The following is a 64,392-nucleotide window of genomic DNA, read 5'->3' as shown; positions in this document are numbered from 1 at the left end:
TGGAACTTATGCCTCACATACTTTCACTCGGAGAATAGGTTCTATTACGATATTGCTAGGAATATTTAATATACGTCTTAATTTAAATTTTTAGAACAACTTTTACACATCCATTCAACAAATTTGTCCAAAAAATGAAGATATGTCAAATAAGTCAAGACAAAATTTACACCATTTTTCGCCTGAAAATCACATATTTTGATCAATATTTCAAAATTAACATCACTGACCCCAACTTTTTCTTTCATTATTTTAAAGTACTCGATACTTGTGATTGATCAGCACTTAAGTCGTAAAAAGCTTGATTTAAGAAAACGTTTTATTGCCTTTTTAGTTTTCCAGTACCCCAAATATGTTACTTTTTAGTGCAGAAAAGTCACACAATAATTTACGCGCATTGATTTGCAAGATTTGTTCAATGATAAATATTGTTCAAAATATTTTATGTAAAATAAAATCATATTTATTGCCATGGTTACATCTGTTTAAATATGATAAAGGTTAAAGTAATTAACCAAGGAGTTATAATTTAAGTGCAAAAAGGTCAACTTCATTGTACCGTAGATCAGTAAAATGAACACTGACCCCCTATTTTCTCTGCAACTTTGAGTCACTCTATATGAGTACTTATCCAAAATATACTTCTCCAAAAATCCTTGATTTAACAAATTTCACGATGACATACCTTAAGTTTAAAGTATCAAAGTCTTTCCTCATAGAGAATTTGGAGAAATTCTGAGACTATGTGTGCCACAGCTTCTGTATAAAAGTTAAAGGCATTATATAGAGTGCCCCATAGATCTAATAAACAGCATTTAAAAAAATATTTTCAGTTTTATTTCCCATATAAATGTAAAGAATCGCTATCTAGTTTGTTCGGTATACCAGACACATTAACGACAGTTGAAAACGAGGGATCATTTATGCATAACGGGCTTCACAAGTTTCTGATGCCCTGACAAACCCAACAAACTAGACAAGGATTCCTTAAATAAATTCTGCATCATTGGAATATAATAAAATTAGTTCCATCGAATTTCTTAAATTTATTTGAAAACCTAGTATCCGAGGACTGCATGCATAAATGTTGTCAATGAGGAATGTATGATCTTTTAAACATCAAATTAGAGTACATTTGTGTAGGAGTAATTTATGACAAAGTAATTTTGTTGATGACTAATCACAACCTTTAAAATTTTTCCAAGTTAACATCTTATTAATTAGGCATTTGTCTTTCATATTAAAAGCAATGTTTTAATTTATCGTGAAACATATGGAGATAACGAGCAGTATTTAAGATCAAAAGTCCATAAAACAATAAACAGAAGTAGAGCAAGCACGGACCTCTAGAACATCGGGGGTAGGATCAGGTGCCATGGAGGAGAGAACATCCCCTGCCAAACCGTCACACCCGCCGTGTGCTCCTTGTCATGATCAGAAAATAACGGGAAAATGATCAGCTGAAATATATAATCTCCGTATACAGGGATAAATTGCTGATAAGTAAGGGAAGTTGACGATAGAAAAGTTAAAGTCATCACGTTTATCATAGAGCTTGGTTGTTAGATTACCATTAACATCTTTTTCAAGTGAAATATCAAAATATGAAACAGATGTGTCATACTTTTTGGTATCTTTCATCTCCAGCTCACCAGAATGTATCGATCGACATAAAAATGAAATTACCAATGTTAATTGACAATACGTCGTCGATATATCTAAATGTCGAGTTGAAGGCCACAGCAAGTTTTTTTCTTCTTTTCATGCAAAAGATTTTGGACAAATTCTTTTTCATATGAATACAAAAATAGGTCTGCGGATAATGGGGCGAATTTGGTACCCATGGGAATTCCAATAGACTGTTGAAAAACCTGGTCTCCGAAAACCACATAGATATTGTCAATCAGAAACTCAAGCATCTTTTTAATATTAACTTCAGTAATCCAGAAGTAAAAAAAGAATTGGATAGATTACATGATCAGTACGTACTGGTCCCTGTCTACAAAGCAGGTAACAACACTGTCTTCGTTTGTAAGGATCATTATTATATAAATTGTATTTTAGATGAACTTGGATTTAATTCTACTACTGGTAATCCAACTTAAGGAGGCTCATTACACCACTTTTTGATGACGTACTACACAAAAAAATAAACCTCCATTGTTTCGACCGTTTCCCTCTGGGGACGATTAGTACAGGTACCTCTATAATATGACCCTGACCTTTAAAGCGCTTTAAAAATAGATGAAACATGCGGTGTTATAAACAGTGAAAACAAAGTAACGGATTCATTATGCATGGACCAAGAAGGATTACTTTTAAGCAGAAACAAAAGAAATCAACTGCCAAATCTTCGCCAAACAAGTATTGTGCAATTTCATAGCGATGCATGCAGTGAGCTATATCAATGACATGTTTGTATCATGTATGGGGAAAATTCGAGTTTAAATCTACAACCTTATTGAAATTAAAAAAGTTTTTTACTTGCACTATTTACTGTGTTGGTGTTAATTTATATATTTGCTTTATTGATTTAAATATATACTCTGGCAATTTAAAGCTTTTTCTGAATTTTAGATGTAATGTTCAAACGTTCCTTAGTGTTTTGAGTCTTGGCTTATTAGGAAAGATAACTCTTGAAAGTGGACTTTTTATACCAAATATTTTTTAAACTGGCATTTTCATTTCGTTTAAACATTTTTCATTCAATTTGTCATATGTAATTCATTGAAATACATTCCTTGTCTCTTCAAAACTCATTTTCTTAATGTTTTGTGCACATATTAAAAAGATAATGATATTAATTGTTTTTAAGGAGAAAATTATTTTTTCTAATAAAATTAATATTAGGTATTATGAGTAATTTTCACTGTTTGTACTTGTCTCAAGAAGATGCCCATCATTTGACACTGAAAGTTCTGAAATTCTGGTAACAATAAACTTGAAATAAAACATTTCACTAAAATTAGACAAAAGCTAAAAAATTCTCTAAAAAATATTTATGATATCAATACGTCGTTTTGGATATTTGACATCTACATAATAAGTGGTGCTGAAATGAAATCTAAACTAAACTGTGCATGTAATGAGCCACCTTAACTTATAAATCCCTTTCTAAGGAAGAAACTTCAAAATTATAATTTTTGTAATTATAATGTAATTATAAATTACAATAATTGAATTATTTTAATATCCTAAAGAACCAAAATGAATTTGAACTACCATATCTATATTGGATTCCGAAACTTCATTAAAAGCCTTACAAAGATACATAGCGGGTTTCATTAAATGTTCAACCAAGCCTCTTTACTCCTGATTTTACCAAAATCAACAGGTTCAACTTTAACACAATCATTCCCATGTATAGTGAAGGCAAAACTGATGAGCACTAAAAAATTATAACACTTGGTACCATATATGAGACTTTGTGCTATGTCGATGTCGTCGATATCGACAATAACATAACGATATCATATCAATATCGATCCTATTTGTAGAATTTATTTTCACATTGAGGTATAACATAATTTTACAAGGTCACAAGTGATGTCAAATTCATTCATTATTAGCATGAGTATGAAATTAAATTATCATAAGGAAAGGGTTAGTGGTTGTTATTGTTTTAGATTAGGTTTAGAGTAAGATTAGGTTTAGAGTACGATTTTGGGTGAGGATGAAAGGTGTTAAACATGTTTTAACAATAATGATTCGATATCGATACGATATCGTCGATATCGTCGATATCGTGGAAACTAATTAATCAGAAAGTAAATATGCACAAGCGTTGCAAAAATTCCAAGGAATTTTTGGACTATTTGAAATCACAGTATTTTACCAAAATCAACAGCATAATAACTTACGACATTCAACTTTATACACAATCATTCCCATGATAAATTAAAGTCCAGGCTTTTTAATATCATTGACAGCTGTGTTTTCAATAAAAATGGAACATGTAAATTTACTTACATTGTCATTTGCAAAATTATTTTGTGAAAAAACTTTCTGATTATACACACAAGTACTCTGAAGTTGACATCAAAAAGATGCTTGTGTTTCTGAGTGACAATATCTACTAGTATGTGGTTTTTTCTCAACTTCTTCCAACAATCTATTGGAATTTCCATGGCGCCCGGTTATTAGCAGACCTATTTAGACAAAAGATACCACAAGGTCTGATACATCTGTTTCATATTTGGATGTTTTACTTGAAAAAGACGTTAGTGGTAATCTAAAGTATCAGTCACATTATCCAGCGATGGGGTATACGATGAGAAACCGATGCGTTTTTTGATAAAAATGGCATGGTTGCTGTTTCATATTTGGATGTTTTACTTTCCCGGCCGGTAAAAAGACGTTGTTAGTGGTAATCTAACAAAGTATCAGTCACAATATCCAGCGATGGGGTATGCGATGGACAACCAATGCGTTTTATGAGAAAAGTGGCGTGGTTGCCGGCCGGACTTACAAAGGCCCAGCGATGCATTGCTAATCATAAAACGATGTTCCAGGATAATCGGCCGATGTATATTACATCATCATGGTGAACAATGTTCGTACATCGGTCGAACAGGCCAATGTTTGGTCGATACCTTCATCAACACCACTAAACTGCATGACGTCAGATTCAACGGATTTGGACGATATACATCGGCCGATCCTTGAAAGATGTGTTAATGATGGGTTGCCGATGAGGAGCGATGTGAGGCATCGTTTGAGACATCACTGAATTTTAACTACGAATTATTTCCTACCGATGATTCGCAAAAAAGAATACACAAGAACCACGCTTTTCATCAAAAAACACATCTCTATACTTAAAATTCAGCGATGTCTCCAACGATGTATCGGCAACATATTATGGCCGAGCATCGTCCAATATCCGTTGAATCTGAGGTCAAGGTTGAGGGTGTATATATACCATTGAGTTCCACCGATGTACTAGCAAGCGATGTAATTACATCGGCCGATTATCCCTGATTGCATCGCTGGACCCTTGTAAACGCCATTTTATCATCGCATTGGTTGCCCATCGTGTACCCATCGCTGGATAATGTGACTGATACTTTAAGGATTACTTGGCCGATGTGGACCGATGTTGGGTCATCGATTACACCACTGATTACCAACGATTACCACCGGTCTACGGCTACCGGCCGAGAAATGTGACCTAGGCATAACAACCAAGCTCTATGATAAACATGATGACTTTAATTTTTCAATCGTCATCTTCCCTTACATATGCAGTAATATACCTTCATCACTAGCATACGGGTTTATACCGGGTATATCTTAGTTGATTCGATACACAAGAGCATGCTCTACGTATGAACAATTTCTAAAAACGGGGTAAATTATTGACAAACAAGTTGATGAAACAAGAATATCAGAATTCTCGTTTAAAGTCATCATTTCGTAAGGTCCATGGTTGATACAATGACCTTGTCAGCAAATACAATTTATCATTGAGTCAAATGCTGACTGACGTTTTACATACTAATTGTTAGTCCATTAATTACACATTGAATTGACAACAGATTTTTCCGTTATTTCCCGATCATGACAAGGAGCATATGGCAGTTGTGACCATTTGGGAGGGGGTGCTAACTCCCCATGGCATCTGATTCCACCTCTGATGTTTTGGAGGTCAATATTTGCTCTGCTATAATGGCTGTGTGATGCCTACAGTGTGTGTGTTTGTCTGTGTCTGTGCTTGTCGCTCTCGCTTTCAGCACCACCCCTGGCTAACAGTTTGCTGTGAAAAGGAAGCAAAGTATGTAAGTCTTCCCTGCCAGGTATAGCCTCTCCACAGTTAGACCTATGTGGCCCAGATATGGGATCCTCCTCGAGGTAGCAGATGGAAATTGGGTACCTTGCGGACCCAAGCAAAACCACAAGGTCTTGGAGGAGACTAGGCCCCTAAATGCACGGCATGCATGGCCCACCGGCGTGTGGATATGCCCTGATGCCTGCAATCCTAGTCCCCAGCTATGGGTAAATAGCAACAAACCGCTGCCTTGTGGTTACCTTTTGGAGAAGGAAAGGCTAAGGAGTAAACCCTAAAGAAATCCGCTCAGGTAAGGGCGTTTGCTGGGTAAAGCAGTTACCTAGGAGAAGATAAACTCTAATTTAAAAACACGGGCAGATCTAGTCTCGTTAGCCATGGAAAACCATAGATCTAGTGGAAGGAAACCATAAACAAATTACCCTGGTCCTCCAGGTTGGGGGTTGGACAAGGGGGTAATCTCCCCTTCCTTTAAAATCGTAGCGATTACGGAAACAAGGACTAGAAATATTTCTACTAACGTCGAGTCTTCAGCATACCAGCAGAATACTGCATGTTTGACTGTGAACAGTGAAAGCCGACGGGAAGCTGTCCACACGAGAAGTATACTGAACACACGAACAAAAATGAGAGTCGGTTTCTGGAACGTACGAACCATGTATGAAACAGGAAAACAGGCTCAAGTTCTGAGAGAGATGAAGGAAAACAGGCTACATGTACTAGGCATAAGTGAGTGTAGATAGACAGATTGTGGGAAGAATATTGCTAGTACAGGGGAAGTTATTGTTTACTCTGGAAGAAGGGACAATCAACATCATGAGGGAGTAGCAGTCATCCTAAGTAAAAACGCAGCAAAAGCATTAATAGAATACCATCCTGTAAATGAAAGAATCATCAGAGTAAGACTGAGAACAAAACCTGTTCAGACATTTATAATACAGGTCTACGCCCCTACAAATGAAGCAGAAAATGAGATTAAAGAGGATTTCTATGAGGCTCTACAGGCAGAAGTTCAAAAAGTTCCAAAGCAAGATCTGATGATCATCATGGGGGATCTCAATGCGAAAGTTGGAAGCGATAATGTTGGTTATGAAAGAGTTATGGGGAGGAATGGCTGTGGAAGTATGAATGAGAACGGTGAATACTTCACAGAATTCTGTGGAAACAACAACTTGGTCATTGGTGGAACACTGTTCCAGCATAAAGAGATACATAAACTCACATGGGTGTCACCTGGAGGGAGAGATAAAAACCAAATTGACCACATTGCCATCAATGGAAAATGGAAAAGATCTTTACAGGATGTTAGAGTGAAGCGTGGGGCTGATGTTGGAAGTGATCACCACCTTGTTACTGCCAGCATAAAGCTTAAGCTAATGAAGGTAGCGCCAAAAAGCAACATCAGGCGAATAGATACAGGCAAGCTGAAAGAAAATAAAATGAGGCAAGACTTAAGATTAGAGCTAAAGAACAGATTTCAAGTCTTGCAATGTGGTGATGTTGATAATGAAACGGTTGACGAACACTGGAGTGAAATCTGCAACCTGTTCAGTGAATCGAGCAAGAAGTGTCTAGGGTTTAAGAGGCAGGTGCATAAGGAATGGATCACACCAGATACTTGGAATATCACTGACAGAAGGAAAGACCTTAAAGCTAAGCTATGTAACACCCACTCTGAAAGAATAAAAGAGAGATTAAGAGAGCAATACTCCAACTGCAGTAGAGATGTGAAGAAAGCAACAAAGAAAGATCGTAACAGTTTTATAGCAGGCATAGCAAGAGAAGCTGAGAAAGCTGCTTCTGAACAAAGAATGGGAGATCTCTATCAAATAACAAAAAAGTTGAGTGGAAGGAAAAGAAAAACAAACATGCCTGTTAAATACAAGCAAGGCAACCTCATTACATCCGAAAAGGAACTAGATGAAAGATGGAGAGAACATTTTGAAGAAGTGTTGAATCGCCCGGAGCCTAACAAACTGGCACACATACCGGAAGCTGACACTGATTTAGAAATTGAAACAGAGGAACCATCTAAAGCTGAAATACTCAAAGCAATAACAGCCCTTAAGAACAACAAAGCACCTGGAAATGACCAACTGCCAGCAGAGCTATTCAAAGCTGATCCAAACCTTGCAGCAGACATTTTACACTCATTATTCACCAAGATCTGGAATAATAATACAATACCAACGACATGGTCTAAAGGAAGTATCATTAAAGTGCCAAAGAAAGGAGATCTTACTAACTGCAATAACTGGAGGGGCATCACATTACTATCAAATCAAGTAAGATTTTCAGCAGAATAATTATTGACAGGATTAAAAATGCAATAGATGCCACACTAAGACGAGAACAAGCAGGTTTTAGAAAAGGGAAAAGTTGTTGCGATCAGGTGTTTACCCTGCGAAATATCATAGAGCAATGTACAGAGTGGCAAAGGCAGCTTATAATAAACTTTACAGATTTCGAAAAAGCCTTTGACAGTATCCACAGGGAAAGTCTATGGAAAATCTTAAGACATTATGGAATACCATCAAAGATAGTAGAACTGATAAAAGCTTTTCACGTGAAGTTTAATTGTTCTATAGGCAGCTCATCAGATGCATGCTTCATAGTAAAATCTGGCGTGAGGCAGGGATGTGTGATGTCAGCTCACCTCTTTATACTAGCAATTGAGTGGGTAATGAAATCAACCCTAAATGGAAATAACACAGGAATAAGATGGACACTCTTTACCAATCTTGAAGACCTAGACTATGCAGATGACTTGGCCCTCCTATCGCATCTGGAAAAGCATATGCAAAGTAAAACATCAAAATTACAGAGAAATGCAGAAAAAATTGGACTAAAAATTAATACCACGAAAACTGAAGTTATGTCATTAAACACCAAACAACCAGCAAGAATACAGGTTGATGGAAACAACCTGAGCAACACAAGAACATTTACCTATCTTGGCAGCATAGTAACATCAGATGGAGTTGCGGACAAAGATATAAAGGCCAGACTAAGTAAAGCCAGAGGTGCCTTCATTAGCCTCAAGAACATCTGGAAAACAAATGACATAAGTAGAAGAACAAAAATAAGAATATATAACAGTTGCGTACTATCTGTCCTACTCTATGGGTCAGAATGCTGGAGAATGACTGAAGGATCGAGACGTATGCAAACTCTCTAGTTTCCACAATGGATGCCTCAGAAAGATCATGAGGATTTTCTGGCCAAACAAAATTACAAATCAGGAACTACATGAGAAGGCCAACACAGACGACATGCGAACCTTGTTGACTAAACGGAGATGGTGATTGATAGGGCATGTGTTGAGGAAGCCAGCCGACAACATCACTAAAGTAGCCCTTAGATGGACACCAGAAGGGAAGAGGAAACCTGGTCAGCCAAAGACCACCTGGCGAAGGACGGTTGAAAAAGAAATGAGGGACCACAAGCTGGAAAGAAACGCTAAAGATAGAGAGAGGTGGAGAAATCTAGTCCTTGCCCTATGTGCCCACGGGCATAACAAGGACTAGGTAGGTAGCTATATTTGCTCTGCTCCTATTTTGCAATTGTTTTATGGACTTTCGATCTAGAATACAGTTCGTTATCTCCATGTTTCACTTCAGAAAACATAATGCTTCCCACCCAACAATTGCCAGTATAAATAAGTTGGTTAAAAATGAAGGAATAAATGCATGATGACCTCCAATATGATTCGCAATGGGAAATAAATTTTGGTCATTTAGGCCTACGGAAAACTACAGTAAAACTCGGTTATAACGAAGTCACGGGGACCTATGAAATCACTTCGCTATATCCATAATTCGTTATATCCATATAAGGAATTCATTAAATTTATATAGTTGGGGAACCAAAATAAAACTTCGCTATATCAGTGAATTCGCAATATCCGTGTTCGTACTAAACAAGTTTTACTGTATCTACTGCTGCCTCATCCTACTCCTTTGGTCACAAATCTAACAAATTTGAAAATGAATTATTACCTTCATACGACTAACCATGATTCTGCTTTCTTGAAAACAAGATATTTTTTCCTGTTGTTTTTTTTGCCTATGTTATCTTTGTCCTAATGTGGTCCTAACCTATGATGTTAAATTGATAATGGTTATGATGAATTTGAGCAAAATTGAATATACACTACATGTATGTAGGAAAGCTTTCATTTTTGTTTCATCTTTTCTGGTTCAAGTTGTTCTTGAGGTTTTCTTAATTTTCATTACTTGGTACATCCATGTTATCTACTTTTGAAGGGTACATTCTTGATTTAAACCGACTTGATTTCCTTTCATTGAAAGATGCTTTGTGCCAAGTTACACTGAAATTGGCCCAGAACTGCTGGAGAACAAGACACATTTATAGTGTGAAGAAGCCTAAAAAACACAAGACAGATGACATTGGACAAACAGATACTAGACACCCTACAGAACAGATTAAAAAAAAAGGTTTCTAAAATATACAAAGAGAAATAGGATTACTGTCATTTTTCAAATTCTTTCATTAACAGTTTAATAAACATTTAGAAAGTATGGTGAGTAACAAAAATCCTAGCCACACTGGAGTATGACATAAAGGTAACAACTGATTAGAGAAACAGCCTAGACTTCATGCTAATTGTACATATAATTGTACATATACAGATTAACAATTAATAAGCAGATAATTTCTTTATATATCACAGGAAAAATTTGGTGCTTCTGTTTCAAAATATGCAAATAAATATGAATGGATACAAAAATCTTGCATATATAATAACAACATTGCAATCTGATGTCCTAATAGCTGCAGAACTGTAGTGTTATAGTTGTTTCCAAAGGGGATAAATTAGATTGTTTTGAATAATTTACTGAATTGCAGAAGATTCAAATTAAGCAAGTTCATAGCTTGTCGAGACAACTCTATAGGGCTGGGAGGTGGATAAAATATACAGACAGGTCAAAGAATGTGTCTAAAATTAGGGAGTGAAATTTCTGATTCACCAATACTTGAAAGTGGAGAATTTCTCCCCAACAGTGCGCAAAAATTCTTGCGCCGTGAATTGCATATTTTTTGCATTACAGGATCTGTAGCGTTATGGTCAAAGACTAATATAAAGAGGTGATGCAGAGGAACCAACCAGTTCCTGAATCGAAAAACAGACCTAAATAATGTATAAAGCCATAATGCTACAGTTCTGCAGCTAGTGTCCTAAATAATTATTTCTGTTTGTGACATATTAACAAACTGGGAATTCATACTGTTTTTTGTGCCTGTTATTCTTTGTTACATTCCTTGTTTTTTTTTTCCTCTTAATTTGTTTTTTGCCAGCAAAAATCAAGTCTCAAAAACAAAAATAAATACATACAAGCATAAAAATATGTTAATGGCTTTTTTCCCAGAAATTAAAAATGCAAAACAACAATGTCTATTTTTTCCTTTATATTTTCTCTATTTCTAAGAAAAATACAGCTTTAATGTGGAAATCACTGGGCCACCATACCAGTAAGAGAGTGCATGGTTACTGAACCATCAGAATCATTATACAATTTTGGAATATGATTTTATGATGAATAAACCACATTTTAATTGAATACAAAAGGTGTATGAAATATGAATCACATTGTATTATAGCACTATTGACATCATATACTGAAAAATAAAAGCAATCATAAATAACAATACATCAAAAGTGTTACATCAATTAATTAACATGACAAATTGATTAGCGCAATAGAAGTGTTTGTAAACAGCACCATAAAAATTAATTTTCACTTTTGCAAGTTCAATTGAATTTATAAACTTCTAAAAAGTGAACAAATTAAATGTGAAGAAATAAAAAAAAATCATAAGTAGAAGATGTAATATGTATTAGGTAAAGGAGTTAATGACTAAATATCCCTTACAGCTAGTGACAATGGATGCACAGTCAAAATGTGTTGATTGCCCAACCATTAAAAAACATTCCAGGCTTTTAGATGTCTAAAATTTTAAACTCAGTCTCAACTTCCAAATAAATCAGAGCTTCACATCAGTAACATAACATCTAATTGGTATGTTTAAAAAATATATGTTCTCCTCTGAAAAAAATAATTCTGCATTTCAGAACATTGAATAATTTAAACCATATTCAGAGGAGGAAAAATTTCATGCATTCTTTACCACAATGTACAGTAATTTGCAATAGTTAGTTACCATACAATGCTGTATATGTATTATGACTTTTCCTAGAGAGTATTCCTATGTAATAATGTTTCAACAATTTACTTACAATGAAGCGCATTGAAGTGGTAAAATTTTCCGTTCGAATGGAACGTTTTGAGCTATATTTAGAGTGTTTATTGTCATCTTTTGACACGCCCATTTCTTTAGAAATTGATAAAACGGTCAAGTTGTTTCTTCAAATACCTGTAGAACAGGTTTTCCATAAATATAATAGCCAATCAAATTGAGGATCTAAATAAACACCGAGTAAACACGTGTTCGACCAAAACATGTGTTGTGGTAACTTCAATAGACATGATATGTTCAAAAATATGTACATATTCGTTGCAATTTGTGTTTAACAGAAGCGGGGAGTATCTAACTCCCTCTTCTATTTTTTTTAAAGCTCCATTTCAGTGTAACTCATGATGCTTGTCGCGAAGAATGGGATGTCCTAAAACTACGACGAATATTACTTTCTCGTTTCTAAAAATATGGGCGTGTCATTATGTTATAATTGACCTTCAAAACATGACTCAGAACTTTTCAAAACAAATTTTACCACTTCAATGCGCTTCAAAAAAAAAAAAAAAAAAAAAAAACAAAGTCAAGAATTTGGCACCTTTTTAACCAAGAGGAAAAAATCTCAAATGCACTAATTTTTCTTCAATAGTGACCAGCACTATAAAGAAATATCTTAACAAAAATTTCATGAAAAATACTCTTAAATATTTCAACACATTTAACAATTTATAATAAGCTATATTCAATTTTTAAATATTCAAATCACATTTAAAGAAATATTAAATCATATTGAAATACATGTATAAATAAATTAAAGCAAAATGCACAAGTTCATAGTTAAAGTAAATACCTGTACCTTCTACACATCAAATAAACTCTTCACATTTACAGAACACGGTAGTGAATGGGATTGCAATTTCATGTTTTCAATTCATAAAATGTTTTCAAAAAAGGTTTGGGATACGTAAAGTGATTGTCCATTTGACAAATTTATTAAAGAGTCCTAAACATGTGTTCCAATGTCAGGCATGTATGTTAATTTGGCAATAAATCAAAGCATAAAATGAGAATAAAATTCTAATCCATCACAATGACAAACACATGTATCAGAGTTTGGTTTGCTCATCATCTAGATTGATACAAACGGAACCTTCGGTCCAGAAGGGGAAATCCCAGTCATCATCAGTGGCTGTGGCTTCCTCTGTCTCGGGTGATTCCTCATTAGATTCTACCTGACCAGCAGGCAAACTACTGTCAATGTAAGACTGAGTTAATGAACTGTCATCTTCATCTACTGAATCTGCACTTTCATTGGATGTTAAGGAATCTTTCTTTGTAAATTTAGGGATCTGATCTGGATTGGACTCAGAAATAGCATTGTCAGTTAGACTGTTATTTGAATCTTCACATTTTACTGTCTCTTCTGATTGGTCTAGCACTAGTGTTGAATCCTCTGATTGGTTCAATTCTGATGCTGTATTTTTTGATTGGTCAAGTGCTGCTGATTGGTCATATTCTGGGGTGAATTCTTCCAACTGATCCAGGACAGTTGTGGTGTCTTCTGATTGGTCAAACTTTTCTGGATCCTCCTCTGATTGGTCCAGCACTGGAGTAGAATCTTCTGAGCACTCAGATGAGGGGGCATCTAGTGATTCTGAACGTTGTCTTAATTCGCAAAATTGACAGATACTGTCCCCTACACACTCACACATTGGACCCACTAATGTTCCGCGTCTCTCTCTGACAAAATCACTGAATTTATTACAGTCAATGATGGTGTTTCGCCTCTCGGAGCGAGGAAAATCCTCGTAAGAAATCCCTGAGTCCCCGTCAGAATCATCCGCGTAATTCACATCAGGATAACATTCCGTGTCATCAGTGGAATCACTCATGTCGTCGCTGCACGTGTTAGAATTAGACGTATCGAGATGGAGGGTGGCTGTGTTTGGAATGTCGTACAGATTGCCATTAGATGTTATAATGCTGTACCTGTCCAAACTGGAATCTCGAGACTGGATGCTCAGAACACTTTGTCGGTAATTGTCAAATCTGTCAAGGCCTCGTGTAAAGCAAAACTCTGCAAGAGATTCATTTAAAACTAGTTTGGCAAAATTGTTTATACTTTATGCAGGTTTTATTGGTTTTGTGATTTGTTTATATTCCTGAAAGTAACAGCTAATTTACATTTTTCAAAACTAAAAAAATACAAAACCAAGAAATACATGTACCTATCTTTTTACTGTATATTTCATACAATTGTTCATGGGCTAAATAAACCTGATTTTTATTTATTCTGTAGAAAACTTCATAATCTAATAAGCCTTAAATTCATGAAAGATGTATTTTTGTAAATTAAACTAAACATACCATCCATGAGTTCTCTCTCTTTCTTCTCTACCTCCCTGAGTTCATTTATCTTCATGCTGAGTAACCTCTAGAAAACAAAAAGAGGAGGATTGAGTCAATTAATCTTCATCATACAAATAATTCATACTAACATCCAAGTTTTGATTTTAAGAAAAAGTACACAATTTATAAGGCACAATATGCAGACATGAAACATAGCTCTGCATGTCTCAATTTCAAATTTCCTAACATATAAATTTTATTATGATATACCTAATGTGTATCACTAAATTTTACTGTTGATTTTATGCTATATCACGTGATGTTGTGATCCCACTTTCCAGATCACCACACTGTGGTTTTCTGAATTCATATCACCACTTTCTGAAACTGATGACGTCGTATGCAGAAACATGACATTATATTTCTTGCGCATAAAAAGTCCCTTGTTATTATGCTTTGTTTAATGGATTAATATTATACAATTGATCTATAAAGGTTTATTTAAATATATTTAGCCAGTTATAAGGGGGTATATAATAAATTTATCATTATAACAGCATACATGTTAACCTATTGTGATGAAAAAGAGGGAGATTCAGACCTCAAAAGCGGTAGCATTGCGCGCGTGTTGTTTAACGCTTGGATTATCGATAATTTTCATGTAATAATACATGTATTTTATAAGCCTTAAATGAAATCAGGTACCTACACTGATTAATTTTAAATATCAACAGCAAAGAAGACAGAAACACCTTAAGTTTGACATAAATTGTACAAATTCAAATATTTTTCATGCTCATCATTTTGCTTGGATTGGCTGCTTTACTTAGCCTTTTGAAGAGTGATCTTTGCTGAAATAGCCTAGAAGCAATAATTCTGAATGTTCATTCAGTTTTTAAACAATGATGGCATGGTTTAATCTAGATCTAAAACAAGTTCGTATCTTTCGTTATATAAATCAGATTTCCCGCGATGATCGAAAACGAAAGTAGAGATGTGCCACATGGCTTGGTCATCGAGTGATTTCTATTGACTTTATTATAAAGTTGTGAGCAAAGACGATGTCAAATGTTTTCATCTAATTCTTAAAAGCTGTATCTCCTTTTTCATGGCAGGGATGTTGATTAATTTATCGTAACCAATGTAATCACTGGTAGTCTTATGTTGTTGTCGTTGTCAAATCCGTGCTTGAAATCTATGTACAAAAAAGCATTTGTATGATTCTGAGTCAAATCTCGCGATATCTAGTGAGATTTTATGAGAGCGGCTTCAAAAATGGATACCCAAGCGAACCAAAAATACTTTAGACGCAGCTTTTGTAGAAAAGCGGTAGGTTTCTGAATTAAATCGGTAGGCGGGAGATGGAGTGAAAAAGCGGTAGACTCCCGCCTAAATCGGGAGAGTTAACATGTATGATAACAGTAACTTGATCCGAAGAGCCGTATCACGTCTCATTGAGAGGCGCAGATCATTTGATCTGATGATCCGCGCCTCTCAACTCGAAGTGATACGACCCTTCGGATCAAGTTACTGTTATAATATATATATACTTCAGATTTCAGAAACTTCTGTTTATATGAGAACAGTATATTCATTTAAAAAATACAGCAGTCCTGAACTGACTAACCTTTAGCTTTATTAGTCTGTCATGGAGTTCAACCTTTTTACAACAATCCACAAACAACACCACCATTCTGAAATGAGAAAGTCAAGTGAAATGGTATACTTATTGTAAAACATTATAAAAAAAAAAAAAACCTTGCAGTTAGGGTGGTCAAATAGATCAATTTTTAGTAAATAGTTACTGGCCTGCCTTTCCAGTTGAAACCTATGTCAATGTTCAAGTAAAATTTCAAAATTTAAACCTGATATCTTAATTCACAATCTTATATTGTTATTGATCATTTTCTCTGCTTTTTTTTTTTTAAAGATACATGTATATGTATTTTAGTGTATTTTAATCTATTTATGTAAAATTGACCCTGACCTTGGAGTTTGACCTACATTTGTACAACTTTTGTACAATTGGTTCTATGGCTTTTTTTACATGTGTATTGCTTATGTCAAGGCCTTTCCCTGGGTACCTTTAATATGATCTTTTTGATCAAGTTTGATTTGCAATTTAGAGACTAACTTTTGCCAAAAGCTGCCATACAAGGGCATCAGTACGAAGTAAAATTATATTGTTGTATCTGTTAGCCAGAACCCGCAAGGAAACACAGTAGTAATAACAAATAAATCACACATACAGGTCATGGTACTTTTTCTTCCTTCTTTGAAACTTGGTCTCAAATGAACAACGCATTTGATCAAAGGCAAGGAAGTTATTTCATGTCTAAAACACACTTTTCATAAATGAAAGTCCTTGAGCAAGTAAGCTGGTGTATTAATATTTGTACAAGAAGGAAAATATCTCCTTTATTTTATCAGAAATTATTTCCTGTTTAGTACTTTTTTTTTTACAAACATCCCTCAAAAAGTCTTTGGGAGGATCAATAGTTTTATGTCTATATGGACTGCCTTCAATCTGTTTCTTTCAAAAAAAAAAGTTTCCCCATATTTACATGTATCTGTTTTTGATACCCAAATCATCTGGTCAACACAAATTTTGTTTCATTTTTTTTTCAACAACCTTGAAAATAGAAGAGTTTGTCTATTTTAAGATCACTACCTTGGTAAATACATTAACACTTTCTGTCATGGGTAATCATTTTTAATATCCACAAAGCAATTCAGCTTTACTAATTTCATAGTTTTCCTTTCAACACTTTTTTTAGTCTTGTGAAGGTGACCTTGAATCATTGTTGTGACAAGCCCTATGCCTGGACATAATCAGACTTTGAGTGATACAGAACCCTTGTTTCATTCAGTTTTGCAAGCAAGCCCTGCGTGTGTAATTGCAAGTTTCGTTTACATGTATTTATTTTATAATGTTACATTTTGATATTTTTGACCTTAGCATTGTCAAAATGTTCCAAAATCTTTTCCCTTGTAGACATATAGTCACTGTGTCACAAATCTTGAAATTAAAGTTTTTGATTAGATTGTTTAACATCCCATTGAGATTTTTTTCAGTCAGAAGGACTGCAAATTTAGACACACAGGGTCTTTGAATAGTAAGCCCCCCCACAAAAAATTAATTTCTTAGTTCTCAGGCCCTCCCTCATCTCTTCCCAGGGTGCCTCATTGACCCTTTTTTATTGCTAAATCAATAAAATAAAAACAATAAATCATCTCCATCATTTTTTAAAGTTTTGTACAATGTAAAAAGCTGCCTCTGAGTCATCATGTTTTGGGGGCAATAAAAAGTAAAAAAAAAAAAAAAAGCCTCCTTCCCTCATCATATTTCTGGAAAAAAGGCTTGAGAACCAAGGAATTAACTTTGCATGGCCTAAAGAGATTTTTTTTCATGCCAGAACCTACAGTGACATGGGACCTCAGTTTACAGCCTTATCGGAAGGATCAGTCTCCAGTCTATAGAACTTGTGTCATAATGATTCGTTACATATGATTAAAAATAAAACCAGTTAATATGGAGGCTTGTGGTATTCTAAATTCACGATTGCATTGAAATTGGACCATACTTAAAGAAAGTTGAAAGAATTTCACATCTAATTTTATTTTAAGTATCTATGGCAACATCCTTTTTTTGAAATCAAAAACAGATATAATTTTGCTTTTGGGCATAATATACTTGTGCACCATGTTTTCCTAAAATTGCTTCACGACTAGAGGAGTGTCATTTTAAAAAAAAATGTTTGCACACAGATAAAGCAAATTGAGTCAAATGACAGACACCTTACAAGAGTATAAGCTCTTTTATCCTGTAGAGTTTTAAAGGAAAACATTCTTGATTTTTTTTTTTGAAGAACATGATCATGACTTGATCCCTTTATTTGGTTCTCTACCTTGCCTGGTTTCCACTTGACTGTATTACAGATACTAATTCCTGGTGTGTTGCAAATTCTACACTCTTTCCATTGACAGACAAAATTATGTCCCCTGAAAAAATATTAAAAGCTGTATATATTTATTACTTTTAATAACATACTTTCAATTGATCAATTAGCAAACCACATTAAAATTACTGCATTAAAACTTGAATGCACATTGTGCATTATCTGGTACAATGAATGGGTATTTGTGCATTCAGGGCATTTAATACTTCTTAAGTACAGTGTCAAACTTTCATTTAAAAAAGCAAAGACTTCCTTAGTCCTTTTAAATCTATATACTCATATACTGGGCATGCATGTACACATATTTCTACCTTGCAGCCACGTGTAAAAAATAATTCAAAATTTAATTCTGTCAAAATTAGGTCATTGTTCGAAATTTTAAATGCATATAACCTAAATTACCAAATTGTAAATTGTAAGAAAATTAGTAGCATTTTAAAAAAATGCTTACAAAGATACAGACAGACAAGTCAACAGGCACCACAATGTTGCATAAGCTCTTCTGGTCTTGCTCTGACCAGTATAGTTGGTAATAGAAGAAAGTAATAACCAGGACTACAAAATTCAAATAAATTTCAGATGTTTTCAAAGAATTGTGTATATCATATATCACACATGCATTATACATGCAAGTGTTCTTTGAAAATCAGCTTGTTTTAAAATTTTGACCAAAAATGCCATGCTAGAGAGTGCAGCTTACGCTCTTCTTTACTTAAACCGAAACATCATCAGGGGTCCTGGGTCAACATACTGCTGTTTGATGGCAATTTTTGCCTAATGGACCCCAATTTTTCTGAGGATGTCCTCTCTTTGAGGAGAGGTAATTCCATATCAAATTTGCCCTCAGTTATTGGTGGTTTACATTTTTTTTTTTTGCATTATTTTGACTATACCTCTTCTCATGCCTGCTATCTGTGCTGGTCCATTTAATGCAACATAGTCCACATAGGTATAAACCTCTATCTCTCCTGTCTTCTTGTTTTTAAATCCATATGTCTGCAAGGAATATAAAATATACTTGATATGTTTTTAAATTTGGTTCCAGACAATGTTGAAACCATATAAACTAGTTTACATGTAAGTCTTTAGAAAGGCTGGATAAACTGATTGCAAGGGCTTCTTGAAGTCTTTGATCAATTACATGTACTGGGTATATGTGAGCAAAGAATTTCCTGCTCAAGGTATATCATGTCAATTCTAAATTCTTTCATTGGTGCTTTTATGTTTCCAAGGCAACTTATCTGTGCTCTAAATGATAATGTTTGCAAGTTCTTACTTCAAACATTTATCCTTAAATCTTTCCTATGTTTTTCTTCATGTTTGAAATGACTGTACATTCTAGTGAAAATAATAAACTCTTCAACCGTCAGAGAATTTTATGGTTATAAGGAATACTTTTGTCTTATATCATTTTATTAATGATTTTTTCCCCCATTTAATTCTTCATTTTGTTGATTCAATGATATAATATAATACATGTTTGCTCCATGTATATGCTTAACAAACTGCACCAAAGGCTTTTTCAGGAAACATTTTAAGAGTGAACTTAAAGATGTTAATCTATACAGGCTATGCATAAAAAAGATTTTATGGTAATTGTTTGGTGGCTTTATGTGACATTTAATGATTAATTTTACTCTTAAACTTCAAAATCAACATAAACAAAAGCTCATTTGATTTTACTTGAAGTTCCTTGTAGGCATGCATTAAACCAACGTAAACAAAAAATAGTGCAGGCAGTGACAACACTGAAACATTCTGCAAGGAAAATACATTTGAGTGGTTGCCTTTTCCTTCAATTTATAAAAAATGGAAAAAAATATTTACAAAAAAAGATGCATTTTTATGGTCCAAAATGTTGAAACTTGTGATTTAAGTTCAAAAGCATCATCTTGTGTTTAAAGTCTTGCAATATTAAGGAAGTCAATGAGAAATATATAGCCAAGGTTTTGTATTTACCGGTATAAGGTTTATAACATGCAAGTTGTGGATATCATTAACAGTCCCTTACTTGTTTGTCATTTATGCCTCAATTATTAAAATCACGTTTTGACAACTTTTTTTTTTACTTCTGACACAGTAAGACTTAAATATTAATTGAAACTTAAAACTTCCTTGGGTTTTCCTTTTGTCATTTCCATGATATTTTCCAGAAGAAATTTTAATTGCTTCAATATTTTTTTTGCATGATTCACTTTCACATTAACTTCCAACCTTCTTACAATAGATATTAATCAGTCACAGGCATATCAGTGAATGTTGTCTACTGGCAATCATTTTTTTAGGTTTTTGGATGACAATGCCATAAATGCAAAGTAAACTGAAATAGGATAATGTCGGTGCTTAAATATTTGTTCATCCTACTTTAAAATGTATGCATGTACAGGACTAGCTGACATAAATGCATATATCGGGAATTGTCCACCCCTCATTTTATTTCCAAATTTTCATTAAATCAGAACAAAATTATTTTTTATTACTGGTACACATTTTTTATTAAACTTCATATTGTTTTAAAGTATACAGTATCTATTTTTTTGTACGTAGTCATCAAACAAAAACAAATAAAACCTTTAAAAGCCATGCAATTTTGATGTTTTAAAACACATGTTTATGCCAAAAGGGACCTATTGTGGCTAGCACCCTCCCCTTCAATAATCCTTTTTGAAACACTGAATAGAGAGGGACAGTTTTTAACACAAAGAAAAAACAAATTAAATCAAACTTAAGTCCAATAAGAAAACATTGTAACAGTGGAAACTACATAATCACTTGTGTACTTGGGAGATAATTACATAAAAAGCTCAGTAATGAACACTGTGGTTAGTGTGTTTTTGTGGAACAAGAACGGTAGTGAATGGTATGACCATATATAAAATAGTACTACATTATACATAGGTCAAACATATGGTACCAAAATAGACATAACTATAGATTCAAGGAAAACCAAAATGAGCACAAACTATACAAGTGACCTGATAGAAATACACTTGATTTGATAGAAAATCCTACTGAAAAAAGATAAAAATTGTGTTATACAGGTAACACTTTAAATTTTATGGAAGTTTAGGTCGACATGTATCAATCAGCACTGTACATGTACATATTGTACTGTTTTAAAATAAGCTTAGTACTTCTTTTTTAACTCATTTACATACATGACTAAGATTTATAATCCCTGAGTCTATTCCTTGAGGATACCAGTATTTAGTGGTATGACACAGTACTAACAGACCTGTATTAAGTGTATCCCTAGGTCTATGGTATGAAGGCAGTACTAATAGACTTGCATGTATAGTGAATCCCCAGGTGTCAGTACTAACAGACCTGTATAGCGATTCCCTGGGAGTCAATGGTATGACTGTAGTACTAGGAGACCTGTATAGTGAATCCCCAGGAGTCAATGGTATGACTGTAGTACTAACATACCTGTATAGTGAATCCCCAGGTGTCAATGGTATGACTGTAGTACTAACAGACCTGTATAGTGAATCCCCAGGTGTCAATGGTATGACTGTAGTGCTATTAGACCTGTATAGTGAATCCCCAGGTGTCAATGGTATGACTGTAGTACTAACAGACCTGTATAGTGAATCCCCAGGTGTCAATGGTATGACTGTAGTACTAACAGACCTGTATAAAGAATCCCCAGGAGTCAATGGTATGAATACAGTACTAACATACCTGTATAAAGAATCCCCAGGAGTCAATGGTATGACTGTAGTACTAACATACCTGTATAAAGAATCCCCAGGAGTCAATGGTATGACTGTAGTACTAACAGACCTGTATAAAGAATCCCCAGGGGTCAATGGTATGACTACATACTAACATACCTGTATAGTAAATCCCCAGGAGTCAATGGTATGACTGTAGTACTAACAGACCTGTATAGTGAATCCCCAGGAGTCAATGGTATGACTACAGTACTAATAGATCTATATAGTGAATCCCCAGGTGTCAATGGTATGACTGTAGTACTAACAGACCTGTATAGTGAATCCCCAGGAGTCAATGGTATGACTGTAGTACTATTAGACCTGTATAGTGAATCCCTAGGAGTCAATGTTATGACTGTAGTACTAACAGACCTGTAAAGTGAATCCCCAGGTGTCAATGGTATGACTACAGTACTAATAGATCTATATAGTGAATCCCCAGGTGTCAATGGTATGACTACAGTACTAATAGATCTATATAGTGAATCCCCAGGTGTCAATGGTATGACTGTAGTACTAACAGACCTGTATAGTGAATCCCCAGGTGTCAATGGTATGACTGTAGTACTAACAGACCTGTATAGTGAATCCCCAGGAGTCAATGGTATGACTGTAGTACTAACAGACCTGTATAGTGTATCCCCAGTGTCAATGGTATGACTGTAGTACTAACAGACCTGTATAGTGAATCCCCAGTGTCAATGGTTTGACTGTAGTACTAACAGACCTGTATAGTGAATCCCCAGGAGTCAATGGTACGACTACAGTACTAATAGATCTATATAGTGAATCCCCAGGAGTCAATGGTATGACTGTAGTACTAACAGACCTGTATAAAGAATCCCCAGGAGTCAATGGTATGACTACATACTAACATACCTGTATAGTAAATCCCCAGGAGTCAATGGTATGACTGTAGTACTAACAGACCTGTATAGTGTATCCCCAGGAGTCAATGGTATGACTGTAGTACTAACAGACCTGTATAGTGAATCCCCAGTGTCAATGGTATGACTGTAGTACTAACAGACCTGTATAGTGAATCCCCAGGAGTCAATGGTATGACTGTAGTACTAACAGACCTGTATAGTGAATCCCCAGGAGTCAATGGTATGACTGTAGTACTAACAGACCTGTATAGTGAATCCCCAGGAGTCATTTTCCTTCTTTAGGAGGATGGTACGTCTCTTTCTGTTGTCTAGAGGGTCAGAGGGAATGTTTCGTTCAGCCTCCAGATGGTCCAAGTCTGGCCCCACTGATGATATGGGCTTCAGCATCCGTGCCTTCTGAAAACAAAATCTTAAATATGAACATAATTAACTTGTATATTACATTGATCACTACCATTTTAATTTCAAGAAAGTAATAAATGCTTAGAAGGACCACTGTTAATTAATTTTTGCTGCATCTCAAGGAACATGTTAAAGTTTAAAGCTTTAAACCGTGAAAATCTGCACTCCCAGTCCCTATAGCTATACAATTACCTTTCTATCCAAACAAATCACATTCATGTTTTACACCAGAGGTAAGTACATAAGTTCAAATTTTATCAAAATTTAAATACACTGAACAAAATAAATCAAACATCCAAGCAACTGATAAAAATAGATGATCCCGGTGTTGACAAAGTGTCAGGGGCTGGGAACATATCGTAAATGACTTTAAAAACAAGAGAGGATTTGGTTTAAGTTTTGTGCTGTGGAGCACCCTTGACACTGTTGAAGTGCTTCTGCAGTGGTGCAAGCTAGGCTTTCCTTGGGGCTGTCCAGAACACCCTTGACACCTTATTAACTGGAATGGGATTAGTGTAAGTAGACATTAAGCTGGGAATGGGACAAGAAGTGGAGAGTTAATGGACCTCTAGAAGTCAATATTTACGTCTGTGTAATTGTTGTTTTCCTCAGAAGTGGCTTGTCTTAATGATGTATTTACGTCAAAATACAAAGTGATACACATTCTTCACTACGTTGTACAGAGAACGCAAAATTGAAAATGTTAATTTCAACACTTTCCCAAGACCCTGATAAGCTAAATATTTCTTAATGTAAATAGCTTTTATACATATTATTTTATTAAAATAAAATACAATTGTGATATTATGTTTTCTGTTTAAATAGGATACTTTTAACATCATGTGATCAAATATTATACCTTACAAATGATGTTAATTTTTAATTTCAATCAAACAGTAATGATAGCTACCCAGTAATATGGAATTTATAATAGTAAACAATTGTCATGTAATCTTATTTACTTCTGTCTAACCTTTCTATACCATTATTAGACTTAATTACAGGACTTAATATTCAGCTGTTCCATCTGCCTCCATCTGCTTTCTTGTGCATATGTATTAATGTGGATCACAAGATTTCAAGGACAACCAAGTATATAGATAAATTGTTAAAGGATCAGGATGTTTTTCACTTAAATATTTCTTTTTCACTGAAACTGGGGCTCCAATAAAAAATATAAGTTCCTGTTTAATTATTAAGATTCAACTGTCTGCACAAATCTTGTTATATAATATAAAAAAATGTTGACAAATGAAAAAAAACAGGACATAAAAACTAGAAAAGTGAATTCAGTATTTCACACATTAAATAGATAGGGTGAGATTAATGGGTAAGTTATTCAGGGTACGCCACACATCTGAAATTGTGTGGAAGCAATGTCATGGTACACAAAAGAATGACATTGACAGGACACACAGGTTCATACCCGAGTAAACTGCTGAAGCAATCTTTTGACAAAATATAATTCTTTATATACAAGTATTTCTTATGTACAAGTATTTCACGAAGATAAATACAAGGTAACTAACATATTCAAAACTTGTAAAAAGTAATTTTTTAACTTTAATATCAAAATACTTCGTAGCTTAACCAAACGAAAAATTTAAGGAAAAAAAGATCTTCTAATTTCAACATGTAATTTGAATACAACTCAAAGAATAAAATCCCCCAGTAGTTTAAACCACCATCACTGTGCATCATGGGTACTTTCTAAGAGACAGTAAGTCGTCTTATATTTTGACACCAGAAATCATAATTAATTAATATAACGGAAATAAATCTGACATAAACTAATATTAATTGATTAACTGTTCGAGCATAGAAGCCATCTGTAACTGTCAGGTACGTAAAACCTGTCGCCAGTGGACCGATTGACTCTAATTATACACCATTTACATCAGAGAACGTTCATAAGAAACAATATAACGACAAAAATAAAACCTTTGTCTTCTTAGTGTTACACATCAGCGATTCAACAGGTCAACATTTACACCGATCATTGCTTTCCCTTGTCAAGAACAACCTATTCAGTTTTAATTAGAGCCCACAATTTTGTAAATACAAATTTATCTGATTTAGATCAGGGTTTTTTCCCTCCAATATCTATGGTTTTACAGAATTCAAACTGATCATGCTATGCAACATTTCTTCCTTTAATACAAAAATGGCATTTTTTAATACATGAACTAAAACTTCTTTTGAATTCTTAAATCAGTTGTGGTGGTCAGTTGTGTTCAATTGCTGATGGTCAGAAAGCTTGGTGGCAAAGCACCTGACTGGAGATTCAGGGGACCAAGGCTCAAATCCTGTTCTGGTCCTCTGCATTTCCTTCATCTCCCATTACACGATCAACTCCTGTTTCTTATTATTCCTTGCTTAATGTTAATGTATTGCAAAACTTTTTAAAATTAATCTTAGTACATCTGATTAAAAATTTTATAAGACCAATTAGGGACATAACTCTGTCAAAAATGGCACGATTATACCCGAAACAAAACTTGACCTAGACATTCCTCTGATTAATCTGTATACCAAATTTCATTTCAATATGTGCAACCTCTGCAAAGAAAATGAATGGAAACTGATGGTGGACCGACAGAGTGACGGTCAAACAGACTGACAGACAGCAGCAAAGAAATATGCCTGACCCTTCTTTGAAGGAGGCATAAAATATATGAGGATAGCATCTACCTAAATTAAATCAATGGACCCCAAAACTCCAATAAATTGTCTAGGCAATGACATAATATCACCTGTATAGATCAATAGACCTCCTATATTGGAAAAAATTATTAGAATCCTGATTACACTTGGTATTGATTATTATTCTCAAAAATCCAATATTTTTAAAATAGTTAAAAAAATTTTTTAAATGATTATCTCATCATTTAGATTTCAGATAAGGGTCATATACTATTCAATGAAAATGTTTCCTGACAAAAATTGCTCATTTATTACTAAAAGTGTATTTTTTCCTTCTTCTGGAAATAATGCTGTTATAATTTAATGTATATCCTTTGCAAATCTGGTTCATTTTTCAAAATGACTGCAGCTACATGTATATAGTGTTACTTCATATAAACCAGGGGGTAGGGGTGGGGGTATCTTGTGCTCAAATCAAAAGGAAATCATACACTAAAAATCATATGCTCTAGCTCAATAATAAATTAAATGAAATGCTAAAAGTTGATTGTATGATAAATTAAGAAATCAGTGCCTTTGACGAGTGGATTTAATCACCCCGAATGACCTGCTGTCTGATCAGGAAAGTGTGTATTGATTAGGGGTCTAGTCCTGGTGTATTGACTCTGGAGTTGTGCCAGACCTGTTACATTTAATACAGAGCACGCTGATCTATTTAATTTTATAATTATTCACCTTCAATGTTCAAGTGCTCTCACTATGTACACAGTGTCTTCAATAAAAATCCAATCTATTTTTTAGATTATTTGTTTTTAGTACATCACCTTATAAAGTTTAAGGAAATAATATTTCACCTCATAATTTATGATCAGTAAGCATGGTAAGCTTTAGATTAGATAAGAACTACGAATATGTATGAGGAGAAAATATTTTTAGATTTTTACAATACCAATATGACCTGGCATATGGGTCTAATTTTTTAATAATATATTTTTTCTCGGCAAAATAAAATTCACAACTGTGTACTGCGAAGAAGTAAATCAATGTATCAAGTTGTAAAACACAACAATTTACTTAAAATATAGGGATGTTTTCACAAAGAGGTTGTTAACATTTATCTTTTCCTGATCACGAAACATAAATACAAAGACAACTGGCTTAATTTGTGTTTAATGCTAGCTGAAAGCCATCATTATTCATATGTTACCTCCAGAAAGTAAAAAAAAATTGTTTAAAGCAATGACTCTATCGCTTATATCAAATCATCAGACAATATTGTACTGAAACTATATATCACTTTGCATTAAAAAGTTTTCATTATGTGAATTTAAAAATTTATTGTTATACGTAGCACAATATAAAATTGCAAGGTTTCCTTTTCAAATATAATTACATGTTATATGCAATTTAAATGATACATCTCATGTTTGTCTATCTTACTGTACATTTAATTTTATGTTTCAGTGGTTTTAGGTATCACCATAAACATCTTGAGTTAATGTTATTTAATTACAGTAAATGTACAATATTATCTGGAAGAAATAAATCTCAACTCAATTATTCATGATTGACACAGTAGGGGATATACTCTCTGGAACAAGACTACAAATCAAAAGGTTTTATGGAGTAAAAACTAAAAAGGAATGTTCAGTTATAATTTGACCATGTGTTGAAGAATCAGTGCCCTGCATTAGTGCAATAGCATACTGATAAACAAATACAGAAAGAGTAACTAGTTCTTAAAAATATATACTAAAACAGATGTAACAGTCAGTGATTAAACACACTTGTTATTTTGTTATGGGTACATTCATTCATTAATGAATTGATTAGAAATTAGTTTTTTTGATAGAAGAAAAAATTGTATATTTTTAATTAAATGCAAAGTCATATATGCAGTCATATGCACATATAAATTAGCCTTAAATATTATAATAAAGTTAATAAAAAATAAAGAAAAAAGTTTCTACTTCTTTTTCTACACAGTTTATTAAAAAAAACTTTCTTTTTCTCTGAAATGTCAAGGTAGGAGATATGTGCTTTATTGTCAATACACAAACACTATGTGTGATACGCCCCCCTTGCTAAAGTAGGTATCATATTACTCTTGAGCGTATATTATTTCGGCTGCATTTCTAGATTTGGAAGACTTTTTCAAATATAAATGTCAAAGAGACCTGAATTAAATAAATGTCTACGGGGCTTACTTCTTCCAGAAAAAATATATAAAATAATAATTAAATTAAAAAGGGGGGTTTAAATCATTAAATTTACGAGCATGCATACATGTTTTAATGGTTTTCATACCAACCTTTTTCTTAACAGGAGGGTGTGTTTGAAAAGTTGTCAAATCCATCGCTCCACCGCATACTCCCCACTGATCATTTATGTGGTACCTTTACCATGTCTGAACTGTCAACTTATCGTAATGACCGATTGAGATCAGAGCGCGCCGGCGTGTACCTCAGGTGTCAACATTTCTTACCTTTGACCCTCATGTTGATATCGCTTAGACCAATGTAAATAATTTAGTTTGTCTGTTTTTAAATAATATACTGTATTTTTATGCATACAAAACAGTAAAAAGTGTATAAAAATATTTATCTGTAGATAAAAAAAGTAATATTTTACTCGGAAAAGAAAGAAATATTGCTGTTATTTTTATTGATTTAAGCGATGTGATGCGGTTGACCTTTAACCTTAAGGAATACGTCACTTTCGGCTGCATCGGACTGATTGATAAAAAAGAATGGCTGGACCACAAGCAAATGATGCCCGATTGTCTTTGGAAATTCGTACAAAATCTGTGGAGCAAACACTTATTCCATTAGTAACACAGGTAGATATGCAAATGTTTACAATATGACCTTTTGACCAGAGACAATTTGATTTATGGATAGAACGCATTGTGTCCACAACCTGTATCTGAAAACCATTTTACCTTTATTTGACATCACAAGTTATTTTATTTTTATAAGGATATTAGATTGAATTAATTTTGTGTTAAGATGTACATACAAAAAAGAACTAAATTGAAAGTGCTACCAGATGTTTTCAGCATGTTGAGATATTATGCCTGTTAATTTTGCCTGCTGTCAGTCTTTGTTTTGTAAAGAGTTTTCTTGCAAAAAGCATTACTTTTGTAATTGACCAAACTTTGCCTATGGATGTTGCATTTGGGAATGTATATTTGTTATGCTTTGGGTACAAATTATGACTTTCATGTCCAGAAAAGTGAAAATTTAGAGTAATTATAAATACTGATGATTCCTATAATTATTTACAAGGAATTAATTATCTCATAATTTTGTGAGATGCATCATTTGTGAAAGAAGATTACTCGATTTTGTTTTTATGGTGCTGAAATCCATGTAATTCTTTTGATTCCCCACCCCCATTCACATATTATTTATATCACCATTTGAGGTTGAAGAGCCCAGCGGCATCTTGTACGTGATAACAGAGACATGAATAATAGAGATTCGCAAGTGTTCAAAGTTTTGCATGATTTTGCGTTTCTTATTATTAAATTTTTCAAATCTCGTGCAACTTAAATCACATTAAACTTTAACATTACCTGGGATTATATAGTAATATTTAAAAATTTATATTAACAAATTATTTACGATATTATTTTTTCATAAGTTTGTTTCTGTATTACAATAACAAAGGAGAAATCCAAAATTACAATAGGTGACTCTCGCTTGGCCATATTGTCATGATTTTGCCAATTGTCGATTATTAACCTTTTTTATTTGCCTAGTTTGCTTTTAAAAATTATTAAAACTTTACAAATCATATGCCCAGATGTACTTAATTAATACAAATTAAACTTTAGAATGAAATACAAGAGAAAAATAGTTATTCTTAGGATAGTACCAAGACCATCTTATATTTGGGTAAACAAACATGTTAATAGTGTAGTTGCGAATCTGTGTTAATTATGTCTCTGGTGATAATAAGTAGTCACAAAAAATAAGGAATCAACAGTATAACATTCTAGAGTGATATAAATTAACAAATGAACTTGCAAAGATGCTGCACTGGAAAATGCAGGACATATGATCAGATTCAGACAGCTTTTTGAGCTGTTTATAGAGTATTTAAGCTGTCACTGGCATGTTTTACTTAAATAGAGTTTGAATCTTCACTACATATGCTATGTTTCACTGATAAATGGCTACATAAAATGACCTCACCACAGAGTCAAACAGCAGAGTAATGATATTATAACTATCCTGACAGTTGCTTCTAGGTATTTGATGTGCTAGTTTATAAATTATTTTATAGTTTATATTTAGTACCATTATGGAGGCTGTTTGCCAAAGTGTCATTTTAGAGACAATTGCATGGGTCATTTTGAATTAACGCTTAGCTAGCTGATTTGCATTTTTTGCAGATAACCATAACACATGCACATTTTGGATTTTGATTATTTGAACAAGACCATTTATTAATGGGAAGCATTAGATATATTGATAAAATGAAAATTTAATGATTTCTCATGAAAACTCTAATTTAGTGCAGTTTGCCAATATGTTTTAAGGTGAGATGCAGTTGAGTATTGATAATGTAAACATGCATGAGAGAGTTGTGCAGCTTATCCAGCCTGATATATGGCAAACTGCAGACTGGAATCAAACATTGAGATTATCTGAATTGTTGTTATAACCAGGGATGAACAGAACTTGTAAATCAGCAGGAAGACTGCAGACAAGATTCAGATGTTAAATACCAGGAATAAGCATTTGTTATTTTAGAACCAATTGTATTTACCAAGAATTTCCAAAAGTTCACCAAAATCTCTAAATATTTATTATTTGATGATAATTACTGTACAGATCAATAGTGTCCACAACAAGACTCTTAGTTGTTGCATATCCCTGTTGAAATTCTCTCAGTTTTTAATTATATATACCAGTACATTATTATCTTCCTTTGGATCTCTGTCTCAATTTTTCAAAATGCTAGAGTTTTCTGATTTCAATATAACTTGGCACACAAGTAGACTACACTAAGATACATAATTCTGTGTATCGGTTTTTGATTTCGATGAACGGTGTTGCCATGGTTACTAAAAATAGAAATATCTGTGAAATTCTTTCAAAATGCTACTCCTCCTACAGTTTTAGTCTGATTTCAATATAACTTGACACAAAAGCAGACTACACTAAGATACATAATTCTGTGTATCGGTTTTTGATTTCGAAGTGTTGCCGTGGTTAAAAAATATAAATTTCTGTGAAATTCTTTCAAAATGCTACTCCTCCTACAGTTTTGGTTATTTCAATATAACTTGGCACACAATAGACTACTATAAAATTGTTTATCGGTTTTTGTTTCGTAGGTTGTTTGGTTACTAAAAATGTGCTTCTAGCTGCTACTTACAGTTTTGGTTTTTCAATATAACTTGGCACAAAAGTAGATACACTAAGATACACAATTTTTTTTATGGTTTTTGATGCTGAACGGTGTTGCCGTGGTTACTAATAGAAATTTCTGTGAAATTCTAAAAATGCTAAACAGTTTTGGTATTTCAATATAACTTGGCACACAAGTATACACTAAGATACACAATTCTGTGTATCGGTTTTTGATTTCGATGAACGGTGTAGCCGTGGTTACTAAAAATAGAAATTTCTGTGAAATTCTTTCAAAATGCTACTATATATATATATATAAATGTGGCATGCAAGTAGACTGCACTAAGAACATAAAGAGACTTAATCAAGGATCATTATTCTATTTATTGCTGTTGAAAAGCTTTAATTTCCACAACATACCCGGCATCAAACCTTAGTGGAGTACATTATTATCTTCCTTTGGATCTCTCAAAGAGCATATACATGTATACGATAAATCAAAAAGGCATTCTATATCGATTCCCAATGCAAATTGTGTCACTTGCATATCACACAGGACAAACTATCACACAAACAATTTTTTTTCATGGCCATGCTGCAGATTTTGAGGTTATAAGTAAAATAATTAAGATTATGCAAAAGCAAGTATTTTATTTATACATGTATATACAATGTATAAGTAAGAAAAGACAGATAAGTGGAGGTGTGTGCAAAGCTTTAACCACAACAAGGCATCCCACAGTGGAGCCTTCAACATATACTGTAAATCACTTTTAATTTGCCAATGCAAATTGTGTCACTTGCATATCACACAGGACAAACTATCACACAAACAATCACAAGACTTGTGTTTAGCAAAAATTCCCCTCCAACTCTGTTGCGTATAATAGTATTCCTTAAGATTATATAGAGTTATAACCACAATTCGTGAAAATTTTGTCTCGCTAATCAAGAGTCAATGACTATCTCGCGAAATAAAGGTGTCGCGAAAATTAAGTGATCTACAGTACTACATAATTATGATATTTTATACAGTTAAATGCTCTACAATGTATGTAAAAATAACCCTGTTCATATGTATGGTTCTCTTCATTAGATTACAACCTTAGTAAACCACAAAGAGAGACCTCGAGTGACAGAGAAAACCACACAGGCCCTGGTTAGGGTCGGTCAAGCGGTGTGTCTGGCGGTGGAGCGGTTTGTGTCCGTGGGACAGACCATTGCTGACGAGAACCCTGAGATCAGCACAGACATGTGTCAGGCTTGTATGGAGGCCAGAAATGCAGGTAACAGGCTCATCCCGTATACAATGATTGAATAACTGGAGCAGTGAAAAAAAAACCAAAAACCTCTTAAATTTTTTGTTTTGTTTAAGTTCAGCACTGTTGATGTTTACAATAATTTTCAGTCTTTGTTTTAGACAGTTTTTATTTTGAAAACAATTCTCAAGTGTGATCAAATATATGTAAACAGAAATGTGTATGTTTTTTAAATACTTTTAAAGATACATAAATTAGAGATATAATGAAATTAAATTGATAATGTAAATTAGATTTGGTTTGATTCATTGTACAGGATTAAATTGACTTCTATACATTGGTGCCTAATGTATTTATAAGGTATGTTAAAAACCACAGTAAAAGCTTTACATATCCTTCATTTGACATAGAGAAAAGGTTCACCTAATGTATAGCTATCCAAAAAGCTGTGGATAAAAACCTAGTAAAATGTGTACTGTGCTGTCTTAACACTGGGAGTCACTGCAGTGTTCTTCATCTTTATGTATCACCCACACACACGCCAAGGGTTCCTATATGATACTAATACAGGCTTTCATTCTCAGTTTTATTCCTCAGATAGGGGAATTAGTGACTAATTGTTTAACTCAGGTAGCTGTTGATTTGGTGTTTGGGAAATCTCACATGAACTGCCTAAAATACTTTGCAGTATGAATGGAAATTTGATTCAAGCACATGCACCATCATCAGTGGTGATGTTTTATTTCATTTTCCACAATAAAAATGAATAAGGACTTTAGAGTAATGCATAATGAACACCTGACACATTCTGTAATTCTACAGGAGCCAGCATTCAGCAGCTGACAGCGGGAGATTCAGCCTCTCACAGGAACGGTAAACAAATAGCTGAGAAGACGGCCATGGTCAGGGCAGCCCGACAGTTGTTATCAGCTGTTACCAAAGTCTTACTTCTAGCTGACAAAGTCATTGTTAAACAGTTACTTATATCCAAAGACAAGGTAATTTACCAAATATTAAACAGTTATTTCAGGGTTTAAAATTAACTGAAATTTCTACTAGCCATGTGGGCTCCTAACATTTCAAATTTAGGAGCCCACAGCTAAATTTGTTAGCCCACAGTCAGTTTCTGTGATTTAAAAAAAAATGTTCCTTTTTTGGACACTGGGACAAAAGTAGATATAAATAAAATATGATTGTGTATTAATATGAGTACATTTGTTTAAAATCGGAGTTCTTACTTTATGAAAATCAAATGTCATATGAATATTTAATCAAAGGAAATAAAATTGAATTCAAGCATCACTTTTTTTACATGGTAGAATACATTACACATGTATTTGCTCCTTCAAGTTCAATTAACCGATGAAGTGACAATGGTACATAAATAAGATTTTCAATGTTAAATATTTTAACCGTAACATATCTGAAATAGTAATAAGTGAAAACACTTATAATTTATATGAATTGGTAGTTTTGAGGTATTAAAATTGTATATCTTTTACGTATCAACCATGTACAGAAGAATGGAGGAAATTCTCAAAAAAAGATTTTTGGGGCTTTCACAAATCATGTAGTACTGTTAAATGGAAAAGATGAAGGATACTTACGTACAATAGGATCATGCTGCTGTGATTTATTTCATTGGTTGGGAGTTTTGAATAAAATAACATGTGGAAATGTCTGTTTTTCAGTAAGGGGACTAGTCGAATGATTTCGGCCCCTGCAGAATTTTCGTTCGCCATGTGGGCGAGCAAGTTATAAATCTTATGAGCCCACACCAAATTTTACTCGCAATTTGCGAGTGGGCGAGCGTTAATTTTAAACCCTGTATTTGAATATATGTAAACATGCATGATCAGCTGAGTTTTGTCTAATTTGAAGGTGTATACATTGATCTTATTCTTGTTACAGGTGTCCAATACCCTGAATGAACTGTACTCTGTGACAACCTTTACAGATTTTGTAAACATTTTCTCTCAGTTTGGTAATGAGATGGTAGAACTAGCTCATCTGACTGGAGACAGACAAAATGTAAGAACCAAGAAATCACAATAAAAGGGGAATAACTCTTACAGGCATTGTAAATCACACAATGTTGAACAAATTTTCTCTTCAATGTGAAGCATTCTGCCCTAGTCTGTAAACCTCTAACTACAATTATGTATCAAAAATGAACATGAATTTAGCATTTATAAATTTATTAACTTCTAACATAGTGCAAATAGATGTGTAGATAAGACTATATTCCTCAAACAAACACATAGCACATATAAACCATGTCTCAAATTTCATTATGCATTTACTGTAATACGTATTGATAGATGTAGTTGAATAAATGCTGATTCACTTTTTTGAAGAAAAAAAATTACAAAATTTTATGAAATTATAGGATTTAAAGAGTGAGAAACACAGGGCTCAGATGGGGGCAGCCAGGGCAGTGTTGGAGAAATCAACCATGATGCTCTTACCGTCCTGTAAGGTAGGTTTACCTTAAAGAGGAAAATGATAGATGCATTTCATTGATTCAGCCTGTATCTAAATGAATGGATGCAACCAATTAAATGTTGATAAAAAGATTTTAAATTATTTTTTTTTACATGGTTTGTAGGTGTGCTTAAGGCATCCAGATTGTGAGACAGCTAAGGAGAACAGAGAGGGTGTGTTCAAACTAATGAAGGGGGCACTTAAAATGATCCATCACATTGTCACAGATGAGGGTGGGAGCCAGGCCAATGGAAATGTATCACCAGAACTTAATGGTGATTCAGGAATAGGATTGGACAATCACTTCTCTGCTTGTAAAGCCTTCAAAGAGTTTGAGGTTAATATAATCTTGAAAGCAGCTTCCTTTGATATTCCATATATAAGTTGTATTTATTGTAATACTAATTTAGAAAAAAAGAATTAACCTTAACAATCACCATGCAAACCATTTTCACTTTCAAGCAGCAGAAATATGTTACTTATTTCAGCTTTACTAAGCAACAAGGTAAAGTCACCTTTTCTTTTTAAAGTTATTCACTATTTTTCTGACAATAACTTCTATTGATATCAGGATCATGTTGAGATGACTCGTGTGACGGGAGTTACCTCCAGTTGTAAGGAGAAGTTGAATGGTGCCTTTGACTCCCTGGTGGAGACCATGCAGGATTTTACAGACTCCGCCTACACCTCTCACCAACACAGGGAATCCATTATACAGATGTGTGACAGACTTAAGGCAGAACTCAGTGCTTTACTCAGAACTTGTAAGGTATGCAGAATCGGTACCAAACTGAATAGATATGCTCTCTAAGTGGAATGAATATTTTTAATGCAACCCTCTTTGAAATATCTGAGGATGGTCATTTCAAGTATTAAAGGTTGAATGCTAACAATATGCAATTATTGATGTTTTTGAGGACATAAGATGAATTAGCCACCCAAGGAGTACAAAATTCACAGAGCCCTAAGAGCATGGTGAATATTGTACCATGGAGGTGACTTAATCATTATATTGACCTCAAAAACAGCAATAACTGTTTAAATATATGATTGAATTACAACAAACTCCAACAAGACTGTTTTTTGCTTTATTTGAAAGTTAAAAAAGAAATTTCAGCAAGAACACTTTTCAACAGAAAAAATGGTACAATTTAAGGACGCGATTGCACAGCGTCATGTGATCAAGTCATGGTGATTAAAAAAAGAATGTTTGCCGTAACTATTTCCGGAATAAGGAACATGATATGTTTGCGCTAATGACAAAATGGGTTTGTTTTTCTAAATTAGAGAAAGAATAAGACATTAAAGGTTGTTACGATACACTGAGAGTGTTGGTGAGCGTTGACCATATTTTTTTAATCTATACGTGCATGTTTTACGGTTTGACAAGTCTAGAGCTCTATTGTGTATCTCTGAATATTGAAATCTATTCCATTAAAACTACATTTAATTCATATCTTGAGATTTATTTCCTCATTTTAAAATAAGAATTTTATTTAAGATTGTTTTTACCATAGGATCTACATCTACATATAGATAATTTCCAATAAGAGATTCAGGCGGCGTGATTTACTAGATATAAATATTGATGAACGAAAGCGATTTTGATACACGTGTTACGGTGGAGACTACTTATGCCTAGAAGATATATTTTTACAAAAGAAATTGCAGAGGATTTTGTTTTCTCCTATAAGATCTTTAGCATTTTCAGCTGTGACATCGACCATGTAAACATTAAATCATCGTCGCATATAATTACATATGTATAGCGTAAACGATTGTTGTAAAATGTTTTATGCGTCGTAGTGAAACACAACACACTTCCAGAGAGGGAAGATACGTACATAAAAAAAACAACATTTGAACTCATCATGCTTATGGGAATATATTTGAAAAAAAAATTTAATTTTTGAAAAACCACAAAGACATGAACATGGATATTTCGCTCCTATATCATGAAGCGACGCAAAAGTTATTGCAATCAACAATTATTATTTTTGAATCAAAACAGATCTATAGTTTTGACGTCAAGTGAGTCATATGACGTCATAATGGAGAAAGCGCTCATTCATGTACAGGAGAAAATGAACTGTTCTATCACTTGCAATGAATCGGAAGGAAAAATATTTGTAAATGTAAATACAGGTGACTCTCGATCTCTCGAAGTTCAAGGGACTGCAAGAAAAGTTCGAGAGATCGAGGGGTTCGAGAGATAGAAAGTAAAAAAAATCCGGAATTTTCAGTTCCGATCACCGAAGTTCTACTTTTATAGATACCGGAAGCATATGTAAATAAAGTCATTGCACGTTTTTGATCATATTTGACAGGTAATTTACGTGATATCAACAACAATGATTGTATTTCGAATAAATAAAACGAATTTCTAAAGTTCCAGTATTTATTTGTTCTTATATCATGATTACATGAAACCCGAAAAGCAATTGTCGGTTTGGCTATTCCGCGGCTTGATCGGGACCTTCACCAGTGTTCACCAGATTTTTCTTAATCGGTATTCAGTCCTTAAGAAAGGAATTTTCTTGTGCAATATTTGCCATGCTAGAATTATTTAGACTCTATTTAATCATAATAAAAGTTTATTGTCTATCGGAACTTACTGAAACGAACATCTATAAATTAAATTTCTAAAAATCAGTTTCAATTCGAAATAAGTTGTAAATTTGTTTATAATCTACCCTGTAATAAGTAACCAATGAATTGTATCAAAACATGGACGACCCACAGGTGTAGTTTCATCTATGTAAACACCCAATTAACACCTCCATGCCAGCCCAAGGCGTTCATTATTTCCAGGTAAGTCCAGACTGCATCAATTTTACGCTTGATTGGCGTGTATAAACGCGCAATCAAAACTTCGAGAGATAGAGAGTAAAATTCAATGAAATATGTGTAACGGGACCAAGATTTTGGTTCGTGAGATAGAGAACTTCGAGAGATAGAAGTTCGAGAGATCGGGAGTAAATTTGCTTAATTATATAGAGGAAAAAAAACGGGACCGGAGGTTCACTTTGAGAGATCGAGAACTTCGAGAGATCGGAGTTCGAGTCATCGAGAGTCACCTGTATTTAAAATTAATTACTATAATTTGTCAAATAAGGTTATTCATGTATGAAGATATTTATTTCAAAAAATATTATGCAGATACAAGTTCTATGAAATAACCTCTTTTCATTCAAGGAGTTCAAATGTCTAACTCCCCCTTAACCCCCCACCCCCCCACCCCGATTCCAGGTCACTAAGAAGACGCATCGCTGAGTGTTTAAAGCATGAAGAATTAGGCCTTTGAGGACTGTGCACTGATTTAGAATATACATGTTTTATGTATTTATACTGACATAGTAACAAAATGAATGTTTTGGAGATGAGTAACTGAGTTTGCAAAAATGAAAGTTATTTTTGTGACCACTGTTGGTGATAAGTAAATCATTATGCACCACATAAAAAATGAGCATCAGCTGCAAGATTTTCAGAGAAAAAGTATTTATTTATCTATACATATGGCCTTTATTGTCTTTAAACAGATTGTGCATATTTAAGGTCCAACAACAAACCATCATATGAAAATCTGTGAAATCTTTTAATATTCGAAAGGGGGGGGGGGTACTGAAATGCATGTAGCTTCAAAATGAAACTGATTACCTTACTTCATATTTTAACCATAAGTCGCTTATAATGACTAGTACAGCATATATTAGTTTTGGGAAAATTCATTGGGTAATTTTTTGTCTAGACGTTCAAAACTGCTATTGAGGTGAAAATATTACTACAAATTTACAATTAATACTTCCCCCAAAAACAATGGCATTACTATACAAGGGGTGATCAAAAAGTTCGCAAACTAATTGAATAATTTCCATACAAGAAACAATATTTGGTTTTAATGTTGATTATATTTTAAATTAATCCTCCCCGATTTTAATGCACATCAACAACCGTTCTGCGCATGCGCGAATCACGTGATATTGGCGGTCACGTGACCCCCTCCATAGCGTTCTGTCACAAAAGTTAAAAGATTTTTCCGAGTTTTATATTTCTTTCCATGTGAGTTAATTTTTATGACAAGAACAATTAATTTGTCAGAAATGGTCATATCTCGACAACAGAATGGGTGGATAATAACATCCTTTCCAAAAATAAGCATGGCGACCATTAAAACACAAATCTTCTGTCTCAGGAGAGACCTTTATTCAAGGTGGATAGAGAATGGGTGCATCCTTTTTATCATATCTAATATGTTTAAAATCTAAAGTAAACGATATCTTAGGTATTTAATACTTATATCATTGTTCAAATATTCAACTATTTTTCAAAGTGCTAATTGGAGGTCTTTGATAGCAAATTGCTTAATTAAAAATACATACTTATCTTTTCAAACTTCCTTTCACTGGGCAAGATGACAAGTATCATTTTTAACCATCAGCCTTCCTTCACTAAAACAATTAATCCAATCATTAATGAATTTATAGGAACTCATTTATCTCAATAAACTGTGTACAAATTATTATATGATACTGTAGAGGGATTTCTAAAATATTACAATAAATTGTACAGTCGTTTGTTGAACGAGTTCGACTGAGACAACCATTTTTCGTCACATGTGACCTAAATAGTGATGTCATTTTCACATTGTGACGTCACAAACAAGGAGAGAAACTTTATTCAGCATATGCTATTTATAGACCTTGTGTATGGCTATGTGTGTACCGAATTTCATTCTAATCTGAATTGTGTTTTTGTAGATATAGAGATAGTTTGCGAACTTTTTGATCACCCCTTGTATTTATCAATAGTTTCCGAAACAATTTTTATTTTCAATAAATATTAAGCATATTATTAAATATCTGCAGGAAATTATTTCATTTGTTTCAATTTTGTTGCGTGTATGGCATAATAAAACATTCACCTCATAAATATCAAAAGATTAAAAATGGTGGTTACCATGGCAACCATAACTTCCTTATAACCCTGATGACCATGGTTCATACTTTGATATTATAGTATCATTGACATAAGGCACATTATATGTAAAAATGAGAAAAAATTCATTGGGTGGAATTTTTCCACGGACCCTTGCAATCCTTTCCTTAAATACTGAATTCTCTTGTCAGGTCTCTTACTGAACCTTTTAACCCTCTCCCTTGAAGTTTACATTGTAACTGATTGTTGTGTTGGATGAACAGACTAACAATATGTTTCTGTAACCCTGGGCTGTTCTCTCTGAGTTAGACATATGTACATCTGAAAGTGTATCATATATATAGGTATTCCCCTCATTCTGAATGCCATAATCAAAATCTGCAGTACTAAAAATGGAATTAATGCAATTTTTAAAATAATTTTGAAACCACACTTGTTTTACATCAAAAGAAAGGTCAGTTTACAAGGATTTCAATGGTGTAAAGGTTATTCAGATTGGTCAATGTACAAAAAAGATACAAGTATTTGAAATTCAGTAGCATTTCGTGTTTTCTGCCAATTTTTCGGTTGTAAAAAAAAATAATATTTATTAAAACCCTTGGTATCATTTTAAAAAAAAAATCTGCCAGTACACTTTCAGTGTCACACAGTGAATCTGATATCACCTCAAGTTTCCTTTCAGATGCCTCAAAATAGCTTGTAGTAGATAAATTCTTCCTTCTGCACACAGGTTTCAATATGAAGGGTTTTCAAAATAGTTTTTGGCAGTTTTGCTTCATTTCAGGCTCTGTCTGGCCTCAGTACATTTCCAGACTTGACTTTGCATGATGTCTGGTGATACTCATTATGTGATGACACGAAAACAAATCAGTTGAATCTAGGGTGTGTACCAGAGTTAATCTCAATGGATGATTCATGTTCCTGTTCAATAATCCTTCTTTTTGAGATATTCTGGCCATCATGTTTCCTATAGTTTTATGTCCCAAAGGGACCTTGTCAAACCAAAAATGAAATTTAAAAAGCTAGGTTTTGGCCTGTGGAAAAATCTTAAACAGTTTGGATTCAAAAGTCTCTTGTACATCATGAATGATTTCACTAGGCAGGGAGGATTGTCTAAAAAAAGTCATCTTTGGTTTAAAATATAATTTACTCGGTCTTTATAAATTAATAAAATACATTTAAGCTCTATATTGTACTTGCTATTGAATACATCCTTCATTCAGCTGTGTTTGCATTCTGTTGGTGGTTTTTGGTGAGTTTGTCATTGTCCAAATAAATTTAAAGATGGCCATCTGCATAATGCCTGGCACTGAAATCTGAGATCTTTAAGTGGTTTCAATTCTCACAATCTTGAAATTCAAAATACAGCAAAATATCTCTAACACTTTTCCTTGGTATTTAACAACATTTTCCAGATCAAAATATTGATACATAAGTTTTAAATCATTCTTTTCAATAGGAGAGTTTTGTGAAATTCTTCCGTTACTGCTGCAGTTCAGCTCCTTGGTAGCTGCTGTGCTGCTGTGAAAATGAGTTGTGATTTCAGGAAATCCTCTCAGTGGATAATGTCACTTGGATTTTGTGAATTCAATCAAGTCCATGTCTAATAGAAAATAAACTGCTTTGTTTAAAGAGCTCACTGCTGATTGCTCTCACTTCTACATAAACTTGCTCAATGCAGAATCCAGGCCCCATGGTCTGAATGATTCATATTTCTTCTGTAAGCTGGGAAAGATCTTGGTTGCCATTTTCATATAGCCTTTCAAGTGTTTTCTTCATCTTAATCTTTCAAAAGCTTATCAAATTCTGTCTTGTCAAGCAAAGCAAAACACACCATGCTTAGGGGGATTATGTATTGCTTTTAATTTATCATATATGTCTGCTGAAGTTCTAGCCACTCTAAGAGTGATATTGTTGTGTGCTTTTTATCTCCTCACCAAGTAACTGTCACCAAGGTTCATGGATAACTATAAATCATGGATGATCCTATAAACGGTTCACACTTTCATGGAATGTACACTGAAGTTGCGCACTTATACCTCAGCTCTGAAGGGAAGGAATGGGAGGTATACGTTTTTATCCTTTTGTGTGTCCATCTGTCTGTAACAAATTTTTGTCACAGTTTTCTCAGTAACAACTCATTGCAGATGCTTGAAATTTTAGCACACTCTTTGTTTAGGCATGCCATATGGTGGGATTCATTTTTGTACAAATACAATGTCATTTTCCTTTTTATCCTTTTGTGTGTCCATCCCTGATTTTGTAACAAATTTTTGTCTCTCTACAGTTTTCTCTCGTTCAAAGTTTATAATACCGGTCATTGCAGATAGTTTCTACTAATATAATATTTTAGCACACTCTTTGTTTAGGCATGCCATATGGTGGGATTCATTTTTGTACAAATACAATGTCATTTTCCTTTTTATCAGTACATCTTTCTGTACCATGAATAGTGGCTCACAGACTTCTTGTTTATACCTACAGTTGTTGCCTTGAAACTTGGGATGAATCTAAACACTGTATTTACTTTTGTTGTAGAACCAAAGAAATTCCCAGAATCCTAGTCCAGAAATGGAGACAGCTATACTGAGGACCCTGACTGCAGCCAAATCACTCAACAAACAGGTAAAAATAAACCAGACAAGCAAACAGATACAAAATAGTCAACAATACGAAGTGTCTTTATAATTGTATTTCTATGAACATTTGGTAAGTGTTAATAGACAATTAATTATTATGACTCTATAGCTCCAAGACACAGCCACAGACCAGGCATCCGAATTGTTTAAAGCTAATGAAGACCACGAGATTCTGAAGCATCTGAAGGCTGCGGGAAACAGTGGGGACCAGCAAAGGGTGACGGAGATGACAGTCAAGTTTGAGGAGCACATGCAGCAGCTGGAGGAGGTAACACATTTATATTAGCTAAAAAGAAAATATACTGTTGGAATAAGGCATAGCTTATGAAGGGGGATATTTAATTTACATGTTCTTGCATAAGGATCATTAACCATGTCATGCTTTTTTTGATGATTTACTTGTGTTTTACAAAGCAACATTCTGTATTGATACATATAATTATTATTTTATGTAATAGGTCTGCAAATTATTTCGTCATATAGCTACAAATGAACAGCTTGTTATTGCTGCAGAACACAATGAGTTTGTTTTGAAGAGCTTGGGACCACTTGTAAGTGTTTTTATTCCCTTTCGTCAGTTTAATTCCCTTTTAAAAAGAAAAAATTCAAAAGAAGTAGTAGATTAGAAATTAATTTTACTACAAAATTTTATTAATTGTTGATTTCAGACTCTCCTGGCTGCACAGGCTTTGTCCCAGTATCCAAACAGTAAGATAGCGCAGGAGAACCTGGACATGTTCGCCGAGTCCTGGGAGACACAGATCAATGACCTGTCTATCATGGTCAAGGAAATCAATGAAGTGTGTCAGGGCAGGGGAGATAAACCAGTGTACATGTCCCTACCCAGACCTGGGGTGAGTATTGTTCTGTTTTAAGCTGATTGTATTCTCATTAACAAAAAGTAATTAAAGCTTTATATCTTTGCAGTGAATATTTTCTTTCGTTTTTAGATCTGATAGGATTAACAGTTAGGACCCCTTTTATTCACAGATTTATAATTTTGAAAAGCTTAAGTTTTGTAAGAAATGAAAGCAAGAAAGATAACTTGGTCATTCTTCTTTCATATGATTTGAAGTTAAGTCTCATAATGCAGTAATGAAATTATCAATGTTACAGTTCTCTTCAAGTTGTACAGTTGGAAAGGGAAAAATCTTATAAATTCTTAATATCTCTGATTCTCAATATGAAGGTCATTTAATTATGCAAATCTACTTCAATGTCTTTATTAGTCAGAAACCAGTAAAGAATCCCTAGTACATGTACTTAATTCTCAGACTTTGATTTTACTTGCAATTATGATGAAATGAAATGTGAAATTTTGAGTAGATTCTTAAGACTCTTTTATATAATATTCTAATTTATAGGGGTGAAACGATACGCCTCCTTCCTCTTGTGAGTTCTATATGTTTAAATTAGTATCTGTGTCAATTCTTCTCTGTCCAGAAAATTTGGTCTCGGTTTGGTTATTTTCGTTTCAGTTTCTCTTACGATACATTTTGATAGAAGGAAAGAGATTACAATGTTGTTTTTCATTGTTGTTTATTTCATTTCTTTGTCACTTTTTTCTTTGTGTTCCTACAGAACATAATCTAGTAAAATAATTTATGTGCAAAATGGATAGAATGTATCAATTTAATTGATTTGACTGTTTTAATATAATTTTAAACTTTAATATTCAAATTTAAAAATAAAAAGCAATGAACACAATATATGTATAAGGATCTAGATGGATAGGAATTTTGAATGTAGGTGACATTTTTAAAGCTGACATGAATTCTTAAAAAACGCAACATTTTCATCTATGTACGACTTGTTTCACACCAACTATAGCCGTATTCCGCCATATTTCTTTCAGATACCTTGTCTCATTGTAACAATGTATACCCCAATGCGCTCGTTACACTTGAATGATTTTTTGCCAAACCCGACATATGAGAACACATGAGGTGATCAAGACATTTCAAAAACAAAATAAACAACATAATAATCATATTTTTGAATGATTATTGATTTGAATCAAAAGAAAATTAAAAAATGCAAGTTTGGAAGAAAAATTTAGATGCATGAGTACGTATTTTTACAGTGCGCCAATTTATGCAGAATAAACTTGAAATAAAAAGCAGTAAAATTTGCAAACACATTTTGATATTATATCATTTGAATGGTAAAAAACAACCAACGTCTTTGATTTGCAGGTCCTATGCAATTGATGCATATCCGTTTCACTCCTACTAATTTAAATGAATTTTCAATGATATATAATAATGAGATTAGGACACACTAGCACACGATACCCTTAGTCCGTGCTGATCAGATTTTGGTCAGGGAAAATATCAAAAGTGGAAAAAAGAAGTTATTTGGCTTCCTGATGTTCATAAGCTATAATTGTGAATTGTTTATCTACATGTAGTTCTAATATAGATTCTGTACAAAGTCTTGTATATAGTCCAGTTGGTTTGCGTCGCTTCATTTGTCAATTATAACTGATTATTTTAGAGTTCTATAATTTGTTTAAATGTACTTCAAATCTGCAATTAACCAGTCAATTTTTTATGTGTACATTACATTCTTTAACACATACACACACGGAGAAAGGCCATCCCCTGTTCAGATGACATTTAGGCATTTGATACCCGGGGGGGGGGGGGGGCATATGTTATTTAAATATTCTACACATTACACACACTCCGTCCACAAAGTATATGCATTTTGAGGAATGTAACTGTTTTATAATTATGTTGTTACAGGAAGTATTTCGAGATTTCAGTATCCCTGCCTGATAGTCTAGGTATTTTTTTTTATATATATAAATAATTTCTGTAGGTGAATTTGGGGGATAATTTTAAAAGCTAGGGTAGGGATACTTGACACTGGTTGACACTTTTGTATATTGAACACCTCTCTCTCTCTCTCTCTCTCTCTCTCTCTCTCTCTCTCTCTCTCTCTCTCTCTCTCTCTCTCTCTCTGTAATTAGACCAATGATAGAGCACTTTGTGCTGTATTTATTATGCCTTACCTTTTTTTCACAGTTTCATAAATTGAATAATAATTTTACTCTTATGTTGTATTAATGAACTCACTAAATGAATTCCCTTATGGTTATAATGGCAAAGTCCATATTTCGCTAAACCTATACGTGTCAGATCAAAAATTAAAATTAGAGGTGCATAATGGTAATATGTAATAAACTTAAGATTCTTTGAAAGTTTAATTAATTTTCTCTAAGTGGTGTAAGAAGATTTGCGTATAAGAGATGGTTACCCCAAAGTATAACTTACCTCCCACTTTTCAGGTGGGGGATATAATAAACGTGAAATATAAATCACAGGAATGGGAACATGTTTATACCTTCTCAAACGTATGTGTCGAAGCTTTTTAAAAAGCTATAGTTTTAGGTAGAATGTGGAATTCTCCTTTATCTCTCTTCCTATATGCTTTTTCTTACATATGTAATCGTTAATTATTTATGTCTAGAAATTTAATTTATTTTCATTTCTTGTGAATCAAACTCGTTTATTATATCCCACGCAGGTATAATGTTTTTGGTCTTTTTTTTTTTGGTCAGTGCAACTTCTCATAAACCGCTGCACAGAGTTTTGTCGAACTTTGCAGATATTTATAGTGTGTGTGTGTAGATTTGCACATCACCAGGAAATTCCGAACATACTTTTACAATTAGATTTTGGCTATATCTTGAATATAGAGGTGAGCAGTTTGTCAGCGCAACTCCTCATAAACCGCTGCACACAATTTCGTCAAACTTTGCAGATATTTAGGACACAATGTGTATAGATGTGCATATTACAAGGAAATTACGATTCCTTTATTTTTTTCATTTTGAATTATGTGAAACTGCTGTTTTTCTTTCATAGTGCATAAAATTAAATAACTTTACATCAAATTATATTAGGTTTAATAAAGCCAATACACAGAATTTATTTGATAATAATTGATCATAAAGAAATCCAGTCTCTTTCAGACGTTTTTCTTACATTATTTTAAGAGAGTGTTATGCATGTTTTATTACACCCCCCCCCCCTCCTATCACAGGAAAATATCTTCAAAAGGTGCGAATGATTCGTAATCATGCATGCTTTATTATAAATTTAATGAAGTTAAACCATGTATAATCATAATATTTATTTACTACATTTACAAACAAGAGCAATGTTTATTTTTGAAAAAAAAAATTCAATCAAACCCACCGAGCTTTCAACCTTTGATATTTTCCCTGACCAAATAAAATGATCGGCATGGGCCACGTGTGTCCAAGCATCTTTTACTTTTGAGTTAGCAATGGATTACATGACTTCTTCATGAGATGCATTTTTCAATAAAAGTAAAATAGGATAATTCTTTCGACATGTGCACATCCCTGTAACGATAGCAGTATTCAGGTAAAAGTTTTATCATGCGTTTGATTCAAATGGATTTTTGCTGTACATAAATGTATTCCGTGTTGTACTTTTTATATTGCAGCAAATGCATTCAAAAATAATTTAATTCTTTATAGTTCTATTTTTTGTTGATTTTTTACTTTTCAAACATGTATTGGTCGTTTATGGAAAAAACTATGCTATGAATGTGTACATGTCGAATATATCAGTCAAGTGAAACAATTCGTCAAGGCTATATATAGCAGGTACAGGTGGATCTTCGATTAAATATGGCGGATGGACAAGGGCGTACAGGAATGTAGTAAGTCGTACAAAGATGAAAACTGATGCCTTTTTAAGAGTTCATGTCAGCTTTAATGTGATTGTACAATACATAATAACTAGTTACAAAAAAGAAATAACATTTCATCTCATCTTTCATAAAACATGTACAGTCTGACAAATCTTCTTGTAGGTTCGCCATCCAATACCCCAATGGAAAACCCCTGTGTTTATGTATTGAATCTATTGCAGAAAGAAATACATAATTGTTAGGACTGGGTATTGGCCAGGGATTTCGTATTGCAATATATTGCGATATTTTTAATTGTATTTCAATATGTATTGCAATATTTTCAATTAAAATTACAATGGAATTTTCTTATCATGAATCTATGAAAGGTAACCAAAGGGAAAAAATCTTGTTGATTTTATTAAAGTTATGCTCTGAAATACATCCATAAAAAAGCTTCTGTCTTACTGTTTGGCTTAAAAACAAACCTTACTTACAATTAATTTTATATTTTATGATAAAATTCCTTAGTCTAAGCATTTTGCAGATATATTGATATTACAAAAACGTATTGCAATATGATATTTTTTGTCATTGTATTGCAATATATTGAAATATCGATATTTTGCCCAGCCCTAATAATTGTATTGCATTATGTACTGTTCAAATAGTGCAATTATTTGATGTCATATTTTGTTCAGATGAAGGTCTATATATGTCAAACTTTTAATTATTTTCATTCAAAAGAATTTTTTTTCAAACAAACTATTAATTATGCGAATTAGTTGACATACATGTAACTTTGAAAATTGAATTCAGAAATATTACTGTTATAAAAGAAATGTAATCAATACATAATTTGGGTAAATTTATAGTGTAGTAAGTAAATTCAGAAAATGTACTCCAAATAGAAAAAAACAGTTATATAGTGTATTCAACTTTCTATTAAATAGGGGAGCAATGATTATAGTTTTTGGTATGCAACAACCATGCATGACAAATTAAATTTTTGTTAAATTACAAATGGAAACTTTCAACAATACTCACTGATTGCTATTACAGAATACCTTGGAACTATAGAGTACGTAATTGATTTAATGTATCAAAACTGTCAACAAATGTTTTGATGAAAAACTCCAAGCCCAAGGCTAATAAGTACATTTTTATAATAAAAATCATTGAACAAATACTTGTTACTCTAATATCAAGGCTAAATCAATACATGTTGTACCAGTTTTGATTAAAGGGGTCAAGAAAAGTACAGCTTTTGAATACTTTGTTCTGATTTCTGCATCCCGCAAGAGGGTCTTTCCCTAAACATAGGCTAATCAACAACTAGGGTCCAAAAGTTTCAGCATTTAAGCATACCGATTTGATGGTTTGTTTGATGCAGGGTAAAGTTAGACTGTCTCGTTTTTCAGTTTTATTGATTGACAGGAACTCTGGTATATGATATTGACTTTATTAATTCCATATCTTAGTAAGTGTGTGTTCATTAGGCAAATACATCATTCCAATCTGGGCTGTAATTAGGGGTTGTGATATCGGCAGAATGTTAAAGGGTATTACAGAGATCTTTAGAAAGTTACATGTACATTTTTTTCTTTTTTAGGTGTGTGTGTGCCATATTTTTCAACTACCTACAAAATTTTTACAATTTTCAATTCTAAATTGAATGATTTTTTTCATTGTGTTTCACTTATTTTTTTGGCAGAAACATGGTACTAACTCCCGTTGTGTAAGGCCGGTGAAGTTGGATGCAGAGGTAGGTTTGTTATAAAATCTGATCACATACTGATATTCTTTAAAAAGAGCTATTAATGCATTTGTGAACTTGCCATTTTCTTTCTTTTTGTGTCTCTCTCTTTCTCTCTTATTTTATGCCCCTGTAAACGAAATTGCTGGGGTATATATTTTTGCCCTGTCCATCTGTCTGTTTGTCTGCAAAAACTTAAACCTTGCCCATAACTTTTGACTGGATGGGACTAAGGCTTTCACATTTCACAGGTGTATTTCATGTGACAAGAACTTTTATTGGTTACCAACAACTTTGACCCTTTGACCTTGACCTTAGAGTTTGACCTACTTTTAAAAAACTTTTATCTTGTCAATAACTTTTGAACGGTTAGGACTTTCACACTTCATGTATGTAATCCGTGTGACAAGACCTTTCACTGGATATCAACAACCTTGACCCTTTGACCTTGATCCCAAAGTTTAAACTACTTTTTAAAAAAACTTTAACCTTGGCAATAGTTTTTGAACTGTTAGGGCCACTGCTTTCATACTTATCATATATAATCCTTGTGACAAGGCCTTTCTTTAGAATCCAACAACCTTGACCCTTTGTCCTTGACCCCAGAGTTTGACCTACCTTTAAAAAACGTTAACTTTGCATCGCTATAACTTTTGAACAGGTGGTGCTAGGGTTTTATAAATCACATTTGTATTTCTTGTGAGAAAGCCTTACTTTGGGTACATGTATTAATGTGTTCAATTTGCATTTGAAAAAATTTAACCTTTGCTGTGTTGCCATACAAGGGCATCAGTGTTTCACAAACACATCTTTTTTTTTTAGTGAGAATTAAGTGCACTCCTGATAAGCAAAACATGAGATAGATTTTTCACTAGATTTTAGGATTTTTAGATTAATGTTAGATATGTATTGCTTGTAAATAACAGAGAAGGATTTTTGTTTAAAAAGTTTTTATGTTAATCAGTGCACATCTATCAATCTAATTGATAGTGCAGTAGCTAATAAGAATTATGCAGCTAAGCTTCAGTGATAGAGAGAAGTTAAAGAAATGGATATTGATTTCTTCCTAACTTTACAGTAGGGATACCTTACTGAGAGTACTGATGAAAGTTTACTGTGGTCTTGTGTTGTCTTGTAGAACTGTGTGCTATCTTAGAGTAATCACATTTTTTGGAGAAATCAATAATTTTTATTGTGCTAAATACATCTGACATCCTCCCAAAGACAAACAAATGGCAGTGTACAGTGGTGAAATGGATCCTGGTTTTAATGACAATCTCTCTCATGGGAGAAACAGAACAGGAACATTTGAGTGGAAAATGTACATTGGAGATATACTCAATGATTTATTCTTGAGAGTAAAAATTACAATGATCAATTAGTGCTTCAATGCTTTGCAAAATTCAGCATAATATATATGTATGTATATATATATGAAGAATCTTGCATTGATTTTCCCCTCTTTCAAATCCAGATGCTAAATGGTGCAGGTCGTAGTGTTACTTTAATCTTTCTCTCCATCTTCCTTTCTTTGATCTGTGTATTTGTGTTTAGGTATTTGTTAAGGAATGTTTTTAAGTTTTGTGTGAATTATTGGTGTGTGAATCACACAGACTTGTCACGTAGGCATATTTCATGAAGCGCCCTAGCGCTTCATGAAAGATATGCCTACATGCAAGTCTTGTGTGATTCACACACCAATAATTCACACTAAACTTAAAAACATTCCTTATATTTACATTTTACATGTTTGGAAGCAATTAGAATATACTTAATATTTGAATTTCTCCCTGCCCTATATCATTTCATTTTTACTAACGTCGCTCCAACCTCATTGTGACGTCACAACGCAATTTTTCTCCTTGTATATTTCTACGCATAAGTATACACGAAAATGGTTTTCAAATCAATTTCACAGTTGGCTTTGTAGAAAAACACAGCAAATGTAAATATTTACATGTACTGTGTCTGTAAGTAAGGGTCAACAGGAGTACATGTACTGACAACAGGGAGGTAAAGGGGGAAAAGACATTTATCTGACTTACAGTTACAGATTTATGCCTTCAGGGAAAGTAATACAGTTCACAAAAATTTACGGAATTTTTGGAATTATGTCATAGGATACTCTTACAGATTTTATCAGATTTATGTAGAATATATCATTAATGATTCATGATACTAAGCTTAATTTACACATTCTCTGTGTATTTTAGATGCACTGATCAAGAATATCCTTTTCATGCTAACCATTAGCTGTCACAGTCAAATTGCCATCTTCTTATAGAACATAAACTAGTCATGTCAAGTATGGAATTCATTTACATGATCAAATCTGATCTATCGCATTAAATAGAGTTATAAAATGTCAGTCATGGTAATGTAGTGGGTGGGAAAAATGATAGCTTCCTGACTGTTTGAATTTATAACTTCATTTATCTCCAAGCCTGTGAGGGAATAAAAGTATCAATACCCTTTACAGTGGGTTCAAAGTCAAAATTCACATTATTTCATTCTTTTTAATGATTTTTAAAAATATGAAGTGAGACAGGTACACATAAATAATTTACACTGAGTACTTACAATCTCTAGCCAGAGGGTTCTCATACACAGCCCAAGGTTCTGTTCCTTCTTAAGGACAGATGATACAAACAAAAAATGGATGCCTGGGTTGGTATACATTTATTGGGCTAATTTCATTGCAAATGATGCAAATAATAAATTTCTAGAAGATAAAGAAATTGTAAACCTTCCGTGATGTTCAAAAGTATGCCATTCTGAAACTATCCTTATCTATCTATACAAATATTTTTCACTTCAAATTCCATTTTTGGGCAAATTTGAATAAAAAATTGAAAACTATGCGGTGAAAGTTATTATTTTTAATCCTTTAAACATGACCCAAATTATTATTTTTAAATTCTTTGACAAAAGTTTGTTTGTATCATCTGTCCTTAAAACAATTGTGGGCTGGGAAAATCTTATCTGTAAATTAGTTAAATCAGATGATATTCATTTTCAATTTATTGACTTCACCATGTTGGTATACAGTCAAAATTTTGAAAACAAATGATTAACAACAGTGAATAAGAAAAGTGTTTGATCTTTAATTATTCTTCATAGGGTCTCTATTTTTTCCTATATAACAAAGAAATCTTTTCTCTTGATTTCTCAATCTCTCAAAACTCCTTACTTTGAAAAGTTAAATTACAATAGCATAATGCATATATTTTAATCATAATTTACCCTCTATGTTTCAAAATGGTAATGTGTACCCAAAAGAAAATTGATAATTGTCATTCTTTTCTGATGGTACAGAAATTGTAAAATACCTGCTCTGTAAATCGGTTCGTCTTTTTATAAGATAATCATAGTTCATGTGATTGTAGCGATTGTCAGTTATTCCAATATAATTCTAATTTCTCAAATAGCTGAAGTCATTTAGTTTAAATTTATATAAAGACATAGAAAGCGAAAAACCCTGCTTGGAAATTGAAATCATTTGATGGTTCTTAAAGAAGAGGAAGAGGGAAATTGATTAGAAATATAAATGAAGTCGTGGATTATTTAAATCAGGCCATAATATCCAATAGGAATTCTAATCTACCAAATGATCCCGACAGATAAATGTCAATTGGTGGAATTTATAAGAAAATACAGCAACAATATGTCAAGATCAATTAATGTTTCAGAGTCCTATATAAAAATAGTGGCTTACGAAGTAACGCTCCAAATCAATAAAAGAGACGTGGGGGGATAGTGAAGAAATTCTCTGAATAGGAGCAATTGTCAGGAACTTCTCTCCATCATACGGCCAGCACAATGTGTCGTAAGAAGTTGGTTTATATAACTTAAATCCTTGTGATGAGTACAGAGTTTATTAACCTGTCTATGTGAGAGAATGATACTGTATCAAAAATAATAATAAGGCATCTTATGTAAGTATTTTATAAATTATATTTTGCTGAATAAAACTATGTATATATAATTGGTTTCAGACAGTTTCAGAGCTACAAATGTTAAAATTTATTTATTGAATTTTTTTTTTCAAATTTGTATTTGATTAAAAAAAAGCATAATTTTATTATATAATATCAATTGCATTTGAAAAAACTGCTGGTTGATTTTTCTACATTTTAAACTGGAGAATTAAATAAGAAAGTAGTTTTATTTTATTATGTGCAACAAGTTACATGTAGATTGATTGCTTACTTTTGAATGACTTTTCAACCTATTGCATACATGCCCAAATCTTTTTAAGTGACATATCACAACCTGCATATGCTTTTTAGAAGAAAAAAAATTATATAGAAAATAGAAACAACCTCTGATCATGTCATGATAGGTAAACAATTTTTAGCCCACTGCCAGTATGAAATTGATTTTTATGCTCCCCTTAGAAGAAGGGAGATCATATTGCTTTGCTGCTGTCTTTCTGTTGGTCTATTTGTCTGTCAGTCCACTATCAATTTCCGTTCATTTTCTAAGCAGAAGTTGCACATATTGAAATGAAATTTGGTATACAGGTTTATCATAAAATTATCTAGGTCAACATGTGTTTTAGGTCCATTTTGGACAGAGTTATGCCCCTTGGACTTAGAAAAATTCCAATTATTTGCAGTTTCCGTTCATTTCCTTTGAAACAGTGGAGATATTAAAATGAAATTTGGTGTACAGATTTATTGTAAGAATATCTAGGTCATGTTTTTTGGGGGTAAGATCGGGCCATTTTAGACAGAGTTGTGCCCCTTGAACTTAATTCCAATTAGTTGAGAGAGGGGGGCATAAGTGTTTTACAAATATCGCTTGTTATTCTTTGCATAATTTCTAGCTTCACATATTGAAAGTTAGTTTATGATCTATTGAATTTTATCTCAAGAGAAACTAACATGCATGTTTATTTTATTTTAGGAACAAGCTAAAATAGCAAAACTTGGTCTGGAAATGAAATTAATTACATCAGAAATGGATGCCGAGACTGACAAATGGGAGGAACCCGATAATGATATTGTCAAGCGTGCCAAGAACATGTCCAGTATGGCCTTCTCCATGTATCTGTTTACCCGGGGAGAGGGGCCACTAAAGACCACACAGGACCTATTTATCCAGGCCGAATACTTCTCATCAGAAGGCAATAAACTGTACAAAACTGTCAGGGACTTTAGTGATAAGGTAAAGATTTTCTCAAATTGCTGTCAATGATTCTTTAATGATGATAATTATAGAAATGCACTGTTGTTGACAAGGTGACTTGTCATTCAATATTTGTCAGTTATTATTGCCTCAATCAAAGGAAGATTACAGTGGACCCTCAGATATCCGGATGCTTCAGTATCCGGACGACTTTTTCTCGGAACAGAATTTTTTAATGTTATTTGTTCTTGTTTAACTGGAAATTCAGATATCCGGACACTTCACATATCTGGAAAAATTGACTAGGACCAAAGCGTCCGGATAAATGAGGCTCCACTGTAATTCATCTAAAACTACTCTATGTGTACCTTGTTGCAGAGAACAATGCAATAATTTCCGAATACTGCTAAAATTTTACTAATAAATGCTATACACAGTGCAGACATGAAGCGCAAATTCATGATTAGGCCATAATAAAAATATTCCTAGATTCTCATCCCTGCCCGCCCAGATTTTGTACCTCCGCCTCGATTTTTTTTATTTCTGTTTTTCTTTGTCTTAATTCTCTAGGGATCAGTATTTATCTACCATTCTACTTTTGTTTTAAATCCTGCGAAAGTCGACACAATTTTGACAGCTGAAAAGATGGTAATTCCTGTAATATGGTACATGCATATATACTGTATAGGGGATTAATTTCACGGGTTGTAATTTTCGCGTTTTTCTCTCATCTGACACGATCGTTTCCAATTGGTATATAATAAAAGTTACCTCCCTTGTCTATATATCTTCATGTTAACGACATTCATGTTTTTATTTCAACAGGGTAGGTTAATTTAAAATTGTTAGATTGAATAAATAATTAATTAATCAAGGGCAGTTATTAAAAGTCCTTCACTACAATGACTTTCCTATATGTTATTATGATGAGTGCATGTGCACTTAAGATCTTCAATACAACGCGGCGAAAAACCACTGGACGGAAATAGATGTGTTTATGTAGTTCGACAAATAATATCCTTCCAAATCTTCAGTAAGTTTGATATTTATCTGAAAGATTTTTTCTTATCAAAACCAAAATCTAGAAAAAAATCAAATATGCATGATTATGCAGGTAACAAATACACATGGTAACATTAGTTACGCACGGTCAATCAAAACCCACGGCCCACGTGTTTTGATTGATGAAACATGTAGAGTTGGCTATTAAAACAGTTTTGGAACAAACACAAGTTATTTATCTGCCGATTTTAATTAAAGTAAAGCGTGATAATTATAATAATTGAATGATAAGTACTACCCGTAATTACTGAAATGACCATGTATTGACGATACATGTGTATAAACCTATCGTAGTCTATTCCTAAATTTCAAAATAAAATATGGAGATTATTTTATAAAAAATTATTCACTGTTAATCAACACCGTGAATATAGCGAATATTAACACCGCGAGTTATTTTCCCCCTATACAGTATTTTAAACAAAGGTCATTGGTTGAAAAAGATTGGTGATGATGTGAAGTAAGAGATAATTGAACCTTTACTATGACTTTTATTCGGGTACTGTAGATAAAATTACACCGATTGACCTGGTCAATAAAAAAATCTGGAAAAAAAAATTAAAATTTTTAAAAATATTCGGATGAGAATCTAGCAATTTATTTATTATGATCTTACGGTATGCTAACCACTCAACTGTGCTTAATTTTGAATACAGGGGGTAAGTCAATTTATGTATGCATACAGTATAAGCTGTGTAGGGGCTCTCTCTGAAAGTATCTAGAATTAAATGGCATGTTTCAAAATCTTCTTCTCAAGAACTACAGGCTAGAAAAGTTGAAACTTGTATGGTAGGTTCGTTACCTATTCTGGATTCAAGTTTGTTCAGATTGTGACCTGGTAGGAAGGGGCACAATTACAGGCAATCAAACTTTTAAAGAAGGAATGTATAGGGAAGAAAATGCTGATGAATAACAGCTTAGCAATAGTCACTCAGGTGAGCATTATGACCAATGGGCCTCTAGTTAAATGATCTCTACTTTAAGGAGGCTGGGTGGTTAACAAATACTGTAAAACGAGAAAATTTGGCGCATACATATTTTAGCGCAAACGCAAGTGGAAATACATTGGTGCAAATAAATTTTAGCGCTTGCACTTGTCAGTAAAATATATAAATGTGATATTTTGTTTTTTTTATCCACACCCGTATTTTACTTTTCGGTAAGTCAAGCACGGAAACACATTAGTACTCCCATATATCAGTAAACATTCATTAACTTTACCGCGGTACGTGTTGCTATCACATGGACATGGTACAATGTTAAAATTTATTTTATTTCTATTTTCAATTAAAAGAAATGGAGTATTTACTCATTTAAATCATATTAAAACAATGCATGCATCGACAGAAAATTATTTAGATAAAACGTTAATCCTAATCAGGTATTGTCTGTTAGCTCAATCGCCATGCTTGATTGCATTGTTTACCTCAAGGCGATAGATGATTGACACGCCGAGAATCCAAACTTTGAAGGTGCTAATGATAATAATCGGGTAACAACTACCGGGGTAACAATAGTTTAATTAAATTATAATTTGGCAGAACTTTCTGTGTTCCGAACATGTGCTATAAAATCCAATGACCCTTCGGCATTACGTAATCGCGTGTTCCGGTTTACACGTACTTATGTAAAAAAAAAAATGTTGAACACACACAAAAATGATATTTAAAAATCCTTTAGCGCACAATAAATTTTAGCGCTCAGGGGCTCTTGCGCCAAAGGCGCTAAAATTAGTAGTGCGCCAGATATTCTCATTTTACAGTAAACAAAAAATTAACCACCAGATATAACTTAAATTTTAAGATATGATATCTTTAGCTGTCAACTATCATTTGACAAAGAAAAATTTCATACATATTAGTTTTGAAATTTGATCATTTTTGTATATCTTTATATGGAGCTCTTCGTTTAAAGGAGATAGAAATAGTCTAAAAATGATCACGACCACCCAGCCTCTTTAAATTCCAGCATAGATATTTATTTAAATAGTCATTGGAATGGTTTTAATTTAAGGTAAGTAGTTCCGATCAATTACGATTGTTTTGTTGAAATTCTCAAATGATAATTGGACTAATAAAACACATGTTACAGGTGCCCCTTTGTGTTCACCGTGAGGAACTGATGACACATCTAGAGAGGATCCCAGCCTGCTGCCAGCAGCTTCACTCCATCCTAAGGACCCAGACCAGTGGCAAAACGGCCACATTTAACAAGGTAAGGCAAACAACAACAAAGTCATATATTTACAATTATTATTTTTCTTTATTGTTCCAACTATCTGATTGGCTCAAACTGGATCACATGATCAAGTATAAAAAGTGTTACAGACTGGATGTTTCTATTTTAAAAATTTATAAACCTGCTGTTTCTAAAATTGGAAATGTTCTATTGTGAAGAAACAATAGTACTGACGTCACAATAGTCTTTATAGCCTGGATGTTTCTAAAAACAGATACTGCAGCTGGTTTTCATTACTGTGACGTCATAATGCAATGACATAACAATGCCTTGTATGAGAAGATACTGAGTATTACATGTATAAAGAAGGATTTTTAAGACATTTCTTATTAACTGATTATTAACTGATTAAAAATAATAAAACGATTGTAGCCTTTTGATTCGGTACAATTCCTCGATATATAGACCTTATAGAAAGCATATCGACCTCGCACTTCGTGCTTTCTCTAAGGTCTATATATCGAGGGATTGACCTCATCAAAAGGCTATAATTGTATAATATCATACCCACATCTTATGTCACAATCTAACAGTAGATACAGACCAGGGGCAAGAGCAGGATATTCAGTCCACTGACAATCTTCATAAAAATTGAATGATATTTTGTAGTCTGTTTAAGTGCTAAAATTGTTCTTGTTTGGTTGGTATAAACACCTGCAAAATATTGCATAGTTCTGTGAAAAAGTAGTGTTCATAATTGTATCACATTATTTCCCTTTATTAGAGCTTTGTTTGCTGTTTTACTTGGATGATGCTTTTGCCTTGCATAATACATTTTATTCCACTTCAGACAAATTTGTTGATTACTGATTGGATAAAAGCGAATCATGTGACGCCCTAAAATTTTCCGTATTACGTCTCCGTCGAGGCGTAATATGAAAATCGGGCACGCGATTCCGTTCGAAGCGTTGTTATTGTCAATAAAAATGGCGGCTAAGAAACAGTTTACGTAGGTAGTTTATTAAATTTCTTGTAACTGTAACGATATTTTATGTTGATTGTTATTGGATTAAAACTTAATATTTTCATAATATGCACAAATATTTTTTTTATATTGAAAAGGGTCTTCAGCAGGATAAATTCGTAACAAAATCAGTTAGTGACCTAATACGGATTCATACAGGGTGTGAAATGGAAATCAGTATTGGGTCTTGGCTTCGCCTCGCACAATATGGATTTCCATTTCACACCCTGTATGAATCCGTATTAGGTCACTAACTGACTGTGTAACTAATAATATAATTCTTATAATAATCTTATTAGCATCATTCTATCACTCTGTAGCCATTTTGTTATGACTTTATAACACCACTGTGCATTCACAATAACTTCTCTATGTATTTATGAATAGGTCGACAATGCAATCCAAGAAACAAAGAATTTGATGAACATTATTGCAAAAGTTGTGACCACTTCATTTGTTTGTGCAACCAAGGTAGAACATTCATTTTGTAGGCCTGCTTTGAAAAAATAATAATGAACATGTAAAAGTACATGTATTTAAGTTTTAGATGTATAGAAGCTTTTGTATTGAATAGATTTAGTATAACATTTTATTTCTTTTTAATTTTGATACAACATTTTTATTGTAATTACTAACACTTCATGGATTTAGGAAGGTTTATAACAAAATTATCAATTAACACACATCTTTTTAACAGATGAGTTTATGTTAATCCAGTTTATCTTCCATTTACACAGTATAACATAGACTACAGAAAATCTCCAGGCTCAAGTCATCGCTGGAGAAGCTCAGGCGAGGCGCGCTCAGCTACAAGCAGTGACAATGAGTCCATGTACAGTAGTTCTATGTCAGATGGACTCAACAAAAGCTCATCATCCAATAAACAGTTTTCTGCCAGCAACACTAGTTTGGAGTGACAACCCTCAGGTTCCAACTAGGTGCTCCAAAAAAATATGGTATTCACTCATGTGAAACTAATTGATAAAATGATGATACAATCAAATCTTTCATGAGATGCATGAATTATCTGCATGTCTTTTTTCTTTATCATTAAATGAACAAACATTTTCAAAATGAAGAGAAAAGAACAGAATGCTTATGATGCTTTGAATTTTTTTCAGCCTGTGCAATATATTTGTGAAAGCAATTAATACATATACTGTGATGACTCCATTACACACTATGTGCAATAAATTTTGTAATGTTTGTTCTCCACATCTCCACATTCAGTGTAATTTTTTTTTGTTTAAAATATAAAATGCCTTTCAGTTTTTCACACTAAAAAGTGAGGCTGCTCTCTCTCTTGCTTTACCTTATACTGAAGGTTATCCCTTGTATCAGATTGACTCGAGTGCTGTTGTCAAATTGTGTTCAGAGTAAATGGTTTTTTTTGTAAGCATGCACAGCAGTATTTTTTCTTTTTGTAGAGAACCTACACAGTTCTTATTACAAGTTTATGACATTTATTTTAGCGACTCAATTTAATTATATATACATATATCTCTCACATCATTATTCTACAGACGAAACTTCGTGTGTCAAAAGACTAGAAATTATGCTTTGCTTAATATGACAATTTTACCATGTCAGAAGTCTTTGCTTTTTCAGTGTTCATTAGTCAATTAAAATTATTTTAAAAAATAATGTCTACCAGAAAGCAAATATTTATAGCCATTTCTTATTGAAGTAAACTGTGTTAGGAATACATGTTTGACCCATTTAAGCTGATCACACTCTTACAACTTCTAGTTAAAATTATGTAAAATGAGATTGTGTATTTTATTAAAATTAGAAATATATACATGTATACATATTTAGGTTGTAAACTAGAAGTCCCAGACTCTGTGATTTATTTACGTAATTATTACTATGTATTTATGTTGCACTTTGTTTAGATTTGCACATTTATTTTAATGGTGCTTGTATACTCATGTTAATTTGATTCTGATGCCTGAGATCATGTTTTTTCTTGCCTTTATGAAATCTACAAATTGTTAAGCATTCCATCATACATTTCCCTGCAATTATTTTTGTAATGATCTGTTCATGTTTTTGTTCATGCAAGTGCTTTGCTTAGAGAAATGGATGTAAAATGTATTTTAAGATTCAGAGTGTTGTGAAAACAAACTTCATGTGTATATTGTATGATCACAGAAAAATAGATACAGGAGCGAAGAACTGGGTTATAGAAAATATTAAATATATTTGGACTGATCCATGTAATGGTAGTTTCTCCTTATTCAGTGAACCCACATACCCCCCCCCCCCCCCCCCCCCCAGCTTTTATCAAAACACAAATACCTCGCAACATAACATAATTTAATTGGAATGCATCTACCGGTATATGGATGTTTGTAAAATAAAGAAATAGACATAGTATATATAAGTAGTAGATATATTTAGTACCATATTTTGTTTTATGTTTATTCTTAAAGGTCAGAGTGTAAATACTGAAGGTCATCTCTCTGTATATGACTTATTTCAGAGTATCAAACCAATTTTTTTCTAGGTCCATATTAGTGTATTATGTATTTCTTTTTGTGTGTGACAATGTATACTTTCTGAAGTAGTGATATATTTTGGGAGATATCAGTAGCAAAGATATTAGTTGTACCTAGTCTTGTTGTCTGAATGACTGCCTGATCTCAGAAAAATGCACTGTATTTATTGTGAAAGCTGAAATGTTTTGAATTTAGAATTTTATGACTTTATACCAGCTAATATCTTCATTGGGCCATAACTTTGTGACATTTTGATCATTCGATGGTTAATATGAAATTTCAGATGGATGTACTATATTAAACTTTTGCAGCATATATTTTATTTTTCATCATATCCAGGATTGATTCATATATGTATATGTTAATTATCAAGAAAAAAAAATAGTCGCTGATGTATGACATCCATGTGTAGACAGCACACAGTGTTTATTGTATGGTCATTTAGGATTATACTGATTAACTGTTGGAAATGAGAACTGATGAATTTTTTTTCTTCAAAATTTTGATTCAAGAAAAATGTCTTTCTAAGATATCTGTTAGTACTGAACATCAAGTCAAGGTTCAGTTAAGAGGATGATTTAAGGTCAAGATCTAGTAAATGAAAGGTGCCTACAGATTTATCAAACTTGATAAATAAATTCCTTTATTGATGCTTTACAACTTTAGCTTGGTCAAATAAGGTGTTTCGGGGCTTAATTTGTAGGTAAACAAGATGAAAAACTGTATTTTAAACTGTAAATTTCAATGAAAAATTAAGAAAACCAGTCATGAGTATGGGAGTTTTTTTCGTATTCGGCAAAGAAAATGTACCCAAATTGCCTACAGTCTCTCAGAAAACGTTAATTAGTATGTTCATGGCCTCTTCTTTAAATCAATATCAAATTTAATATAGGTATCCGGTTTACTTTTCATATGATTTCAAATTGAATGACATGAATATACCCTATTTTCTACATAATTCTGCTAAAGCCGTAAAGTACGGGAAAAAGAAAGTTGAAATTGATTATGACGTCATAATGGATCTAGCACCAAAAAATTAGTCTCAAGTTATTTACTAGGTCTTGACCTTAAGAAGTCTTTTAGTTTAAGTTTTTCTTAATACAGAAGTTAATAATGACAATAAACTTAATACATTATAAGTGAAAAAAAATGGAGAAAACAGCCAGTCAATTGACAGTATGTAGTAATCCTTTTTGTCCATGCACATATCCAGTGTCAGGTATTCTATTGTTTTGTCCTTTACATGTGTATAATTTTATTTATTATATTTATATTATTATTTGCATGTTTTTGTGTTCTAGGTTGTACCTTATGAATGCTGTATTGCAGAGATTATTAAAATTAATGAGCCTAATTTGTGAAGATTTTTTTTTTGGGGGGGGGGGGGGTGTTGCTGTATGGCCTAATTGATTCTTACTGAAAATTCCTTCATGATTTCAACCAATCCAGTATAAAGTATCTGAAAGCTGTTTTAAGCATAAAGTCTTGAGTTACAGTACATAAAGAAAGTATATTTATAACAGATATACAGCTTACTCCACTTATATTGAACTCGCTTATTTTGAAATTCCTGTTATTTTGAAATAGAAATAAATCCCCAGTTTTTGCCTCTCATATTCTTTGCATTAAAATAACGGTTATATTGAAATCGGATATATTGAAATTTCGCTTATATTGAAGCCACTGATCGGTCCCCGCAGGTGATTATGAGTTGTTATCATAACGGTTATATTGAAGTACTCCCTGGCAAATGTCGTTACGGTTGGTGACAGTAATTATGCCTGATTGACCAGTTGATATCAGAAGGTGTGAATAATTAAGTTTTCAATACTGCATGCTCTTACGAAAAAAAAAATCTTCACTGTTATATTCTTTGCGTCCACGTATATAATACGGACATATCGAGACTAACAGCTAAACATTTAAAATAATATAGCAACCCTCACAGATCTAGGAAAAAAAACCATAACTTTGAAATTAAATACGTCCTGTTAATTCGAAATAACTAAGGTATTAACACGAGTACACTTACGACGAAATACAAGCAGCGTTCAGCAGTTCTCAACCTTTGAAGTCCGGTGAATTTACTCTAAAACGTAAATAAATGCGGGGAATAATAAGGAGGTCACCCCTCCTCATTGAAAATTGTCTTTTCAATGAAACAGAAATAAAAAAAATATTTAAACCTTCTATGACTCATATTCTAAGTAATCTGTTCACTGCTATAGATAAACGATGATAAATTAATTTGTTCGGGTTTGTTTTTTTTTTATTTATGATCGGGATTGAACTTGTAAAACTGGCGGCTTCACGATTTCGCTTATATTGAATTACGGATATATTGAAATAATTTGCATGGTCCCCTGAATTTCAATATATCCGGAGTAGGCTGTATTTGTATGGCATGAAGGATCATAAAATACCTAGAAAAGTAAGAAGCGTACAGGATTATCTCGACCTCTATATAGTTACTTTAACTTGCTATTCCAAATGTTTGCTTATTACAATTTTTTTTAAATCTTTATTTAAGAAAATGTTAAAAGTCAAAAATATTTTGATAAGCCATGAAATGAATGATCTAAATTGAAACCATATACATATAAATTGTTGTATTAAAACTGGAATCTTCAGATAAAGAATACATGTAGATTGCTTATGCATGTATATTTTATGAAACACTGACACCCCTGTGTGCACCTCTAATGAAGGTTACAGCTTTTCATTGCAAATCAAACTCTTGTTTCAAGAAATACATCTGCGAAATATAATTGCTCTAACACTAACTCATAAAAAATTTGGTAAAGGTTAAGATTTTCTATTAAAAGTTCATTAAATGTCAAGGTCATGTTGAAATGGTCAAAATTAATAGTACCCAAGGGCAGGTCTTGTCACAAGAGATAAACATATGAAATATAAAGCTATAGCACCAACCAGTCAAAAAAATAAAAGAACAACAATTAAGTTTTTCAGAAGTAGGACAAACTCAAAGGTCAAGGAAAAGGGGTAAAAACTGTTAGTACTGAAGAAATAGTCTTGTCACAAACAATACACCTATGAAATATGAAAGCCTTAGCCTCAGCCTTTGAAAAGTCATGGTAAAGGCTTAAGTTTTTCAAAACAGGTCAAACTTCAAGGTCAAGAATGTTGTTACCCTAGAGAACGTTTTGTCACAACGATTGCATCTATGAATTTGAATTAGAGATGTAGCACAAACTGTTCAAGAGTTATGAAAAAGGTTAAAGTTTTTTTTTTTAAAGTGGGTCAATGTACCAAAAGGTACTGTCACAAGAAATACACGTGAAGTACTGTGCAGAGGGTTATTTTGGCCATTCCATAATTGCAGACAATTTTACCGCTTTTTAAATTCACCCACTCATAGTTTTGTATAAGGAATTATACTGAATTCCTTGAATTCGCTCCGTTTTAAATT

The 64,392-nt window shown here is 33.2% G+C and overlaps 2 protein-coding genes across 4 annotated transcripts; one reads left to right on the top strand and one right to left on the bottom strand.

Moving 5' to 3' along the window:
• Positions 1–12,570: 12,570 nt before the first annotated feature.
• Positions 12,571–28,449, bottom strand: LOC134276748 (dentin sialophosphoprotein-like). Of its 3 annotated transcripts, none has more exons than XM_062759029.1 (7): positions 28,275–28,449; positions 23,162–23,314; positions 19,203–19,305; positions 18,259–18,352; positions 15,978–16,044; positions 14,369–14,435; positions 12,571–14,078 (listed from the first exon to the last, which is right to left on the bottom strand). In XM_062759029.1, the coding sequence occupies exons 1-7, from the start codon at positions 28,317–28,319 to the stop codon at positions 13,108–13,110; spliced, it is 1,500 nt and encodes a 499-aa protein (XP_062615013.1). In that variant the 5' UTR covers positions 28,320–28,449; the 3' UTR covers positions 12,571–13,107. The 3 variants fall into 3 exon arrangements, with proteins under 3 accessions (XP_062615013.1, XP_062615015.1, XP_062615014.1); XM_062759031.1 differs by lacking the exon at positions 28,275–28,449 and adding an exon at positions 24,294–24,372; XM_062759030.1 differs by lacking the exon at positions 28,275–28,449 and adding an exon at positions 23,513–23,984.
• A 212-nt stretch (positions 28,450–28,661) lies between these two features.
• LOC134276747 (alpha-catulin-like) lies at positions 28,662–60,719 on the top strand. The gene is made up of 16 exons (XM_062759028.1): positions 28,662–28,802; positions 32,423–32,612; positions 33,408–33,583; positions 34,497–34,616; positions 34,975–35,064; positions 35,194–35,406; positions 35,641–35,838; positions 42,543–42,629; positions 42,753–42,911; positions 43,102–43,194; positions 43,312–43,497; positions 49,026–49,076; positions 53,976–54,236; positions 57,351–57,473; positions 58,849–58,932; positions 59,199–60,719. Exons 1-16 carry the CDS (start codon positions 28,713–28,715, stop codon positions 59,376–59,378), a joined length of 2,301 nt encoding a protein of 766 aa, XP_062615012.1. The 5' UTR covers positions 28,662–28,712; the 3' UTR covers positions 59,379–60,719.
• Positions 60,720–64,392: the final 3,673 nt, after the last annotated feature.

This window comes from Saccostrea cucullata, unplaced genomic scaffold (assembly GCF_032062105.1).
Source record: "Saccostrea cucullata isolate Sc308-1 unplaced genomic scaffold, CSIRO_AGI_Scuc_v1 ctg212, whole genome shotgun sequence".
In the NCBI taxonomy this organism is placed as follows: Eukaryota; Metazoa; Mollusca; class Bivalvia; order Ostreida; family Ostreidae; genus Saccostrea; species Saccostrea cuccullata.
The sequence above is the reverse complement of the archived record's forward strand: the minus strand, read 5'-3'. Positions and strand labels throughout refer to the sequence as shown.

Excerpts from the sequence above, each read along its gene's own strand:
- LOC134276747 (XM_062759028.1), top strand. The coding sequence starts at position 28,713 with ATGGCTGGACCACAAGCAAATGATGCCCGATTGTCTTTGGAAATTCGT. Across the intron at positions 28,803-32,422 it reads TTATTCCATTAGTAACACAG|ATTACAACCTTAGTAAACCA; the intron begins GTAGATATGCAA and ends TCTCTTCATTAG. Across the intron at positions 43,498-49,025 it reads TGTCCCTACCCAGACCTGGG|AAACATGGTACTAACTCCCG; the intron begins GTGAGTATTGTT and ends TTTTTTTGGCAG.
- LOC134276748 (XM_062759029.1), bottom strand. The coding sequence starts at position 28,319 with ATGGATTTGACAACTTTTCAAACACACCCTCCTGTTAAGAAAAAG. Across the intron at positions 23,315-28,274 it reads ACCCTCCTGTTAAGAAAAAG|AAGGCACGGATGCTGAAGCC; the intron begins GTTGGTATGAAA and ends TTTTGTTTTCAG. Across the intron at positions 14,079-14,368 it reads AGAGAGAGAACTCATGGATG|AGTTTTGCTTTACACGAGGC; the intron begins GTATGTTTAGTT and ends AATCTCTTGCAG.